Consider the following 69,205-nt stretch of genomic DNA (forward strand, 5'->3'; position numbering starts at 1 on the left):
GGCTTTGCCCCCTAGACAGCGGTGCCCCCTGCAGCCCAGGGCAAGACCTGCAGCCACACAGACTAGAGGCTGGCTGCCCAGGAAAGCTGCATGGCCACTACCAAGGAAGAGATGACTGTGGCTGTGGGTTTCAACCCCATGGCTCTGCTTCCCCGGGGGGCCTGTCTCTGAGTCAACTGCCAGCCTCAGGCGCGCGGGGCCAGCCGTGCCTTGGGCTGCGGTCTGGCAGGGGCGGGGGGCGGCTGGGAAGCCTGGGGCCCCTCTCTGGCAAAAATAGCCCACAGTGGTTAGAGCTGGGAGGGTGAGTCAGGCAGGAGCGCAGTGGCGCCTAACCCCTTCGCTGCCACTGGAACTCCCTAGGGTGGTTTGCCTCCGTCTGTGCAACCCAGGATCAGACTCTTTGCCTGGCCGTCCTCAGGCTGGGCTCAGTTTGGGATTCCTCCTCCTTCCACGTGAAGCAAGTCTGAGAGTCTGGAGCAGGAATATGGGCCACCCCGGAGTGGCGACTTGGGATCTTAGGAAGGGCAGGGGACCTCTGCTGGCAAGGATGTCTGTGAGCCCAAGGAAGCACAGGGGCAGGCTGAAGATCTCCGGAGCTCCCGGAACCTCTGCCAGAGCCAAACTCTGAGGCCAGAGCTGACCCCTCCCAAGGGGCAGGCGTAGGGCTCCGAGGTGGGCGGAAGCCAAGCCACCCAGAAGGGAGCTACTCCCGCCAGCTCAGATTGCCCTGCAGCGCGTTCTCCCCAGGCTCTCGCGCGGAGACCAAGACCGTCCAGCCAGGCAAGTTCGATCTGAGTTCGGTCTTCATCTGGTCAAAGGCACCTTCCAGTCACTCAGCTATCGGTCGGGGAAACTGAGGCAAAGAGACATGACCACTGGGGACCAGGGGCTTGGCTCTCTAGTCTGGGTCACCACACCCTCCTTGCAGCCTTGGCGGTCCCAGAGCAGGTGAGTGGAACTCTGGCCACCTCCCCCTTCGGTGGGGCCAAGCCTGAAACCCAGGCGTCGGGGGAGAGGGTGTGTGAGTACGCTGGGAGGAGGGGGAGCGGCTGGGCTCCCCGGGTCAAGGCGGGGGGTGTGAGGAGTGGGGTGGGGATGCCCCGGGCTCGGGGAGGGGCCGCAGCTCTGTCAGCCGCGGCAGAGCCGCCGGTGAGCTCCGCGCGAGTAGAGCCAGAGACCCCAGTTCTGCGCTCGCCCGCTCGCTCGCTTTCTCGATCACTCCCTCCCTTCCTCCCTCCCTTCCTCCCGGCGGCCGCGGCGGCGCTGGGGAAGCGGCGGAGAGGAGTGGCCCTGCCCTGGAAGAATGCGGCTCTGCCGAGGGGCCAGAACCCGACGCAGTCTCCCCACGGTTTGAACAGCCCGAGTCCAGGCGACCCAACCGCGCCGGTGGCAGACTCGGCCCCAGAGCAGCTGGAGGTAATCGGAATTGGGAAAGCAGGGAGGGCAGGGACTTGCACTCGGGGACGCGACAAGCACTCTGGTAGTCAGACAGACATGCATCCGCCCACGGGGGCACAGAGATGCAGAGAGAGCCCGGGATATTGCCAGAGATAAAGACCTAGCAAATAAAGCAGTGGCCCTAGATTTGGAGGGCAGTGAGTGGAGAACAGAGGGGTGGGGGCTGAGGCTGGGGACCTGGTGGGGACCAGACGGGCAGTGCCAGGAGAGGAACATGTAGTTAGGAAAAGTAGCAGCCGGCACCACGGCCCATTTCAAGAGGGAAGCAAGGTCCCCTCCCAGACTTGTGGCACCTGGAGCCTCCCCTGGCTCCCTACTGGGGCTGCGAAGGGCAGAGCGGGATGGGGAGCCCATTCCCCCACCCTGTTCAGGGAAGCTGCTAGATGGCACTTGGAGATGACACTCCCCCACCCCCGGCCCCTCTCAATCCTGCCCCCAGGCCTCCTGAGCGTGAGCGGGTGAAGCTGTGTTGGGCCTGGGAAGCCAGTCTTGGGGCCCTTGAAAAGGGAGCGGTGGACAGGGTAGTGGAGAGCTGTTTGTGAGACTATCCAGCTGTTTGCACGTGAGTGTGTCTGTGTGCCGGGCACTGTGTCTGGCTGGGTGAGCTCCAGGACGCTGGCGTAAGTCCCAGTTTCCAGGCCCACACTGTTCTTCCAGGGCCCAGGTACCCTGGGAATCAAGGGCGTGATCTTACTGTTTTGTTTGAGCAGGATGAGAAGGGTCCGCGGGGTGGCCCTGGTGAGTTAGGAGCCGGAGTTGGGCATCCTTCGGTTGCCCAGGTGAGCCACGCGATTCTAGAGCACTCCCTAAGTGTCCCTGTTCTGCAGGCCCTGCTCGATCTGCCCATCGGGGCCTTCGGGCCCGGGATTCGACATGCGGGAGCAGCCCCGGCCGCGGCCTCCGCCCTCGGGCCTCGCCGGTCTCCTGTTCCTGGCGTTGTGCAGTCGGTGAGCGGTCCCTCTGTCACCCAGCCCGCGAGAGAAAGCCCTGGGCTAGAGGCGGGTCGGGAGGCGTCGGAGAGGGCGCGAAGGCCTGGACCGCAGACCTGAGACGCCTTCTCGGTTCCCAGGGCCCTCGGCAATGAGATTCTGGGCTTGAAGCTGCCGGGCGGCGGCGAGCCGCCGCTGACCGCCAACACAGTCTGCTTGACGCTGTCGGGCCTGAGCAAGCGGCAGCTGGGCCTGTGCCTGCGCAGCCCCGACGTGACGGCGTCGGCGCTCCAGGGCCTGCACATCGCGGTCCACGAGTGTCAGCACCAGCTGCGCGATCAGCGCTGGAACTGCTCGGCGCTCGAGGGCGGCGGCCGCCTGCCGCACCACAGCGCCATCCTCAAGCGCGGTGAGCCTGACCGGGCGAGTCTGCGCCGCCGCCGGGGCTGGGGGGCGGGGGGCTCGCCGACGCGAGCGGAGGCGGGAAGGGGCTGGTTCACCACTCTGGGAGGGGCCTCTCCGGGAATTCCCCCCCGGAGCTGCGCGGAGTAGGGTCTGGCCGCCCGTCTGGGGCCCCGTGCTTCAGACTTCCACCTGCGCGCTGCCGGCAAGGCAGCTGGGTCCCTGCTCCCCTACCCCAGGGCCCCCCTTTCCTGCCTCCGCCCAGCTGATCTCGGCTGCACCTGTGAGCAAGAGATGCCCCCAGCCCTAGAAGCTTTAAACGCCCCCCTCCTCCTCGTCCCCCAATTTTTCTGCCCCTCCTCTCTGCATGGGACAAGCCCAGGCTGGTGTCCCCATAGCCTCAGCGGGGGTGGGGTGACGCCCCCAACCGTTTAAGGGTTAAACCTACTCTCCTAATTACTGGGGTTCCCAGGAGCAGAAGCTGGGAACAAAGACCCCGGTGGCTTTGAAGCCGGGGAGCATCCCCCTCCTCAGTGATGTGGGGGCCCCAGGTGGCTCTCACTTGAGCAGGTGAAGAAGCGCTGGAGGTGCGGAGAACAGGTCACTGTGGGGCCTGGCCTGGGGGCCTTGGTCTGGAAGGGCATCACTGTCTCTTGCTAGGCCATGCCCCAAGGAGTAAACTTCCATCCTGGGCTCAGCCCAAGGGTGGGGGCAATACTTTGGGGACTATGGGGTTAATAGGCAGCTGCCATCTGTGGGGGAATTCCCAAGACTTGTGCAAACAGCTTCACCCCTGGAGGCTTGAGGTTGGGGGATCAGGAGGCTGGGCCAGGAGCCCTGCATCCTGGGATGGGAGAGGCCTGGCCCCTAAGGAGGTGCTCCCATCCACTTAGGGCTCCAGAGAGGGAGGCTGCTTTTCTACAGGGCCTGGTGTAAGGGAAGGCTTTGATGGCCCAATGAGAAGCTTGTCTATCTAAGCCTGAGGAAGGCTTGTCATCCTGAGCCTCTGTGACCTCCAAAACATAACAAAGAAGTCAACATTTTAAGAGGACCTTAGGGAGAATCACCTCCACCTCTCTCCCTCTCCCAGCATTTTATAGAGTAATAGCAGGTTAGGATAAATATAAGGGGCAGTCTTAATGGGCAAATATAAAACTAGAAACTGGAAAGAGGAAGGACAGCTCCACAGCTCCAACACTTTGGGGATTTGGGGTTGGTGGAGGGTAAGTTGGTGAAAAGACTGATTTAAATAACCCTGATTAAAAAAACAACAACATCACAAAACCAAAGGCTTCTGCTTCCATCCCACCTGCAGGGCTGGGGAATTTCTAAGGCTTTCAGATATAGAACTAAGTGAACATATCTTCAAAGACCTCAAGGACTCTCTCTTAGTCATCTCTCATCCCCAGGGGTCTTTCCCTCTAGCCTAGCTCTTTCATCCACACCTGAAAACCCCAGACTTAAACAGAGCAAGAATGGGCCTCAGGGATCATCTCAATTCATCCTCTCCCTTTATAGATGAGGAAACTGAGACTCTGTGCTTTTAGGTTCCTTTCCTTCTCCTGTGACTTGCTCCCAAACTACTCAACTGGTAAATGGCAGGATCTGGAGTCAGGAAATTCTGGAATTGCAGGTTGGCTGTTTCCTTTGGCCTCCTTACTCTCAGTGGCCTGTCAGACTTACCCCTATCCACACCCCTTTCATCCCCAGGTTTCCGAGAGAGCGCTTTTTCCTTCTCCATGCTGGCTGCTGGGGTCATGCATGCAGTAGCCACCGCCTGCAGCCTGGGCAAGCTGGTGAGCTGCGGCTGTGGCTGGAAGGGCAGTGGTGAGCAGGATCGACTGAGGGCGAAACTGCTGCAGCTGCAGGCACTATCGCGGGGCAAAAGCTTTCCCCACTCCCTGCCCAGCACGGGCCCTGGCTCTGGTCCCAGCCCTGGTCCCCAGGACACGTGGGAATGGGGCGGCTGTAACCATGACATGGACTTCGGGGAGAAGTTCTCTCGGGATTTTTTGGATTCCAGGGAAGCTCCCCGGGACATCCAGGCACGAATGCGGATCCACAACAACAGGGTGGGGCGTCAGGTATGTGTGTGCAACTTGTCCTGGGTCTCCCTGGCGTTTAAGGCCTGGCTAGATTTGAGAGGGCACAGCAGCATAAGAGGATGAGATGTTGGGGGTGATTGTTACCCGCGGGGTGGCCTGGAGCCAAGCAAGTCACTGCCTTCCCTAGAATTTAGGGGTTCTCTGGGCTAGACTCCCTGGTTTACCAGTGTCCACTCTGGAAAGAGCACTGGATTGGGAGTCAGGACAACTGGAGCTGAGTCCTGTTGCCAGCTAGTTACCAGCCAAATCTCCGTAACCAGCTGTTTGTTGAAGATGGGCAATTTACTCTCTGCTCTGGCTTTAGTTCCCCAACATAAAACGAGGGAATGGCGCCATTAGCCGTCTCACGGTGCCCTTTCGCTTCTGATAGTTCATCGCCATTCTTCCCTCTGTTTGTTCCTGTGTGCTCTCTGCTCCCTCCCCTCTCCTGTGCCTCTGAGCTCTGTCCATTTGCTGCCCTCCCCTCTCATTTCTTCCTCGCTGATGCTCTAGGTGGTAACTGAAAACTTGAAGCGGAAATGCAAGTGCCATGGCACGTCAGGCAGCTGCCAGTTCAAGACGTGCTGGAGGGCAGCCCCAGAGTTCCGGGCAGTGGGAACAGCCTTGCGGGAGCGGCTGGGCCGGGCCATCTTCATTGATGCTCACAACCGCAACTCCGGAGCCTTCCAACCCCGCCTTCGGCCCCGTCGCCTCTCAGGAGAGCTGGTCTACTTCGAGAAGTCTCCTGACTTCTGCGAGCGAGACCCCACTGTGGGCTCCCCAGGCACGCGGGGCCGGGCCTGCAACAAGACCAGCCGCCTGCTGGATGGCTGTGGCAGCCTGTGCTGTGGCCGCGGGCACAACGTGCTCCGGCAGACCCGAGTCGAGCGCTGTCATTGCCGCTTCCACTGGTGCTGCTACGTGCTGTGTGAAGAGTGCAAGGTCACAGAGTGGGTCAATGTGTGTAAGTGAGGGTCAGCCTCACTGTGGGGCTGGGGCAGGGGAGGGCCACGTTTGCAGCTTTTTGCTCTGATTTCTGTCCAGGGTCAATCTGGGCCCCTGGCAGCTCAAAGTGTCTACCTGGAAACAGCTTTGGGTCAGGTGGAGTCTGTGATGTGTGGCTTTCTCCCCCACAGTAGGAGGGCCTTGTGGGGGAGCTGTCACCCTCTTCTGTTCCTTGAACACCTGAATGGAGTAAGATGAACTGTGTTGCTCTCCCAGCCACCCAACCTGGGGTCCCTTTAACTCTCATATTCATATTCCTTTTGGCTGAGGAGTCCCTGTAACTTGACCACTCTTTTCTTTTGTGGGATAGCCCCAGCATTGTGTGGAGCCATACAACCTATATCCAGAAAGAGACCTCTCATTCCTATTTGCTGTTTCCAAACTCCTCTACTGCAGCCTGGACCCCGTCATAGGAGCCGGTGGTAGAGAGGTTTTTCTTAGGGAAGGGACACGGTACAGGGCACTCTAAAACCCTGAAAGTTGTCTGTCAAGGCCCTTAGGGAAGCTGTCTGCCCCCATTCAGATGTTGAAGGGAACCCTCCAAAGGAAGAATTTTACCCAAGACTCTCTGAGCCTCTTTTTCTTACTTCAGCAGGAGGGGTGGGAATGGCTAATTTATTGTACTGAGACTTGTTCTTGGTTCTTGTTTGTAATAAAAATAAATTAAGTTCCTGGAATGGTGACTACAGATGGTGATATTTCTAGCCACACTTGGGATCCCAAGCCTGGCTTCTTTTCCAGGTGAATTCTCTTACCCTCCCACACTCAGTGACTTTATGTATATCATGCCCCATTCCAGAAAGGATTTGAAATGGTCTTCAGGTGACTCAGTTGACAATTTTTAGTGTGGAAAAAACTGGGTGGGGCAGGGGGACTTCTAGGTGTGAGGGACTCAAGATGTAAACATAGGCCCCATTCAGGTTCTCTGTGCCCCACCTCCAGATTTTGCCTTGGCCACTGCCCTATAACAGGGCTTGGATTTTCCTTTTTTCCTCAACTCATGGGCATGCCTATGTCCAATAAAACTTTATTCACAAAAATGGACTGCAGGGCCAGATTTGGTTCTTTGGCTGTGGTTTGTTTTGACACCTACCCTACACAGTGAGGTCACCTCTGTTCTGGGATTTTCAGGTCCTGAAGACGTCTCACCATTGAACCTGGACTCAAAAATGGCAGGTGCTTTTCTCTGTGGTTCCAAATTGGAGAACTTGATGATAGATGCGAGACTAACAGGAAACATATATAAAGGATTCCTATGCTCAAAATTGGGAGTTTTTTGCTCTGGAAACCAGCAGAATCAGCATGCTACCCCCCTGAATTATTTGCATATGTAGTTTGTCTTTCCTTATTCAGAGCTCTTCTGCACTTAATCTCAGCAAAACAGCTCCTTTAAGAGATAACCATATCTAGAGACTTCCCTGGTGGCTCAGATGGTAAAGCGTCTGTCTACAATGCGGGAGACCCGGGTTTGATCCCTGGGTCAGGAAGATCCCCTGGAGAAGGAAATGGCAATCCACTCCAGTACTCTTGCCTGGAAAATCCCATGGACAGAGGAGCTTGGTAGGCTACAGTCCATGGGGTCGCAAAGAATCAGACACGACTGAGCGACTGCACTCATATCTAGAGAAAACAGAACTTCTTTTATTTCAATTCCACTTTCTTTCTATTCCTAGTCAAGTATCATTGAAAATAAACAATCATCTTTCAATTCAAAAAAGGAAGTTGTAGCACAAATTTAGAACTTTACAAATAACTGATTATTTATGGGGTTGCAAGATGCTGACTCTGTCAGGTCATCTCCTTGGCCAGGAGATGTAGAAATAGTCCTTTTCATACCTCTAGGCAATAGCTATATCTGCCCCCAATTACCCTCAAAATCAGGTAGCATCAAGGTAGTAAGGAGAGGAAGGGGTATTGGTTTAGGGTAGTACTTTATGGCAAAACTTGATGTCCTAAATTTTCACTTGCACACTGGGAATTCTTGGTTTGGGAATTTGATGGAGGTAGGCCTTTAGGCACTGACTGAGCTTCGTGTATGCATGGGACAGCAGGAGAGAGATGGATGCAGCTAGAATAGACATAGGATATAAGGGAAAATAATGATAAGGAACAGCCAGAGTGGGAATTTCTCACACTCAGGAAGAGGGAAGAGAATGGCCAATGAAATCACAGCAGGACTATTTCAGTTTTCCTCCAGTTCCTTCCTCTGTGCTCTCCTTGGCTCCTTTTCTCTTTCTAGTGTTCTCTCTTCTTTTGTCAGACACGCTCTGTGGCAAACTGAAGCCCCAAACCACAACCTTGAGAAATTCCAAATAGACTTTGTCAGCGAGGCCAACACCCCCCTCCCCACCCCTGCTCCCAGCTCACGCAATGGGCTCAGGCCCAGGCCTGGGGTCAGTGGCAGAGGGGGAGTGTGCAACCCACAGAGCGGGTGGCTAAAATTTCAGCCTCGGTTATCGCCAATGGCAGCCAGAGGGATGGGGAAAGACTGATCAACTGTAGTCAGGCCTCTCAGCCTCCTTCAGCTCTGAATACAGCTCTTCTCCCCTTAGAGCATTAGCCTTTCAAGTGGCTGGGGAGCTGGGGAGTGGCAGTGGCTGGCTTATTGCTAGCTGAGCAGCCACCCACCTGTCTGTGCTCCTGTTTGCTCTACGGGGAGCACCCAGTAATGCTGCAATAGACACTTCCCTCTCCAGATTCCAGAGGGTGAAGGATAGCAGGCCTGGAAGATTCTCTAGTTCCATTCATCAGTTCTGACTCAAATACCTTGGGACTTACTGCTAACCATACAACACTATCACCATTTCCTTCCTTCTATCATACTTGGGACTCAACCTTGAGAGGATCTGAAGACTTGGACAGGAACACTGACGCGTACCAACGCGTCTTGGTATGGTTGAGGCACTAACAAGGGCAGTTGCAAAGCATAATTTTGGTGATCAGTGCGAGGGCATAATCTGGTGGTGTGTGCCTTAAAAAATCTAGGAAAAGAAATGGAAAGAAAAATCATTTGGAGGTATCATGGAGCCCACTCTGCTGCTGCTGCTACGTCGCTTCAGTTGTGTCCGACTCTGTGCGACCCCATAGACGGCAGCCCACCAGGCTCCCCCGTCCCTGGGATTCTCCAGGCAAGAACACTGGAGTGAGTTGCCATTTCCTTCTCCAATGCATGAAAGTGAAAAGTGAAAGTGAAGTCGCTCAGTCGTGTCCAACTTGTAGCGACCCCATGGACTGAAGCCCACCAGGCTCCTCCCTCCATGGGATTTTCCAGGCAAGAGTACTGGAGTGGGGTGCCATTGCCTTCTCCAGGAGCCCACTCTAGCAGTCTGTAAAAACACTGGAGGAGTCTTCTGCCATTTAAACTACAGAGCTTAGGATTGCCAAAGGCCTTTGATGGCAACAGCCCAGGACGGATAGGATACAGTTCTTTTTGTTATAAACATACTCATTAGTCCTCTCATTCTTCATCATCTTTAAAAAAAAATCTTATTGGAGTATAGCTGGTTTACAATGTTGTGTTAGTTTCAAGTGTTCAGCAAAGTGATTAAGTTATACATATGTATATTATTCATATATATATATTCATTCTTTTTCAGATTCTTTTCTCATATAGGTTATCACAGAATATTTGAGTTTCCTGTGCTGTACAGTAGGTCCTTGTTGGTGATCTATTTTATATATAGTAGTGTGTGTATTTTAATCTCAATCTCCTGATTTATCCCTACGGCCCCCCCATCCCACACCTCGTTTCTCATATGGTAACCACAAGTCTGTTTTTGATCATCCTTCACCAACTTTTAAAAAAATAATCCTTTCCTTTTATTGGCGTATAGTTGATTTTAGGGGCATCCCTAGTGGCTCAGATGGTAAAGAATCTGCCTGCAAAGCTGGAGACCCAGATTCCATCCCTAGGTTGGGAAGCTCCTCTGGAGAAGGGAATGGCAACCCACTTCAGTATTCTTGCCTGGAGGATCCCATGGGCAAAGGAGCCTGGCAGGCTACATTCCATAGGGTTACAAAGAGTTGGACATGACTGAAGCGACTTAGCACACATAGTTGACTTACTAAACTAATGTTGTGTTAGTTTCAGGTATACAGTGAAGCGATTCAGTTATACATACACATATATTTGTTCTTTTTAAGGTTCTTTTCTCATATAGGTTATCATTCATCCTTCACGATTTTAAATTAAGTTCCTGTTGACTTCACATTCTAGGGTTTTGTTATTTTCCAGGTTAAAACAAGAGCGAAAACAGACTGGGATAAGAGGAAGGGATTGGTGAATGTATATACCAGGGATTGATGAGGACAAGGAGTAGACAGAGTTATCTACCAGTCTAGTTCTTCTTGGAAGGAGACAAGAAATAAGGCCCAAAAAAATCTAATTAAAAAAATCGACAATTTTGGCTCAAGCTTTAGGGAAGAGCCATGTGTTTCCTTATACATATGGTCCAAACTTATAGTGGTTCCACTTAATGCTTTTTTTTTTTTTTTTTTTACTTTATGATGGTGCAGAAGTGATATGCTTTGAGTAGAAACTGTGATTTGAATTTGATCTTTTCCCAGGCCATGTGGTATGACTTTCTCCTGTGATGCCCAGTAGTGGCAGTGAGTTGCAGCTCCTAGTCAGCTATACCATCACAAGGGTAAACAACTGACACACAACCATTCTGTTTCCCACTATCAGTATAATACTCAATAGATTACATAAGACAGTCAACACAATTATAAAATAGGCTTTTTGTCAGATTATTTTGCTCAACTGTAGTCTAATGTAAATATTCTGAACACGTTTAAGGCAGGCTAGGTTAAGCTATGATGTTCAGTAAATGCACTTTCGACTTTAGATATTTTCAACTTACAATGGGTTTATTGGGATGTAACCCCATTGTAAGCCAAGGAAAATCTGTACTGCTGTAAATGAGGAGAAAGGGCATTTCAAGAACCTTCTGTGCTTAGCGTTATTAGTGCCCTTCTTGTATCACAGCTGTGACTGTTCCAAGGTAACGCTGCATGTCTAGACCAGGTGCAAAAATGAGTGTGATGAAAGTGGGAGTAGGCAGGAACAGAGAAACACAGGTGCAAAATCCCTCACTTTCCTTGTAATACTAAAATTCATACTTGAGGTATACTTCCTCAAACCACACTTCTGAATATTAGGCCTCAACTGTTTATCTTTCAAGTTCCAACTTCCTAACTGGCCCAGTGTCCAGTTGCTTCCTTCAGTCTCTTAAATTCATCACTCTCCCTCTTCCCTATGAAAAAAGATCTCTTGATTCAGAGCTCCCACCCCCACCCCCCAGCAACCTAGCCTTAGCAGTGAGTAGCAACACTGGTGCACTGAGGGCTCTCGGAGGCCTGCACCTATCCCTGGTTAAGAAATGAAAATGAGAGCTGAAGGAGTAAGGTCCAAAGCAAGAGATGTTCACTCATTCTCTGGCTTCCTGACTGCCCAAGGAGCCCCAGTCTCCACTGCGCCCACTACGCCGCCTCAGTCCTTAAATAACAGGCAGAACCCTGGGGCTTCTCACCTGTTCCCACTGTCTCAGCCCTATTCCCTAGCTTCCGCCACCACCGCCCACAGATTCCAGCCCCCACATCGGACCCCGCCCGGACTTCGCCTCCAATACCGACTGCTTCTGCTGCAGCCGCTGCCATGGTGATGAATCTCGCGAGATCTGCCGCTCGCCGGTGCGCAGCTCTCGCGCGATCGGGGAGGTGGGAAGTATCCCGGTCTGGGGGTGGGGGTGAGCCGCACAGCTCCTGTCGCCGTCGCTGCTTCCGGTGCTAGGTGGAGGGCAGGAAGGAGGGAGCCGGGAGCGAGGCCAGGGGAGCAGCCGCGCTGAAATCGGCTGAGGGAGCCGGAGAGAGTGGAGCGAGAGCCGAGCGGAGCCTGTGGGGGCGGAGGCGGCGGCCGCAGCGGCGGAGCTGGGAGCAGGAACAGGTGAGGGGTTGGAGGAGGGAAGGCGGGTCCGGGTAGAGGAGAGGCTCAGGGTGGGGGCTGCGAGGATAGAGTCCCCTCGCCCCGCTCTCCGCTCGCTCGCCCGCCCGGCACTGCCTGGCATGGAGCGGTGTGGTCCTTCCCTCCCGAGAGCTCGGGGAGGGGGCGCCGGGCCAGCCACACGCCTGCCCCCGCATTTGAAGGACGCTGAGCTGGTGTGGGGGTGGGGGGCGGTTTTGTCCTCCGCCTCGCACAAGGGGGCGACCTGGGCTGCATTGAGGAGCCCCTCGCCTGCAGGAGGTGGGCTTTTGAAGGGTCGGGGTTGAGGGGGAGGAAAGCAGTCCCGGGTGAGGTGACATGGGGGCGGCGATGACTGTTTTGTGTTCTTTTCCTATTAAAGGGCTAGGGAATAGCGCTTTTTCCTACCCGCTTTCCGCCTTCACCTTGGTAATAGACCAGAGAGAAGCCTTGCTATGATGACACCCCTCCCCCTATCGTGGGGCAGGGGTCCGTAGGGGGGTTAGGGATTAACCTGGAACACAGGCTAGTGGGACACCCCAGGGGCACTAGCCCCTGGTGGAGGTTGAGCTTTCGGGTCCTGGGAACCGCATGTTGAGAAGAGGGCAGCAGGTGGGGAGCCAGAAGAGAGGAGGCAGCAGAAGGGGGAGGGGGATCTGGTCTTGCTTAGAGAAGAGAGGTGGTGCCTTCCTCCCCCAGGCGTAGCGGGGGCGGTCTCACAGGAGGAGGGAGCTTCTGGTCGCCAGCTCTGAGTTTCGGTCTTCCAATCCGCTTTCTTTCTTTAGGAAGTACCAGGATTCCCGGAACCGAAAATGGAGCCGTTGCTTACACCAGTGTTTGAGGGAAGAAGGTGGGGGTGAGGGGTAGGATGGAATTCCCTGTTAAAACTGGGCCACTTGATTAGTCAAGTTGTAACTCCTCTTTGGGGAGAGTTCCCTTCTTTCTGGCTTGTATTACCGCTGGTCTCCCTCTGGCTAGGCCTGGAGGACTGTGGTATGTGGTCAGGAGTGAGAAGAAATAGTGAGGTCATCGGGGGAGGAAGAAGTGTAACTTAAAACGTGTCTCCGTCGCTGTTGGATTGGGTCACTCCTGGTCTATGGCATGAAAGTTTTATTTGGTAGATCTGCTGCAGGAGTCTGATTGCTTAGGTCAGTGCAGCTAGGGTCTGCATACTGATTCCCCATCCCTATTCAGGTGGTGACAGTATTTGCTACCATTTTGTCTTGAGCTTGTTGTTGGGGTGTCTCCACTTGCTATGACTGGAATGGGTCAGTGAATTGGTCATTGTGCATTAGACTTGGGTTTGAATACCATGTCTATAAAAGCTCGTTCTAAGAAAGAAACTGATCCACCTTTTCACAGAATGGATCTTTGACCTTGGATTCAGCTTGGAAGGGTCCTCTTGTATCACATATTAACATTCCTCCTGCCTCCCAGCATAGAGTTATTGTCTTGGGTAGTAAAAAAAAAAAAATTTTTTTTTCTTTTGTAGTCAAATTTTTTATGCGTATGTCTTGCTTTTCCAAAGAGATGAAACTTTGAGTGCAGGAATTGGATCTCATCTTTGTCCCTCACACTACCTGGGCACACAGTAAGCTCTCATGAATACTGAATGTGAATAAATAGAACTTAGGTTTTCTTTTCTTTTTTTTTTTAATATTTATATATTTATTTGGCTGCACTGGGTCTCAGTTGTGGCACTTGGGATCTTTAGTTGCGGAATGCAGGATGGGCATGGTAACTCTTAGTTGTGGGATCTAGTTCCCTGACTAGGGATCAAACCCGGAAAGTCGTGAACTCCGGATTTCTGACCACAGTTTAAGGAAAGAGAAAGAGATGGCTTGGCTGTCATAGAGAGTTCCTGAAGATAGCTGAGTGAGGGTCTAAAGGTCTTTACCCTTTGTAATTAAGGTCTTGGTCTCTCCACGTTTCCTAAGAGGCACAAAAGAGTCGCGGATAATGAGTTAAGACCCCCAAAAGAAAAGTATTAGAACACAGAGTCATTATTTAGCAGAAATCCTAGATCTCCTGCTTCCCTGTTTTGGGCAAAGGAGTCTCTCCTTTAGACCTAGGTCCTGCAGAGTTGTCTGCAGATTGAGTTCCTGATAATTATGGAGAAGGGAGCCAGTGTATGTATCTGGTACCTGGCATAGAATTGGTGGCAATGAATGGTAGCTGCTATTACTAAACTGAATGCAAGTATAAGGGAGGACAGACAGCAGGCTAGAAAGAGTGGAAGTGAAGTCTTCCGTGCACAGGGTCAAAGTGTGTTTGTCTCTGCTGCCTTCTTCCACTGGAGTCATAATAGAGGAAATGGACTCAGAGGACAGTGGGCGGGATTTATTGCTTAGAAGGAAGTTCTCTAAAACCAGGTTTGTTAAGAAGGAGTCAATGACTGAGGGAAATTGTGGAATCTACTCCCCCATATACCTTTAGAAATGGATTTCAAGAGGCCTGAGACTCAAAACATGTCACTGTATGTCACTCCCATCACCGTTTTTTGTGTGTGTGTGGCTACTGTGGAACTTGCCTGACTTGGGATCAAACCTGTGTCCCATGCAGTGGAGGTGCAAAGTCTTAACCACTGGATCACCAGGGAAGTCCTTCACATTTTTTAAATTGCAGTATAGTTGATTTACACTGTTGTGTTCGTTTCAGGGGTGCAGCATAGTTTTCTTCACCCTTTTTGTTAAATGGTATGATAATTAAGAGTGTGGACCTTGGAATCAGACACAATTGGGTTTAAGTCATGCCTCTGCTAATTACTAGTTGTATGATTTTGGTGAAATTATTTGTCTCTCTTAGCTTCATTTTCCTCATCTGTAAAGAGTATGATAATGATAGTGTCTGTTCATAGTGTTACATATACAAAGTGCTTAGGGTTATACAAAGCACACATAGTAAGCCTCAAGTAAATGTTAGCTGCTATTAATAATCACCATCATAACAGTAATAATAACATGAGCTCTCAGGGCTGCCTTAAAAAAGAGGAGGTTTACAAAAGACCAACTTGCTGCCTGAAGCGCCTATGTAGAGGGGTGATTGTTACCATGACTTTCCGTGCTGGTCGTAGGCTTATGAGCAATGAAATCTTTTTTCAGCATCAGCCTCACAGAGGCAGCTCCTGTTGCCTGAGTGGGAGGTGAAGCTGGAGCAAGGCAGGGGCCCTGAACCATCAACTGGGATGTAGATTGAGGATGTGGGGGCTCAGGAATAGTGTTCATGATACAAAAGTCAGCGTGACTCTGAGGTGATGGTTGACTCTGCCATGAAAGAGCACCCTGATTGGCCTGTGTCAGGTGTTTAGATTCCTGGGTCCCATTGTTTTAGATCTTGGTATTTCAGCATCCTCCATTTCCTGGGCCACTCTTTTCACTTAGTCATATCTCCTTTAAATGTCTGTCTCTGTTTCAGAGTGTACTGTATTACGGTCCAGAGTTGCAATGTCTATAAATCTGCCTACTATGCCTTTTCCAACATCTGTTGCAAATATAGGTGGAGTGCTAATAAAGCTTTTGGATAATGAAGGGACATGGGGAGCATTTGGAAAGAGTTCTACAAATGTTTGAAGGCTTTGTCTTATAGTCTGGGAAAGAACTAACTGAGGTAGGGATTCTGCAGAGGTGTTAGAGATTTGTCATGGACTTCTACAAAGGACCTGCTGCATTAGATGGACCAGAAAAAGAAATGGCTCAAGATATTAGGGATCCACGGTTATCACCATATTCCTGAAGAAAGTTGAAATGACTGGGCGTGGCAGATTTTAGTTCCTCGACAACCAGGGATTGAGCCCAGGCCCTTGGCATTGAAATTGTGGTGTCCTAACCACTGGACTGCCAGGGAATTCCCATAACCTGCCCTTTATGAGCTTAAACACAAGCATATCAAGCATGAATGTTTAAATGTCAACATGATTTAGGATGCAGAAGAACGTTAGCTTTCTGTTGGAGTGGTTTAATTCTTCATCCTCCCCTTTTTGAGAAAAAGGAGTCTAACCCTACCTTATATAAAATCTTATTTGAAGTCTAATACATAAAATGGATAAAAGCAGTGCTGCTGTGGTAGTGGTGGAGAGTGGCGGACCATAATCAGAATCTCTCAGATAATTTTCCCTTTCCCTTAGGCAGGCTCTGAATCCCATCCAGGGAACCTTAAGGCTCTGAGAACATGGAAGCCATTTTTCCAGTTTGTCAGTTACAGGAAAAGGATTGGAGGTCACTTATAGAATACTGTCTTCCTCAACCTCACAAGCGTTTGCCACCATCAGTAGAACTGAGTTCAGCAACAAGTATATCAGTCACTAGCTACAGATCGGTCATGGAGCTGGATGCTGGGAGCGTGAAACATGAATAAGGCACAGTCCCAACTGTCAAAGGACTGAGAGTCTAGTGTTGTTTTCCCACCGTGGTGTCCTGAGAAAATGGTAATAGTGAAACAGGCATAGTTGCTTGCAACCGGAGATCACTGGCCCATGAGCTCTAGCCACTCTTAAGCCCTAGCTATCCAGTATTGATGGGATCAGCATCTTCAACTGACCTGTATTACATTAAAGGCACATTATTTGGGAAGTTCCAGCTCTGGAAAGCAAAACACACCAAGGTAAATAAAACATTCTGTGGTAAGTCCTAGAGTAGCAGTGTGTTTGAGGTGCCGAGGGATCACAGAAGGCTCTTATCCCCCAAGGTAGGACATTCCCTGTCTTCTGTATCCTTAGGCTGCTCTGTTACAGATGGCCGTGTCCAAATCATGGCCTCCTGTTTCATCTGTTCACTGGCAGCTCCATCTTGACCTGCACAGTGGGACCAGATTGGGGCAAAGGTTTACTAGGGCTTTAGGCTGATTACTCATGGGATTTCAGTGGTTTTGTAATTAGGAAAGTACAGTGTACTGGATATCCAAGGCTAGAGATGTGGGCATTGGAGCAGCCATCAAATATCGGGATATGGTACAGTTGTAAGCTGGTCAAATTCTAAGAACAGGGGACACTGAAAGCTTTGATTAGGGGGCAGTGTCACGGAATGTTCCAGGGAAATAAATGAGTCTAGTTTTTATTTGGTCACTGTCTTATCTAGCTAGGTCATGTATTCTGAAACAGACTTGAAGTTCTGTTCTGACTCACTTGCTGAGGTTTGTCTTTGGGAAAAGCCATACCCTTCTCTGGTGTTTGGGTCTATCAGGGCAATTTAGAATCCTTTGCTTGACTTTGTGGCTTCCTTCAGGTTATCCTGAACTGGAGTCTTCCTCTCAGACTAGAAGGGAAACTGATGTTTAACGATTCTGACTCAAACCTAAGTGCTGTTAGTTAAGTAGAGACTAATTTTAGTCATGTTCTAATTTATAACAAGGCCATTCATTGATTGCCTAGTAGCTAAGTTCAATAGGTATCTTTCAGGCCTTATCTTAATTTGACTTTTCCATAGCCTTTGACCCTCCTTTTTTTTTTCTTTCCTCATTGGTGTCTCTGATGCCTTAGTCTCTTGATTTCCTTTTTACCCTTTTGGTTGCTTCCTGCTCTCTTTCCTGGCCTTTTTTTGCTTTAAATGTTGATGTGCCCCAGGTTTTTATCTTTGGCTTTTCTCCTGTCTCAGCATACACGCTCTCTCTAGATATATAGATTAGGATGTATCAGTTGCAAAAGATAGAAAGCATACCTGTGAAGGACTTCCCTGGTGATCCACTGGTTAAGAATCCACCTTCCAATACAAAGAACTTGGGTTCTATCTCTGGTCCCGGGATGATCCCACATGCCTATGGTGCAACTAGTGAGCCCACCCTCTAGAGCCTGAGCATCGTAGCTAGAGAAAGCTCATGTGCAACAAAGACTCAGTGTAGCCAAAATAAAAGAAAGAAAGAAAAGAAAAAAGAAAACACACTGTGGCTCAAATAATCCGAGGATTTGTTAAACATCTAGCAGGAAATCTAGGTGAAGTAAGCCAGACACAAAAGGACAAGTATTGTTTGCTTCCACATTAAGGTGGTACCCAGAACAGTCAGATTCAGAAACAGTATAGTGGTGGTTTCCAGGGGGGAGGGGAGGGGCGTTATTGGTTAACAAGTAGAGTTTTAGTTTGGGCAGATGAAACAGTTGTGGAGATGCCTCCTGGTGATGGTTGCACAACAGTGTAACTACTTAATGCCACTGAACTATGCACTTAAAAATGGTTAAAATGGTAAAATTTATGTATATTTTACCACAAGGCTTCCCAGGTGACCCAGTGGGTAAAGGGTATACCTGTAGCCCAGGAGACTCAGGTTCAATTCCTGGGTCGGGAGGATACCCTGAAGCCGTGCATGGCAACCCACTCCAGGATTCTTGCCTGGAGAGTCTCACGGACAGAGGAGCTTGGTGGGCCATGGTCCATGGGGTTGCAAAGAGTCAGACACAACTGCAGCAGCTGAGCACACGCGCACATAGTCTACCACATGGAGAAGTAATTCAGGGGTAGAACATTTCTTCTTACAATTTTTTTTGATCTACCAACTAAGCCCTGGTAGGATCCAAGTTTTTCTGCTCTGATAGCCTAGTGTTCTTGTGTCTGTCCCTTCATATACTCAAGGTTACTCCAGCATCTCGCCCTTCTACATTAACATCCAGAGGCTAGAGAAGAGAACATTGATATATGTTCTTTTTTAAGATTGAGGAAGTCTTTCCCAGATATTCCCGGTAGACTTTTCTTACATCTTATTGCCCAGAATTAGTGCTTGACCATTTGTGACTCAAATCATGGTGAGAGAAATGAAATGCCCAGAGCCTTTACTGATCAGCTTTCATACCCTAGGGCTGGGGAGGGGTAGCTCATAACCACTGCCTGCCAATGTCTGAACAAATTAGGGGTTCTGTTAGAAGAAAGAAGGGAAGATGGCTGTTGGGGCAGGAAGCCAGTAACTGCTGCCACCCTGAGTCTTCCTGGTTCCTCTTGGGACTTCAGTTACTGTCTACGCAGATGATGCCAAATACCCTGACCAGACTTTTCTCCCGATCTTCAGACCTTAGCACTTCAAAATTAATCTAAAAACAAACATCTTTGCTGCCAGATCTGTTTCTGTAGTGTTTCCAGTCTAAAGAAGTGCCACTGACTCACACAGGCCAGAAACCTGGGAGTCGTCTTTGACTCTCCTCTCCCTACTATAATCAGCTATCAAAGCCTGTGAAGTCTACTATTTTGGTGTTTCAAATCTGTCCTGTCCTCTCTATTGCCATCTCTGTTTCAGAACTTTTGATTTCTTTTTTTTTTTCTCTTTTTAAATTTTATTTATTTAAAATTTTAAATTTATTTGTTCATTGACGGGTAATTGCTGTACACAATTTTTTTTAAATTTTCTGTCAAACATCAACATGAATCATCCATAGGTATACATGTGTCCTCTCCGTCTTGAACCTCCCTCTCATCTCCCTCCCCATCCCACCCCTCTAAGAACTTTGGATTTCTTATCTATTGCTGGACCTCCTGAGTGGTCTCTTTCCCTCCGTCTTTCCCCCTTATTCCCTAACTTAGTCCCTAAACTGTCAGAACGGTCTTTCTAAAGCACATATCTGATCATGTTACTCCGTGTTACCCTGAGGGCCCTTCATGATCCGGCTCCTGCTTCCCTCTCCAGCCTCATCCCTTCTCTTTACTCACGATGCTGCATTCACATACGTGACCTCCTGGTTGCACCTGGCTTTGGCTCATCACTGTTCTAACTCATCTTTACGCCTGTGCATACACTCTTCCCTCTTCCACCTTCCCTGTTCTTTAGCGTCTGACTGATTCGTATTCTTCCTTTAAGAGTCAGCTCAGGTGTAACCAGAGAGTCATGTCTTGGAATTGGCCTTCATCCTCCAGTCTTGATTAACTGCTCTAGCTTTCTGTCCCCATAATACTGTGTGCTTATCCCACTCTTAGCCTCACACTGTAATCCTCTGTTTCCTAGTCTTTCTCTCCCATTGACTGAGTTTCGTGAAGGCAGAAACTCTTCCTCTGTATCCCTAGTTCATTATACTTAATAAACATTTAATGAATGAATGGAAACTGACATCAGAAGCTGTTTCTTGGCTTTGGGAAATCTTTTGAGTTTAATAGAAGCCATTGAGATACTAATCTACAAGTTCTTGTGTGCTGATTACAGTGCTCTTAAGACAAAAATTTGGAAAGTTTACATAGGTCACAAGCCAGCTGCATTAAGGAAACCAAATACAAGCAGACCCTGCTTTGGTTTTCCTAAATTTTTTGGTCTATTCCATGGGCTGTGCTAAAAATAGCATCTTTATTAGTGAAGTCTCAATTTGAAAATTGTCTGGGAATATAGCTGCTTTTTGTGCACTCTGCCTGGCAGCAGAGGGTTTGGGAGACTCTGGTCGTCTTTTCCCTGAGCCCATGCAGCCTGAAAAGGTGCTGGATTAGGAGTCCCCTCAGGGGTGTCTCAGGACACATGCCTGTGACAAAGAATGGGGTGTGTGCCTGGCAGACTGGGCTGTGACTCTCAGAATCACCTGGAGTGTGAGGCAGATAGGCCTCAAGTCAAGTGACTGAACAGTCAGTGACAGCAGCAGCCTGCCTCTCCTGGGGGGGTGGGGCTGCGGGGGAGGGATCTGGGGCCATAAGTGATCCTCAGTGAGGGCATCCTCAGGTGAGGCTTACATCAGTCAGTGTGCCCGATTGAACTGCACAGTCCAACACAGATTATACTAAAACGCATTTTTAGAGTTCCTGTTGCTGCTTTTACCACTGATAACGAAGTTTGTAACTGTACAATAGAATGTTGAGACATCCTTTTTGTTTATAGAGATATTACTGTTTTCCATTTTTCATCTTGAGCCACTCACCTTCAGTCTTAACTGCTTTCTGTTTCTCCCAGCCCATGGAACCCTGGTATTTTGCCCTATTGACACAGGAGTGCCATCTGTGGCAAAAGAGAATGACTATAGGCTATACTGTACATAGACAATCCGAGGTTGGTTGGTTTGCCGTTCTGCTGTGTGGTGAAAGTGAGAGCTGACTATATAGCCGTAGGTGTATGTTCATGGCACAGAGCTGAAAGTTGCCACCATCCTGGTGGTCGGGGCAGCATGCCATCTGGAAACAGACAGGAACAAGGAAAGCCAAGACAAGAAAGCCAACACGTACTTTGGACTGTTCGTCTGAGTCAAGCTCCTGATTATATTAAAAAAGAGTTGTAACGTTCATTAATTTCAAGGCCCTGGGGTGCCATGGGGTACACATGGTAACTACTTGAATATTTCATTAGTTATCTGCCAACCCCATTGAGTTTTAAATGCCAAGAGAAAATTTTACCACTTTTAGTCTTCTCGTCCTTTCATGGCTTTCCCAAACCAGTCTTAAGGTCAGTGTGTGTGGAAAATGGCCAGGGATTGACAGGAAAGCTGAGCAGCCATCTGTGCACCACATGGAGACACCAAGATACCAAGTACTGCTAGGACAGAAGAAATGATACAAACCTTAGATGAGGCTTAAATCAGCCAATGTGCTTGCTTGAACTCCTACAGTGGGGGTTGGCACTGGGAGCAAGGAAAGACCCAAAATAAATAAAAGGCATAGTCCTTGCACATGGTGAGCACATGGTTAAATTGGGGAGACAGTAAAAGCACAGATTTAGAAGGAAAAACTCCACAACGTAGTGCCACTTGAATGGTTCAGGTAATTCAGGGGCCTTTATGTAGCTTGCCAGGAAATAGAAATCAGTGTAACCAAAAAAAAAAAAAAAAAAAAGAAATCAGTGTAACACTGGGATCCGCTTTTGAACCAAGACTTCAGTGTGATAGCTTAGCAAAGAAGTAAACCAGAGGACAGTGTGTGCATGTTCTGGGGCAAGGGCTCGCTTTCAGCCGCTGCTCTACTCACAGTTGGTAATCATTTAATCAGCAATACTTCTAGTCATGAAGGATGGCAAGATAAACGGGTGGTATAAATTCAGTTCAGAATCTGGGCCAAAGCCTATTACCTAAGCTTTAAAGCAAAGTGTCATCTGGAGCTAAAGGAAAGGACACGTGAGCAGGAAACAAGATAAAAACTAGGAGGACTTGGGGAAGGTGTAAATTTCTGGAAGTGAAGGCATCAGAACCAGAAGTCTGACTACCACGGATTTCCAGAGTTGGTAGGATCTGATCTTACTAGCTGGGTAGGTTTCCCCTCCTGCTTCAGGAATCCTCAGGAATCTGTCTGCCTGGGTGGTTGAGGCAGGAGGGGCCGGGTGGATGGCTAGTGGGCGACCTGGCTGAAGTTGCACCCTAAAGTTGAGCCAGGCCCTCCCCCTGGGGTGTGAGCCCTCTGGGTCAGGGGCTGGGCTCATCTGTGGAATCTACCCAGAGTACCACGCCTGGCTTATTAGTGAATGTCTGCGGAGGCCTTTGAAGATGAAACACTCCATAAGCACTGATTGTTTGTTTTTTGGACAAACTAGTACTTTGGTCTCCAGGGGCCGTTGATCTGGCTCCTTTTTTACCAGTCTGGAATTCACTGCAAACTGAGGAGAGTAGGAAACAAATAAACAAACCTAAAATAGTTTTTGAAAAAAACAACTAAACTTGTACCAAACCCCTGTGCTTTAGCTTGAAAATAGGATTCCTTCCTATCCACCTTTCACATTCTTGGGTTTGGGTGCACTCTGTCTTGACCTGTTCCTTTGCCTGCTGGGTTTGTGGTGTGCATATGTGTGCCTCTGGTTCCCAGACTGTGGAGAACGCCAGCAGCTGGCATATGGTGATTGCTGAATAAGCTGCCGCTGACGCATCGGCTCCTGCAGGCACAGAGAGCTGGCTGGCATGGGTGATTCTGAACCCCTGCTTCACTGTTGTTTCAAGGACTCATTTCTGTGGCTGTCCTGAGCCATCCAGATGGGAGAGAAGAAGGGAAGAAATGAATGACTCTATGACTCTGTCAGTCTGGGCGAAGTGGGCAGACAGGCATCTTGTGCTTCTGTAGTGTGCTAACTGCTCCCTTCATTTCCGCCAATGATGTGTCAGGCAGAAGCGGTCTAACCTGAGTGAGCTGCTAGTGAGGTCAGCAGAGACCTTGTGAGTTAATTCAGTTATCCAACTACTGTGTGCCAGGCACTAGTCAAGGCACCAGGAACACAGCAGGGAACAGAATAGATAAGGAACCGACATTATAGTAGCAGGAGAAAAACGGTACGGAAGGAAACAGATACAGAACGTGTCAGATGGTGATAAATGCTGTGAGGAAAAAGTGGAATAATGGGCTAGAGAAGTGTGTGTGTGTGATATGGGTGGTTGTGGAAGGCCTCTTTGATAAAGGGACAGTCGAACAGACACCTGAGGGAAGCAAGGGAGAGCTCACAAAGGCTGTCTGGGAGATGAGCCTTCCAGGCAGAGTGAAGAGAGGGACAAAAGCTTTGGGACCGGAGAGTGTTGGGGAGCTGAAGTGGAGTACGCCCAGGGGAGAGTAGTAGGCCTGATGAGAGAAGCGGGGATGCAGACTGTGCCGGGCTTTGTAGGCCGTGGATGGCTTTGGGTTTTACAGAAAGGGAGCTGTGAAGCCCAGAGAGGGTTTTGAACAGAGGAGCAGCCTGACCTGGTTTTGGTTTTACAATCTGTGTGGCTGCTCTGTGGAGAGTAGGTTGAAGAGGGTGAGAACAGAAGCAGAGAAGGAGCTGACTGCCTCATTGCAGGTGACCATGTGGAGCAGCTGTCCTGGGAGGGACCAAGGGAGGGACCTAGCTGGCTGAGGAATGAGGGGAAGCCTCTCCACACACCCCCTCCCAGCTCTCAGCTCACTGTTGTATGCGCAGAGTACGGCTTTAGCAGCTGGTAGTTCACAGAGTGGAAAGGATCAGCTTTTCTTAGGAGTGCTGCTTTCTTACTTCTTCCTGCTTAATTTTGGTGTGTAGAAGGAAAGTGTAGAAACACAGGAAGGGAAGAAGCAGAATCTCTTGATTAGGGCTGAGAGCATAAACCTTGGGAACCTGACAAGCCTGAACCTTGTCAGGAGTCACAAAGAGCCACTCCTTATTCCATTCCCTCCTCTCCCACCTTTTCCAGAAGTCTCAGGGCAAGGTTGGGGGAAGGAGAGGCATTAATGATCTCCCTATGTCTTGGGATATAGTATAGAATGGCAGGACTGAAGGGACTTTAGAAATCGTCTAGTTCAACTTGCTCCATTTACAGGTGCAGATAAGAACAGGTGAAATAACCCATCCAGCGTCACTTGGGTGGATTCTGGCAGAAGCGGGGGACCTGAGTGTTCCTGCTTTGTCTCTGCTCCCAAAGGCTCAGGATCTAAGGGGGCCTTGATCTTCATGGTACGCTCAGGCTCTCGGTTTGTCATGAAAGAACTCCAGCCATGACTGGCCAGTCCCATTAGCGGGAAGTTCTGACAAGCAGATGGCGGTAGTGAGTTTGCATTTCTTTGCCTAGGATCAAGTCCTCCGTACCAGGGTCCAGGCCCGAACCAGACTGCCCCTGCCCCCACTGCACCCTACTGTCCTCAGAAAGCGACTGCTGTGATCATGGGTAACATCTTTGGAAACCTTCTCAAGAGCCTGATTGGGAAGAAGGAGATGCGCATCCTGATGGTGGGCCTGGATGCCGCAGGAAAGACCACCATCCTGTACAAGCTGAAACTGGGCGAGATCGTCACCACCATCCCCACCATTGGTAAGGGTAAAGCTCAGTGGAGGCTCTCATGCCCACCACTGAGCCACATAGGGGGCCTATTCCTGGATCCCCAACCTGGCCACCAGGCAAGTCCTTACGGTCTGTGGGGTTCAGGGAAGAGTGGTTATTTAGCTTCCTAGCAGGTGCTGGGCCTGCCATTTGCACACCTACCCTGGCCCTCTCTGATGCAGGAACTTCCGCGGCCTGGCACCCAACAGTGGCCCTCAAGCACTGAGCTGGTTTGTTCTCTGTTGTTTGAAAAGCAGGTGAAGAGCTTTGATGTTCCTGCCAGAGGCCTGGAATTGCTTCAGTTTAGATCCTTGGTGGCCCTGATCCCAGTTAAGACCTGCCTCTGGGAGGGAGAGCATTTGGCTCGTGGAAGCAGCTCTAGATCACCATCATCGGCTGGTTCTGCTTTCGGGGCTCCAGGACTGTCACCCACTTCTTGTTCTCCATTCTGCCTCGCAGGCCCCACTTCTCGGCTGAGGCGGACTCGCTGGCCCAGGGACAGGAGTGGGGCTGAGTCATTTCTTTTGCAGGAGAGAGAGTCAGACTGAGAACGAGTGGGAAAGGTTGTCTCACCCAGGCAGTTGGGAACCTCCTGGCTGGCCCTCTTCGTCCTCTTCTGCTGCCTCTCTCAGGTTTTCTTTTTGGCCTTGATGCTGCTAAGTCAGGGAACACCAGGTCTGAGGAAGCCTTACTTTCTTTTCTTTGCTAGGCCTGGGGGAAACAGAAATAACCCAATGGGGCATCGTTTGCGGCCTGGTATTTCTGGCCAAGTGACCACTGTCTGTTTTTTCCCCAAAGGGTTCAATGTGGAGACAGTGGAGTATAAGAACATCAGCTTCACAGTTTGGGATGTGGGTGGCCAGGACAAGATTCGGCCTCTCTGGAGACACTACTTCCAGAACACCCAAGGTAGGCCGTGTGAATTGCCCATGGACTGGCACGGGTTGGTTGGGTGTGAGCAGAGGGTGGCCATTGTTGGTTATCAGGCGCCAGCTCTTGCCCTGCTACAGCTCCTAGGGATGGGAGACAGAAGAGGGAGCAGATATTTGAAGGGTATAAGGAGGGTGTTTCTCTTTGCGGTGGGGGAGGGGAGTTGATCTGTCGTCTCTGTGCAGCCCATGCTCTGCCTCCCCAGGGTTGATATTTGTGGTCGACAGCAATGATCGAGAGCGAGTAAATGAGGCCCGGGAGGAGCTGATGAGGATGCTGGCGGAGGATGAGCTCCGGGATGCTGTGCTCCTTGTCTTTGCAAACAAACAGGTGTGACATCTCCCTGCCTCTGCGTTTGAGAGAGGGCAGCCTGGCTGTGGAAGTCATGGGGACCTTGGAGCCCATTGTGTGGTAAACCCTATGACTGGGCTCCCAATTTGGAGAGTAGGAGATATGATTAGCTGGCTTCTTCATGCCCCTCTTCTTGTCCCCTTCCCCCACCCCGGCTTTACTTGGCAGTGTTTCTGTCCAGAGGGGCTGGTGTGGTAGATCTTTACCTCCAGCCCCTCTGTTATCTCACCTGTTGTCTGCCTTAGTGGAACAGCCCTCTCTCTTAGGGTCAGATGGACCTGATTGTCGGCCCATCTGAATCACTTCTCCACTTCCCTAGCAACCCCATGCTTGGTTTCCAGCTCCTCGGAATGACCTTTAAGTACCTTGGCTCTGGAGTTCTAGGATGATTAAATCCAAAGTGGTTCTTTAGGATCTTGCTCTGGGTTCCTCCACTGAAGAAGGAGGAGAGGGTGCTGGTGTACCTGCCTTTGCTAGGTGGGTGCTCTAGAAGCTTCTGCAGGATCCTGAAGCTCCTTTTTGTGTCTCCCTTGTGCTCCAGGACTTGCCTAATGCCATGAATGCCGCTGAGATCACAGACAAGCTGGGCCTGCACTCCCTGCGCCACCGCAACTGGTACATTCAGGCCACCTGTGCCACCAGCGGGGACGGGCTGTACGAAGGCCTGGACTGGCTGGCCAACCAGCTCAAAAACAAGAAGTGAGAGCCAGACAGCCCCATCCGACCACCCCATGCACCCCTACTGTCTCCTTGACCCAGCCCTGCCCTGTTCCTTCCTGTTGCCAGTGCGGCCAGAGCCCTGGGTATCATGTCCGCATGCCCAGCAACAGCCTTGCTTCCCCTGCCCTCCCCTCCCCCATCCATGACCAGTCCCCAGTTGCTGTCCTGATGATGAGTCATTCCAATTTACCGGATTTAAAACAAAAAACAAGGTTGTTATGGTTTCATGGGGTGGGTCCCCCCTCAAGCTCTGGGGCTTGGGAGGTGGGATGGGGTGTTCCCTCCGGTTTGCTTCGTTTGGCTCTAGTTGCTGTGCTCTTGGCATCTGAGTCCCTTCCCTCTCCCCACAGGCCCCTCTCCCCTTCCCCGTCTTCCTTTCCTTTGCTGCTCTCCCCCTATTCTACATGGAAATTGCACGGGCCTCTCTGTGTGTGCGTGCATGTGTGCGCGTGTATATACCTGTATAGAGAGATATATATGGGGGCCAAGGAGCGGGTAGAGGAGGTGGGTGCAGCTCAGGGCTTGGAGCAGGACACTGCCCACTCTCGTCTATCAGCTGCTCCTCCCATGCTGGTGAGATAAAGGGAAGGAGGTGGAGGGGAGGCTTCCCCCGTCCTGGGCTGGTGCCTCTCCACTGCAGGTAGGTTTTCCTGGATGACAGGGCAGATGACAGCTTCTCTGCCACCATCTTCCTCTGTCCCTCTCTCCACCCCACTCAGGTCAGGGGGCTGGCGTTTGTCGCTAGATGGCTGTTCCCACGGAGATGCCATTCTGCCCTGCCTTTCTGTGGGAGGAGAGAGGAACCCACTCACTCTTTATCAGCTCAGAGTGTTCAGCTGATCCTCCCCCTCATCCTTAGACCTGTTCCTCTGAGCTGGAGCAGGGAGGTAGGGATAGTAAGACCAGGGGTTGTATTTGGGACCCAGGGCACTGGGGAGAGGGGCTCAGGTTTTCCGTCTTCATCCTCTTTTGTTATTAGGAGAAGGTGAAACACAGATCAGTTTCCCTATTCCTGCCTTCCTGCCCCTTCTGTCTTCTGATCTTGGGCCTGGGTGGTTCACCTGTCCTTTGTCAGAAGTTTCCTCACCCTGGTAGTGCTGGCCTCACCAGAGCCGGCTGGCTGGTTTGCTGAGGAGCAGGGGAGTGGGGCTGCCACACAGGCCTCAGCAGCAAGCCAGCTCTTCTCCGTTTTTATCTAGTCCAGCGTGTGCTGAAAGATGAGAAATTTCTGTGTCCAGACCCTGAGACCATCCTGCCGTCACTCCCTACTCCATCCCAACAGCCTTTCCCTGCCCTCTCCAGCCACTTCCCATAAATGGATCTGGGCATTGGAATGGAGGAGATTGGGCTCCGAAGTGATTGTTGGTGCTGATGGGATGCAGCGGTCTTCCGAGTCCTCCCTCCATTATTATGTAGTTCAGAAGCTGCTGCTACTGTGTCTCTGTCTACAGGAGGCACTTGTCCCTGAGATCCTGGCCTGGGTTCCTGACTTCCGCGGTTTCTGTGAAGCCGTGGCTTTTCTGCGGGCTCCTGTGTGTGCTGGCTGCGCCCTGAGCTCCAAGACGGCCACCCATAACCTTTTTGCTAATGTCAGGGCCCAGGGCCTCCATAGCATGGCTGAGGGACCTCTTCTCAGAGGGGCTGTCCCAAGCCCCACCCCATGGGGCCAGGCTTCCTGCCACTTTTGTCTACAACAGGCGGATCAGTACCCCCTACCCCACCTCAGATTGAACTGTGAAAGAGAGGTTCCAGGGGTGTCTCAGTGCCAGCTCCTTAGTGACGTGTTAATTATCCAAGATGCAGTGGGTGTGTGCAGGTCTCTTGTGCTCTAGGCCTTTGTGTGTATGCGTGTGTACGTGCGGTTGGTGGCAGGGTCTGGGGAGGGGTTGCTGGAGCTTCTGATTCATTTTAACACGTATTCACTCCCCTGACCCCACAGATGCTTCCCTCATACTTTTACTTTGCCTTTGTCTCTGTTTTGTCAGATTTTTTTTTGGTTCCTGCTCCTGTTGCCTCTGCCTCCTGGAACTCTTTCCTTTGCCTTCTCACCTGCTTCACTGCTGTTGCCTGTTTGTCTCCCTTTTCCTTGGGAAAATTTCCTTAGAATTGCTCACTCGGTATCATTGTGGTTGGTGAGGAGAGGTTTGCCTCCTCTCCTGCCTCACTCCCTCTCTGACCCTGCCTAGTTAGATTTCAGTCCCACATGGGTTTTTCTCATTTTAGACCTACTCCCCACTTTGGTTTGGGGGCCTTCAGGGACAGGTGGGGCTGAGGGTGTTGGGAAACAGTCTTGGAGGTTGCCTGGGTGCTGCTCAAGGATCTGTCCAGCAGGGGGCAGTAAATGATCTTGTTAGTATCCCAGGCTGCTAGGCCCTTGGCAGGGGCGGTCCTTTCTACATTCCCATTCACCCAAAAGCGCTTTTGGAATTGGGTGTTTCATTCCACTTCTACCCACTCCCTCCCCTACTTTCCTCTGGTAGGTTTAATTTTTTGCTTTCCTTTGTTCCAGCCTTTCTTCTCCCTGGGAATTTCCCCTGTTCCCCCCTAAAAGTTTGTTTGTGGTGTTATAGTGGTAACTGCAGTTCTGAACTGGTTTTTCTCTTCTTTTTTCCTCCTCTGGAATGTAGACTGTACATGTTTAATAACTCACCTTCTCTCTCCTTGCTCAAAATGTGGGATGCGCGATGACTGTGACCCTGGTTGGAAATTAAACTTGTTTTATGCAGCTTTGGAGCAGACCTTCATCCTTGATGTGCAGCAGCCGTGGCGCAGGGTTTATTGGTGAGGGTAGTTCTGCTTCTGGTCCCACTCCAGACTGCTCTTTGTTTCAGCAGAGGGGTAAAGGGTACTCTGGACTGGGGAGAGTGAAGTGATGGAGGTTCATCTCCACACTGCTTACTGTTTCCCATGATACCCCAAAAGGGAGCCGAAATGAATCGGGGCCCAGAGTTTGAGGGCTTTGTGACTTTGCCCCTCAAGTTGTAAAGGGTTTAACCCTGAACCTAGCTGTGTTCATCATCTTCTAGTAGACTTAGGGACTCCAGTAGAGGGCCCTAATGCCTCACACAGCCCCCACTCTCAGATCTCCCCAGCCCTGTGCCTCAGGTGCTTTGAGTTGGACCAGGGTCCCCTCATCCATAGGTTGGAGTCTGCTCACCCATCTAGTTCTGGACTTTGGCATTGAGTAAGGTGAAGGATAAAGGTCTGAGTAGCATAGTGAACTTGACCCTCCTTACAGCTCATGGCCCTGCTGTAAGGCCAGGGCCCTGTCATGGCCCATGACACCTCTGCTTTAGGTGTCCGGTTCCCCACTGTCAGGAGGCCAGACCTCATCCAGAGATAATGTTCTGAGGAAAAAGACAAGCCTTGTCCTTCCATCCAATTCCCACCACTACTCTTCCTCTCCTGCTGTTATTCAGGCAAAGAAAGGGATGCTGCTCCCCTTTGTTGGTGAGGTCTGGGTGAGCCAGGCAGGCCTTCCCTACTCTCACCACTTTCCTAAGCTTTAATGACAGAGGTCTTCCCAACTTGATGTTATGGAAAAGGCACAGGATTTAGGGATGTAATAAGTCTGAGAGCCCCAATACCAGTGTGAAATTATCCTTTGTGTTCAGCTACCTCCCTGCTGCCTCCCCTGGCAATCTTCTTTTTCAGCCCTTCTCTTGCTATTAAAATAAGCCATCATGGTTAAGGACCAGCGCATCTGCCCTTATGAAACCCTTAAACTACTTCAATCAGACATTGCTCTATGAACCCCATAAGCTTTGAACACTACCCACATAACCCTCAAAACCAGGTGATGCTTTCCCCCTCCTGGGTTCCTCAGAAGTCTTGCTTGGTGACCGAGGTTGCTGATAAGTTAGGAGCACTTGCCCAAGTGCATTATTTGTATACTAACAAATAGATAACTTCTAGAGCTACAGCCCTGCATAAGATAATGGTAGTGGAGAGGACTTTACCTGGATGGCAGGCCAGTGGGGGTCTTTTGACCTCTGACAACTTGGGGAGAGGATGGTCTAGTCCCTGTGACCCTCAGTAGTCAGTCTAGGATGCTGGGAAAGAGGGGAAGCTCTCTTGTGGCAGTTGCTTGAAACTTCTAGCTTTTGGGGGGATGGAGGAGGACATGGGGAGATGAAAGGGAGACTTAACCTGGAAGGTGAATGTTTAGCATCCAGCTCTTAAGACAAATGCAACCTTCTCTTCCCAGAACACGAATAGCTCCTCATTCATGGCTTGGCCTAGGATATACTTCAGGATAATCTGGGCAAGGGAGCTTCTGAAGTGAGCCTAGAGAAAGCTAGTGGAAAGCCTTGGATCGGGCCAGGTGGGATGGAGTCAGTGACAGGCAGGATAAGTGTGAGTGGGTGTGACTTTCTCGGACTAGAGGCATTAGGTCTGAAAGCTCTGGGAAGTCACCGCACTATCTCCACTTTCAGGTAATTAGATTGGTTAGAGCAGACAGCTGGCAGGTATTTATTCTGCACCTTCGTGTCTGCAGACCTGTGCTAAGAGTGGAGTTAAACCATGGCACCGAGGGAGAGACAAGGAAGTCTGTTCCTAGGCTGCTCTGGAATTCTTTGGGATAACCACAGAGTACCATATGGGGTAGTGAGAGTGTAGAAGGGATACCCCCTTGCCACTGCTTGGAGCAGGGAGTGGTGTCTTTGTGCAGGCAGTCATAATATTAAGAACAGTCCCTTTTCCAGCTCAGAAGGGTGTGGAGGTAGAAGGGTCAAAGTCCAATTCTCTCTCTCTTTTTTTTTTTTTTAAACCTGGGAACTGGAGGAGTCGTGGGATCCAAGTGCCTTTTTCCTCTGCAGGCTTTTCATTCAAATTAGGTTTCCTGGCCTTGATTACTGGGAAGGGTAAGGATGACCCTGAGTTCCTGAGCAAGGGAAGAAAGGGTTAGGTGTGAGGAAATCTAAGCATTGACTGATAAAGGGTGCAGTGCTGCCAAAAGGCCATGGTGGAGGTCTGGAAGTGAGGGACTTGGGCCAGAACTATTCCCCATCAAGGCTTGAAGGTAAGTGTCTCCTTGTTTGTGTCACTGTGGCCATGAGCCACAGAAGAGAGTATCTGGGCTCTAGTTTAGCAGCAGATCTGACTTCCGAGCTGAATGTGGTGGAGAGGGCAACACACAAGCCAGAATTCTGCTATCTCTGCCCAGAGCTGACAGCTCGGCCCATACCCGCTTCCTGCCTGACCCTTCCTTCAAAACAGGTGCATTAAGAGCTGTCTCTGAGGAGGTCTGAACAGTTAGGCTCGGCCAGACAGGAGGTTTCAGAATGAACTGGTCCACCCAGCACTCCCTCCCACATGTTGTCGAGAACTGTCCCAGAACGGAATTGAGTACAAGGCCTTCTAAGGGTTGGAGGGCTTAGCTTGGGGTTTGAACTACAGGGATTTGGGTGCTAGCTTTTTTCCAAGTTCTGAATATAGGAATCCTGCCTTTAGGTAATAGGAGATGGAGAATCTGTTTTTGCCTGTGCCACATCTTGTATCGATGGCACAATACATCCATGGCTAGAACAGCCAAAGGGGATAGTGGGGAGGGGGAGGGTAACGTATCATTCCTGGTTATGAGCACATAATCAGATGCAAAAAGAAAACATCTAGTCAGCCTGGGTATGCATGCTCCTGAAAATATGGCATTCAGTTTTGAACCCAGATTTTATATGTTGACTCACAAGTTTTTATTTATTAGCAATCTGTTAAACATATTAAAACCATTTAAAAAGCAGTGCCTTGCTTGCTATCTGGCATATAATAGTCACTCAGCTTTGATGAAGGAATCAACATCATTGTCTTTGACCAAGCTGGGCATGGTGGGTGCCCCTGAAGCTTGGAAGCCAGGAGTATGTGGTGGTTTCTCCTACTTGCTGACACAGACACCTCTGAAGGTGGAAGCCGCTCCAGGGGTGGCCCTCTGATTAACTTGTGCCTTGAGTCAGGTTGGGCCAGTCTCCCCTATCTTTCCCAAGGCCATGTCACCTTTCTCTGCCTGTCTGGGTGGCTCACTGGTAAAGAATCCACCTGCCAATGCAGGAGACGTAGGATATACAGGTTTGATTCCTGGGTCAGGAAGATCCCTTGGAATAGAAAATGGAAACCCACTCCAGTATTCTTGCCTGGAAAATTCCATTGACAGAGGAGCCTGGTGGGCTGCAGTCCATGGGGTCACAAAGACACGACTCTAACACAACTGAGCGACTGAGCATGCACGCACAGGCTCCTAACTTGACCTAAGGAGAAAACTCCCTCCCTGGTCCCTCCTGGGTCCAAGAAGGCTTGTGCTGCCCTCTGTGGGGGATGCTGTTGCCTTAGTTTTGCCCTTTTCTGCTATTACCCTCTCACCCATTCCCATTCAGGTTACCAAACAAAGCCTCAGAGCTGGGCAAGAGAGTAACCTTCTGTCTCTAGCACTGCATCAGCACGGTATTCAGTGTAACGCCTTTGCCCAGAAACTTTCAGTGTATTCTCACTACCAATCAAGTCTCTCCATACCAACTCTTACTTGTCTCTCCAGTTACCTCTGTCTACTCTCCTGGCTAAATCCCTTACTTTAGCCAAACTGGTCTGTTCATTTTCCCCAAATATCTGGCCCTCTGCCTTTATACCCTTTCTCACTTGTTTAAAAATACCACTTTCAAAAAAAAAAAAAAAATCCCACTTATAGGATCTGCAAAGTTACCCGAGCTTCCCTGGTGGCTCAGACGGTAAAGAATCTGCCTGCAATGCAGAAAACCTGGGTTCATTCCCTGGGTTGGGAAGTTCCCCTGAAGAAGTAAATGGCAACCCCCTCCAGTTTTGTTTCCTGGAGAATCCCCATGGACAGTGGAGCTGGTGGGCCACAGTCCATGGGGTCACAAAGAGTCAGACACGACTGAGTGACTAAGCACAAAGTTATCCATGTCCTCTGTAATTACAGGAAATGTTTTTCAGGAATTCCCTGGTGGTCTAGTGGTTAGGACTCAGCACTGTTACTGTCAGGGCCCCAGGTTCGATCCCTGGTAGGGGAACTAAGATCCCATAAGTCATGCAGTGCGGCCCGAACAACAACAACACAAGGACGCTTTGCTTCTCAGTCTGGCTCCTTTAGCTCTGTTAGCCCAACTCCTTCAGCACTTCCCACACATCATCTTGGATGGCTGGATATCATGTTCATTCACTCAAAATTTTACAATTTATTTTTGTAACCCAAATAATTCCTATTGCAAAAGATTCAAATACCTCATAAATGTTCAGAGCAACATGTAGTACTTGTTCCCCTCTGCTCCGTCTGTTCCCAGAGGTAACCGCCCTCAGTTGTTGGGTGTGCATCCTCTCCTTTTCTAAATATATGTATCTATCCCTATTTGGGAAGGGGTTAAAATACAAAGGGGCTCCTATCACATGTATCAGTCTAGTTTTTGTTTTTTTTTTTCACCTTAAAGGTATATATGCTTGTCTTGGAGGTTTTCTCTATTAGTATAGTTAGGTTTTCCCTCTAATGGTGTCTCAGTATTGCATAGTGCATTTACTCAAACCATATTTGTCTAGAATCTGTTGTATGGAGGGTATTGTGCAGCTGGCACCTAAGGGACTCCAGATATGATCACAGCCTCGTCCTTGCCATCGGTGAGGTCACTCTTGAGAAGGGGAGGAAGGAGCAGGAATACACAACTAACTACAACACAAGGGGGAGTTCAATAAAGTCCCCAGGCGTTTGCCTGAAGTTCAGAAATCAGTCACTTCCAGCTAGGGGACTGGAACTTCACAGAGGAGATGATCTTTGAGCTTGGCTTAGAGGGAGCTTGACAGGTGAGGGAAGAGCATGAGCTGTGCACAGAGATGAAAACAATGCAGGTTCATCCGATGCCAAGAGCATCATGATGCCAAAAGGATTTGATTCAATTTATATGTAAACATTTTTTGAGCATCTAATGTGTCAGGCACCCTACTAGGCAATGAGAATATAAAAATGGGAAAAGTGAAGTTTCTGTTTTTAAGGCTTTTATTTTAATGGAATCAAAGCAAAATTTGGAAAGGCAGATTAAGACCAGATAATGAAACCTTTCAATTGGTATGTCAGGTTGTCTGAATTTAATTCACTGGGCAATGTGGAGCCATGCAGGCTTTTTAGTGGGCAGGTAGGTAACATGACTGACGCTGAACAGATAGCCACAGTGTACAGAATGGGCTAGAGTAGAAAGAGGCTGAGGGCTTAATTACTCTTTGTCGTTTTAACAAGATAGAGGTTAATTTCTACCTCAGTTAAAAGGTAACCTGGTGTAGGCTTGGAATGGTGGCGCTATAGTTATCACTGTCCTAGCATGTAGCTTACATCCTCATGCTCACTTCGTGGTCTAATATGGCTGCTAGAGTAGTTCATCTCATCTACATTCTAGGCAACAGGAAGAAGGAAGGGAAGGAGACTGGGGGAGGAGGTGAAGCACTATGACACATTTCTTAGCTAAATTAGCTCCTTTTAAGCAGCCTCCCTGAAAGTCCAGGACAATATTATGTCTTATTGACTGTATCAGACTTGAAGGGAGGCTTGGAAATAATGGTTTTGGGTTTTTTTTTAATATAGTTTTTTTTGTGTTTGATTTTGTTTCCTTTTTAAAAAATTTGAGGTAGAATTTGCATACAGTGCACACATACAGTCTGATAAGCATACACCCATGTAACTCACATCCCTATCAAGATATAGAGGGTTCCATCACCCCTCAGTTCAGTTCAGTTCAGTCGCTCAGTCGTGTCCAACTCTCTTCGACCCCATGAATCGCAGCATGCCAGGCCTCCCTGTCCATCACCAACTCCCGGAGTTCACTCAAACTCATGTCCATCGAGTTGGTGATGCCATCCAGCCATCTCATCCTCTGTTGTCCCCTTTTCCTCCTGCCCCCAATCCCTCCCAGCATCAGAGTCTTTGCCATGAGTCAACTCTTCGCATGAGGTGGCCAAAATACTGGAGTTTCAGCTTTAGCATCGTTCCTTCCAAAGAACACCCAGGACTGATCTCCTTTAGAATGGACTGGTTAGATCTCCTTGCAGTCCAAGGGACTCTCAAGAGTCTTCTCCAACACCACAGTTCAAAAGCATCAATTCTTCTGCACTCAGCTTAATTCAGTCCAACTCTCACATCCACACATGACTACTGGAAAAACCATAGCCTTGACTAGACGAACCTTTGTTAGCAAAGTAATGTCTCTGCTTTTCAATATGCTATCTAGATTGGTCATAACTTTTCTTCCAAGGAGTAAGTGTCTTTTAATTTCATGGCTGCAATCACCATCTGCAGTGATTTTGGAGCCCCCCAAAATAAAGTCTGACACTGTTTCCACTGTTTCGCCATCTATTCCCCATGAGGTGATGGGACCAGATGCCATGATCTTCGTACTCTGAATATTGAGCTTTAAGCCAACCTTCCCACTCTCCTCTTTCACTTTCATCGAGTCTTTTTAGTTCCTCTTCACTTTCTGCCATAAGGGTGGTGTCATCTGCATATCTGAGGTTATTGATATTTCTCCCAGCAATCTTGATTCCAGCTTGTGCTTCTTCCAGCCCAGCGTTTCTCACGATGTACTCTGCATAAAAGGGGCTTTAAAGAAAAAAAAGATAACCCTAAAGAGGGACTTCCCTGGTGGTCCAGTGGTTAAGAATCTGCCTGCCAATTCGGAGGACATGGGTTAGATCCTTGGTCCAGGAAGATTCCACATGCCTCGGGGCAACTAAGCCCATGCACCACAACTAGTGAGCCTGTGCTGTAGGGCTTGCAAGCTGCAGCTCCTGAAGCCCGAGCAGCCTAGAGCCTATGCCCCAAAATAAGAGAAACCACCGCAATGAAGGCTGCTCTCCACAACGAGAGAGTAGCCACTGCTCACTGCAACCAGAGAGAAAGCCCCAGCACAGCAAAGAAGACCTAGCACAGCCTAAACAACCCGAAAGAGAGAAAGAATGAAGGATTAATTAGGGTGGTAGCCATGGGAATGGAAAGAGAGCTGGAGAGGCTGTGGAGGGAGAATCCAGAGAAGACTGGTTGGATGTGGGGCAGGTAAGAGAAGAATCATAGAGAAGGCTGATAGCAGGGCAAATAGAAACAGGACACTGGGTGCAAAATCCAGACTGTTACAGGTGGGATGGAGGAGACAGAGCAATGAGTATGGTAGTGTGTGTGTTGATTTGAGGTACTGATCAGACATCCAGGTGGAGGGCTGCAGTACACAAGTTGTGTCTAAAGCTTGGGAGGGCAGTCAGAGCTCAGGGGCATCACGGACCGGAGAGATGTTAAGGAAGACAAGGCCTAAGAGGTGACCCCAAACAATGATGACTGTGAGCTCACTGATGGGCAGAATCCAGATACCTAAGGCCTAAGTGGGCAGTGAGGGCTTGAATCATGCAGAAGGGGATTGGTAGGGTCATCTGAAATAACAGAAAAACTCCTAAAAACAAGTCTTTGCACAAACAAAAGGGGTATATGTAGCTGCCATTTTGACAGGTTTGTTGAAAAAGGAAATAAATGGTACTCTCAGAGGAAAAGACCAGGGATCCACCCGCTCCTTACAGTAAACAGCCCTGTGCTCTTTTCAACTACCGTCCCTAAGGGTGGGGTGATGGCACAGCACCCTGCCTCCTTTTGGGTATATGACCTCCAGGAATGCAAGCTGAATGGCTGGATGTGGGAGAGGGCTGCCATCTTTGACAACTGCTGGGCTGAGGTGGGCCAGCCAGATCCTGGCAGGATAGGTGTGAGGAGACTTAAGAGGAAAGATCAGGGAGGAAGTGGACTAGACTCAGGTAGTCCTAGGGTTGAATCCTGCCTCTGTCACCACCTAGCTAGTTAAACTAGTTTAACCTAGTTAGTTAAGCTAGTTTAGCTAGTTTAACTTGAGTAAGTTAAAGTTACTTAACCCGAACACCCAGTTCCTCATCTGTAAAATAGAAACAATTATGTCTACCTTTCAAGGTGGTTTTGAGGATTACAGACGAGTGTCTGGAACACAATAGGTAATCATAAACGGATGCTACAATGTGACTCAGACCCTCGCTGTGGGACCCAACGAACAGCTAACCGACAGGTCGGAGTCTCACCGTCGGGATCTCAGAGGGCCTGGAGAGCTCCCGTGGCCTCCTCCCTCCAGGAGGTGGGGACTAGGTGGAGGAAGGGCTGCGGGAGGAGGAGCTGGCGCGTCGCGACCCGCCCCGTCCCATCCAGTCTGGCCTGGGCGCCGAAGGAACTGCGTGCCCCTGTCATCTAGCGGCTTGTCCTGCGTGCCCCGAGCCCTGCCCGCACCCAGTTATGACTCTGCGCCCCTCACTTCTCCCGCTCCGACTGCTGCTGCTGCTGCTGCTCAGGGGGGCGGTGTGCCGGGCGGAGGCTGGGTCCGAAACCGAAAGTCCTGTCCGGACCCTCCAAGTGGAGACCCTGGTGAGGAGGAGAGATTCCCGGGCGGGCGCGATGGATGGAGGTCGGGCCCGGTTGCGGGGAAGGTCGGGGTCTAAAGGATCCTGGGAGCGGGGAGGAGGGAGTGCAGGCACCGAACTGGGGGTGCCGCGTCGAGGGCAGGAGCCTCCCTGACTCGCGTAGTGCGATCGTAGGTGGAGCCCCCCGAGCCGTGTGCTGAGCCTGCTGCCTTTGGAGACACGCTTCACATACACTACTCGGTGAGGGGCCTTGGGGGCCGCGGCGGGGCCCGGGGGGCGGCGCCCCGCTGAAACACGTCAGCTTTGGCATGGACACGTGGCAAGCGGTCCCGGAGTAACTCCGGCTCTGGGGTCCTCCGGCACGTGGCGGGGGGGGAGGGGCGCGCCTGTTCCCTACCCTTTCCCCTTCCCTGCTCTTCCGCAGTGAAGTGAAGGGTGGAGGGACCTCCGAGAAGTGCCAGCCCTTTTGGGGCTTCCTGTTCCTTTCTGCCCGAAAGGGAACGTTAGACTGCAGCTGCTAGGGGTTGCGGCCCGAGGCCAGGTGTGTGCGCACCCTGCTGGGAGGGAGCGGTATAGGTGTGCGCTCTAGATGCTCTCCCTCCCACCCCCAGGGCAGCCTGGTAGATGGACGCATCTTTGACACGTCTCTGACCAGAGACCCTCTGGTTATAGAACTTGGCCAAAAGCAGGTGATACCAGGTACGTGAGCTGCACCTCCCATTCCATTTCTTCCCAACCTAAGCCCTTTCTTAGTCTCTTTAACCTCTCAGCTACCTTGGAAATGTCCGCCCCCCCAGGGTTCTCACCTCCCGAGCTTCAAATCCCACCCCTAGTACTCCTCTTGCCGCATACCACATTGGAAGCCAGAGATTCCAGAAGTGGGGAGCTCAATTGAGGGTCATGGGGAGTGTTTGATCTTCCTCTCCCAGGATTTGGGGAATGTAGATAGCTTCCTATTCATTTGTGTCTTCTTCCTCAAGGTCTGGAGCAGAGCCTTCTAGACATGTGTGTGGGGTGAGTATCTGGGCAGGGGTGGGCTTGGGTGTACCCTTTCTGCATGGGTGGAGGCTGTCTCTGCTCCTAGAGGAGGCAAGAGAATGGGCTCTGGCTTCATACTGAGTAGGCCCTGGTCTCTGGGCATGGAGGCTCTGGATGAAGCCTCAGGCTTTTTCTGGCTGGGGGTTCTGTCGGTGGAGTTGAGACGCCTTGGCCAGTCAACCTGTTTGGTGCTCAGGTGGGAAAGTTCGTGTTTTGAGTGTGAATATCCAGAGGTTTTTGTTGGTGGGACTTCAGATGGACTGAGGTGGTTGGCCCGCCTGGTTCTACCCCTGGCTATGACTCACATTCCTTTCCTTAGAGAGAAGCGAAGGGTAATCATTCCTTCTCACCTGGCCTATGGAAAACGGGGATTTCCACCATCTATCCCAGGTAATCTGACGAGGCGTCTCTCTGGCTATTGAGATACCCAGTCCCTGGGACTTCCCTGGCGATCCAGAGGTTAAGACTCTGTGCTTCCAACTCAGAGCGTGGGTGTGAGCCCTGGTCAGGGAACTAAGATCCCACATGCCAGAGAGCAAAGCCAAAAAACAAACAGAAAAAACAGTCCCTAGGAGCTACAAGGAGCTATGCACTTTGAAGCCTGAGGTCTAAACCCAGTTTGCTAAATGGTATAGGACTGGCTGATGCCTCCTTCTGCAGGGCCACCTTTTTCCTCCTCAGATCACCAGCAGGGACTAGAGACATATAACCTTATGCCACCAGGCTTGTCCTCTGGCAGCCGGCAACTTTCTAGGGAGGTGACCCTTGCTTGAGCCACCTGAGTCTGCTGCCGGTGCCACCTCTCTGAGAACTCTGGCCTTCTCTCCTGTGCTTTTCCTACAACTCCAGACTGTCATTTGTGCAGCTGGCATGGCTTCTCACCACATCTCTACAGTTCCTTTCAGCCTCCACCGGAGAAGAGCTGGTGAAAATGGTCACAGTCAAGTAATTCAAAACAAAATAAAAACAACATTTAAAAGCCAAGCCTGGGGGCCCTCCCTGGGGTTCTAGTTAACACTTCCCCTTCCAATGCTGGGGGTGTGAGTTCCATGTCTCTGGGCCAAAAAAGCAAAACAAAACAGAAGCAATATTGTAACAAATAAAGACTTTAAAAATGGTCCACAACCAAAAAAAAAAAAAAAAAAAGTCTTAAAAAAAGCCAAGCCCCCACAGGTCACTGCTAATACCTATTTTCTAAGGCCTGAGCCTAAACAGATTTTCCAAGATGCAGGTCTCTTGCTTTTGGTTAAAAGAAATGTTCCATTAGCTAAAATGAGTTGTACTGGGATAAAAATTCTTATCCTAAGTTCTAGCTTAAAGGGAGACCCAGAGAGAGAGTCAGGGGACTAAAGAGAAATTCTTTTACCCAAAGCTCTGTTGCCTCCTCATCTCCAGTACTGCTTGTTTACATTTCTCCCTCATCTCACTCCTGTTCATTTCTCCATTCCGAATGTCTTAAACCACATCCTGCCTCTCTAGCCATGTTGAAACACCTGTTTTGTTTTGTTTTTTCTTCCTTTTTTTAAAGAGTCATAGTGAGTGTGCTTATTGGTGACATTTTTAAAAGTCTAGTTCAAGTCCAGTTAATTTCAGCCTTGCAAAGATTCTATCCATGTGGCTGTTTAGAAATACAGTTAGTACAGAGGTGCTCTAACTTATAAATGGAGAACAGCCTGTACTTTTCATAAAGGTTCTCCTGTTGTGTCAAAGACCTGTCAGTGAAGACAAGCCACACTTGTATATTTGGGGTAAACATGACTATCACTCAATAGCCTCATAACCCTCCTCTGCCTCTCGCATTAAGAGAACTCAGCCCCACATTTAAATCTTGCCAACGTCACAGATGTTGCTGTGGTGTGGTTTGCCCTCCCTATTTGCATTCAGATCTGAGCCCTGGATACAGTCCGCAGGGATTCTAACCCTCACCTCCTCTCTGCCTCCAGCGGATGCAGAGCTGCATTTTGACGTGGAACTGATTGCACTGATCCGAGCCAACTACTGGCAGAAGCTGGTGAAGGGCATTTTCCCTCTGGTAGGCATGGCCATGGTGCCAGCCCTCCTGGGCCTTATTGGGTATCATCTATACAGAAAGGCCAGCAGTCCTAAAATCTCCAAAAAGAAGCTCAAGGAAGAGAAACGAAACAAGAGCAAAAAGAAATAATAAACAATTAAAAAAAAAAACTTTGCATTCTTCACCTGATACTTTCTGCGGCTGCCTTTTTAAGTGGGAATGAGATAAAGGGCTGAGGAAAAAGGCATTCTTAGTTGGGTTCTGCTTGGCAGGGGGTGGTTGGAGGCTTTGGATCTGTTCTCCTGGCCTCCTCTTCTTGTCCTAACTTACACCAAGGACCATAGGATCTCTGGGTCCTGAAAGCATGGGTTTTGGCTCCCGTGGTGTCCTGACACCAAGGAGCAATACCTCACTGAGAAGTAAGCATCAGGGCAGTTGCCTGGCACTCTCTCTGCTCCCTGTGCCAAGTCGCTTCAGTCGTGGCCGACTTTGTGACCCTGTGGACTGTAGGCCTGTAAGCTCCTCTGTCCATGGGGATCCTCCAGGCAAGAATACTTGGGTGGGTTGCTGTACCCTCCTCCAGGGGATCTTCCCAACCCAGGGATCTAACCCGCGTCTCTTGCATTGGCAGGTGGGTTTATTTATTTATTTATTTACCATTAGTGCCACCTGGGAAGCCCTTTCTACTCCCTAGTGCTGCTGTATTCCCAATATCCTCCAAGTAGACTGTTTTATCCAACATAGAAAAGATACAGAGAGTTCATAAACTCCATGGTGATTTTTAATAGCAAAGTCCTTGGGTTTCTCAAAACATTCTCTGGGAATTGAAAAGAGGTTTTCCCCTTGTATCACAGGGTGTGGGAGACCACATGGGCTGCTTCAATGATGCTGTAAGTGGCTGGAGGTTTTTTGTCACCTGGCTGGGCTGTGGGCGTGGGCAGGAGCTGGGGTAAGTTGCTGCGGTGATTGATGATGAAGAGTGGGTTGAGCTGGCTCAGCACTTCATCACTCACAGAGATGCCATCCAGGTATTGCCTGAGCATCTCCCGCAGCTTCTCATTGATTTCTAACAACTGAGCACGTCTGTGCCAAAGGCTCAGTTGCTCCAGTTTCACTTTGTTGTACCTTTTCCAGAAATTCTCCATCCCTTTGTAGTCCATTATCACCTGGGAGTGAGTTACAGGGAGAAGGTGTGTGGTAGGATCTGTTAGCTAGTGTAGCCCACTGCTCTGTCACCCCAGCCTCAGGTGGTGGCCTTGGGCCCGTGGAACCTTACCTTTCCAAGCTCTTCATTAAACTCCTCTAGGTCCATTGTCTCTATTTCTTCCTGCTCCTTGGGAGTCAACACCGATGAATAAAAAGGCAGCACTTTCTCTTCTTCTGTTTCAAATTTCCTACATATTTCAGCAAGTTTAAGAATCTTTTCACCCTGATGGAAGCAAGCAGAAACCTTCTATCAGGAAAGGGATTGGGAAGGGGAAATAGTGGAGTTGGTTCCCCTACTTCAATCCAGGGAAGCCAAATGGGATAGAAAAGTAATACATCCAACACAAAGGGCTTACAAGCACTATTCCAAATATTTTATATTCTTCTAAAACTCATTCACTATTAACTCATTAAATTGAAGAGGTGAGAGATGAGGGACTTCCTGGTGGTCCAGTGGTTAAGGATCTGCCTTCCAATGCAGGGGACATGGGTTCCATCCTTGGTTGGGTAACTAAGATCCCACACACTGTGCAACAACTGAGCCCGAGTGCCTCAACTGGAGAGCCCGTGTCCTGCAGCCACTGAGCCTGCGCGCCACAGCTAGAGAGAAGCTCATGCCACAGCTAAGACCCGATGAAGCCCAGAAATAAAATAAATATTAAATAAAGAAAGTAATATGTCAGAGGCAGGGGACCATGAACTAAAATAGGTATTCCAAGTGTGCACTCAGGTAGGAATCTGGGGGAAGCCCTCTGTTTTTCCAGCCCCTTCCACTCTGCAGGGAGCCAGGTTCCCTGGTTCTGTTCTGGCTACCCTCTCCCCTTTGTTACCTTGTTGACAGTCTCCCTCAGGGCCTTGAGGGTAGCATTGCTTTCCAGAGTGAGTTTGAGTAAGTTCTCCTGTGCTATTCCCCGGGCCTGAGTCCTCTGGGCCTTAAGTTTTCGCAGTTGTACCAGGACCAACTCCTTGTCTTCACGAATGTCCTGATTCTGTTCTTCACTCTCGCGGCTGTGCACCAGGATCTTTCCTTTTAAAATAATGATGGAATCCTAGAGGAACAGGGTAGATTAGAGGAAACACTTGACTACATGAGGGTCTTCAGTGAGCAGATAGGACTGTCTGGGGACTGAAATCAGAGCATACCATCTCTCCCCAAACAGGGATGAAGCCCAGGGGAAACGGGAAGAAGAACAGGGGATAATGGAGCAGTTAAAGCAGTGAGTTGCCCAGGTTAGCTGCACTAACCTGTAGTTTCTGTATTTTTTTCATCTGTGCTTCAATCTCTTTGGAGCTTTTCTCGTCCTTCACCTTGAGAGTCTCGAAGGCAATCTTTCGATCCTCTGTAGCATCAGTGTAATTCTTGAGTGCATCCTGGAACCTTCTCCACAGATCTTCTACTATGTTCTCCAGTTGCAGTCTTAGAAAGTGCTTCTCTTCTAAATTCTGGGAAGTGATCCCCAATAGCCAGTGCTTGGACTTAACCTATTAGCGCCCTTTCTCTGGCACCAACACCTCCCCCTCTTGAACTGTTTGTAGCACAGCATGGTGCAGAGGTTGCCAGTGAAAATGCCTACGAAGACCAGGCAGATGATACAATAAGTGCTATGGGCTCTGTGGGGCCGGTGGTGAACCCCAGAGGAAATGCCCCATTGGTGGTGGGGGTGAGGGCACAGCTGCTCAGCTCCATGGGAACGTCCCCATTTGAAAATGTGGCCCAATGTTACCAGATCTTTAAATTGTTTAGGGGAAGTTGCAGTTTTGGATTTTTTTGTGAAATCTCCCAATTTTTAAATGTAGAAAGCTTATAAAAATTAGTATGAAACATTATGGGACAAAATGAAAACAAAGCACTCTACCCTCCAAACCCAGGTCTGCAGGCTGGCTAAGTTGGCAGCTCCTGGGGCCAAGTGGCAGGAGAACTGGACTCCCCCCTGGCTTGATCACAGATCAGCAGCCTGACTTTGGCAGGTCATTAAGGCCCACTTTGGACCTTAATTTCTTCTTCTACAGATCACAGAGGTGAAGTGAGAGGATCTCCTTGGTGTGTGTTAGCTTTAAAATGCATTTTCTTGGTATTTCAGGATGGTCTTTCCTCCTCACCAATTTTCACAAAATTACAAAAAGCCACAGAGGTATACCTACAGTGGCAACAGGCATTTTATTGACTGTGCTGGGTAAAGGGATCTCTTCTAGCTCTGTTACCTTCAGAACTTTTTTCTCCCTTTTTCCCACCCCCTGCCCATCTGCTCTCCCTCCATACCTTGTTTTTCAGATCATCCCACATGCTCTGGAACTCCAGCTTGCTTTCATATTCAGAATCTATGTAGTTCTGCTCCATGGCCATGAAGACATCTTGTAGGTAGTGAATCTCTTTTTCATGTTGGTCAATAATTGTTTTCCTGTAGGAGATAAGATACTGTTCCTGCTCTGAGGCATAAAACATATGGACCAATAATGACAATGCAAAGCAGTATGTAATAAAACTATATGAATGGTACAAACTCTTAGGTACTGAAGAAGAGTAGAAGGAGCGCAGGTTCTGTCCTTTGCAGGCCCAGAAAAAATGAATAATATTAGTTTTTGAATAGGTAATATACTCATATGATAAAAAAAATTTAAAAAGTACAAAATGTTGCAGTGAAAAGTCTCTTTCTCATCTGTATTGCTGATCCTGTTCCGGATGCCAATTTTCTTGCTGTTCACACTGTCCTCACTGTTCGCTGAACCCAGGAAAGGTAAGCCGAGAACTAAGAGGTTGAAAGAAGACCCAGACACTATAGGAACTGTAGCCAGGTTTATTCTCTCCAGGCTGGCATAGCAGCCATAACACAGCCTCTCTCCTGGCTGACGCTGCAGTCATAGATATAACACAACATAACTGTACACAACCCTTCTGGGCTTTTTCAGGTGATGCTCATACAGGCATACCGCACAAAGGAGTCCGGAACCAAGCGAGTACCTCCTGACGCGCATGCGCAGTGCTACAAGTGCCCTCAGCAATCACATAATCATTGTTTACAGAACGTGGGGCAGAGGGCATGAGAGGGTGGGGTGAGAGGGCCTGAATGGTGCCATCTTGTTAATTTCCCCGCACTATCGCTGTCCTCCTGGTAGGTAGATGGGTAGGATTTTGATCGCTGAAAGTGGGTGGCTGCTTACAGGTAGCATTTTGACATAGGCTCTGGATACGCCCCTGGGCTCAACGCCCTCCCCCACCCCCATAGCTCCTCTTAGGCCCCCACACCTTTCAGTCTCAAACTCCTTGGTTAGGGCCTCCAGCTCCATGTTGTAATTTTCCTCGAGGAGGTTGAGCCGGCATCTCTGCAGGGCCAAGAGCTGGTCGATGCTGTGCAAGTGGCTGCGCAGGGCGTGGGCGTGCTGCTCCTCGGCTTCTGACAGGTCCTTTGCTAAAGACTGGGGAGGAAACAGAGTTACCACTTTGGCTGAATGGCAGCTGGGTGAGAAAATAAAAATGTATTCAGCTAGCTAGTTCCTATTTCCCCTAGTTCTTAAATGCCAATTCTTTGGCTCTGGGAGCTCGGGTTGTCCCGCTTTGGAATGTGAGAAGCCAGTGCCGGTGGAGGGGCCCTGTGAAAGCATTCATCCAGTCAACAGCCCCGCTGAGATCCCAGTGGACAGTCAGAAGAAGCAACTGCCGGTCATCTTACACACGCAGCTCAGTCAAGCCCCCAGGTGACTGCCGTCGCAAGTGACATCTCACTGAAAACCATGTGAGAGGTGCCAAGCAAGAACCTCCCTGCTAAGCTAAGTCAACCTATAGAACCCTGAGAGAGAGTGAAATAAATTGTTGTAAGTCGCTTATTTAAGGTGGTTTGTGATGTAGCTATAATAGATAATGAGAAGACATCTATTGGCAAAAAAAAAAAAAAGTGACAATCAAAAGTGAACATCAATAAGGATAAGAATGGCAATGGATTAAAAAATATCAAATATGTTTGATTATGAGTTTATCAGGATACTTTAAAAAATCAATTCCCATTAGAGGATGCCAGACAATGAATTAAAAAAAAAACAACTGGTTTATGAAAGGGAAGAGAAAGAGTCAGGCATTTTTTATATAAATTATACCTCTGGGTAACTGAATGGTAAATTATAGTAAGTATCTCTTTATAGAAGTATTTGAACTAATAAATGAAAAAAGAATGATACTATTAGAAAATCAGCATTAAAAAAAAAAAAGAAAACCAGCATTTTGCAACCCCCAATGAATTAATCAACAGCTACTATAAAAGAACACAGCACCTGCAAGCTTCTAGTTGGAATTACCAAGACACAGGAAATACCGAGGACAAAGTAACATGTTAAATTACAATACAGAATACTATGCAGTTGTAAAACAAAATGAGAAGCATGGGCTAATGTGGAATAGTAACCAGGATATATTATTAAAGGAAAAAAGCAAGAGGCAGAACACTATGTAATACTACTATCTGTGTAAAAAAAGCTTTATTCATGCAACTAAAATTATCAGAAGGGGCACTGGGTGGTTGAAAGGCACCAGTGGGAGGGAACTTTTCTGTACATAACTTTTTTATCTTTTGAATTTTGAATAATGTGGGTGAACTACTTATTCAAAAAAGCAAAACAAAATTAAAATGAATAAAGCAAAAAAGCCTTTACCAAATGTCCAGATCATCCACTCACTGTAAACTACCACATTGTTCAGTATGGGGCTTCCCTGGTAGCTCAGACAATAAATAATCTGCCTGTAATGTAGGAGACCCAGGCGATCTCGGGGTGGGGAAGATCCCCTGGAGTAGAGAATGGCAACCCATCCCACTATTCTTGCCTAGAGAATACCATGGACAGAGGAGCCTGGCGGGCTACAGCCCCGTCAGGGAGTTGCAAAGAATTGCATGGGGTCTCAAAGAGTCAGACACGACTGAGCGACTTTAGTATGGAAAAGATCTTATGAAATAGGTGCTGATAATGGAAGACTATTCACTCACTCAGCTAAGGTGTACTAAATCTGCTCTGTACCAGCACCATGCTGGATGCTGAGGATTCAGAGATGAAAAGACATTTTCACTGTCTCCAAAGGAGTCTGAAGTCTTGCAGTAGAAAAGTTTATATAAACAGAAAATTACAAATAAATTCTGAGGGGGAAAAAAAAACAGGTGCAGATTAAATTCCCATTTTATAAAATTTGAAAAAATGTTACAACACAACATGGAAAATGCTATGAGGTTGATGATTCCCCAGTGATAAGGGGATATAAAAGACAGAGGGCACTGGGAAAGGCTTCATAGTAGAGATGTCATTTGTGTCACTCTTGGAGGAAGAGTAAGAATTTGCCAGGAAAAATGAGGAGATAAGGAAAAGAGAATTCCAGATAGAGGGAACAGCATGTGCAAAGGCACAGGAAAGAAGGCTGGCTATATGAAAAGTTCAGGCAGAGGCCAGATCAGGAAAGGCTTTGCTGTCCCTTCTGTGGAGGAAGGGAGCCATTATTTATGGAGCCACTAAGGAGATGTACATAGTGGAATAACAGGAACAGATTTTTGTTTTAGAAAGATAATCCTGGTCGTTGTGTAGACAATCAAACACTGGAAGATTAGAAGTCATTGCAGTAGAGATAATACCCGGGTCTCAACTACAGCAGGATAGTGGGGAAGAGCAGGGTGTGACTTATTTAAGCAGAAGAGTTACATAAGACTTAGTACCAGAAGTCAGGGATGGAGGCCAAAGCTAGAATGATTCCCAGATTCCCGGGTTGGGTGATGGTGAATGGCACCAGCCACCCAAACAGAGAGTATGAGGAAGACTGGATTGTGGAGTATGGGAAAGGGGACTGGAGAGAGGAGGAACTCATGAGTTCAGTTGTAAGAACAGTGCAACAAGCAGGAACAGATATTGAGGGATCCTAAATACAGGGACTTGAAATTCAAGAGAAAAAAATCCCTTACAGAAAAAGATGGTACGTACTCAACTCAAGAACCTCCCAAGGGCATAAAGTGAGCTGATTGAATTGGTTAGAGATCCAGAACCGTTCCTACCGATAGAGATCTTCACAACCTTATCCAGGGCCACTGAAGTTGAATCCAAGAGGCCACATGGAATTGGTTGCATAAAGTACTGGAGTGGGAATCAAGAAATCCATGCTGTAGTCACAGCTGTCTCACTGACTAGCTGTGTGACCTTGGGCAAACTGCTTCCTCTCTCTGGCACTAAGCCTTCTCACATTGAAATGAAAGTTTAGGAGTAAGTTCAAGTCATTGGGTGATGTCTACTCTGCCTTTCAACTCTAATACTGTATGGTACTGGTTTGAGGCAGCAGATGATCAAGGAGAATGGCTCCTGTAACAGAAGGGGAGGGGTGACAGCTCAGTATTCTATTTTTCACTTCAGCGAAATGAACGATATCCTAGCTGCATCACAGCATGTGTCTTGGGAGTGCTTTAACATGAATTAATTCACTAGGCCCATTCTATTAAGAGATCAGAGGCAGTCATAATCAAGTGTTTCTTTGGGAAGAGAGCTTGCCTTGATGACACTGTCCTTGCAGTCCACCACTCGTTCAAATGTTTGGCTGAGGATCTCAATGTCCTTATGAAGCTCTTTCGTCTTGACTTCCCGAAGGACCGTTCTCCACTGTGTGTTAATCTTATTAAGGTTCAGAGCACTGTTGTGCTCCTCCTTGGCCAGCTTGTCCTGTGGGAAGGAATAAATATACCCCCCACCCCACATATACACCGGAGGTCAAAGGATGAGACGGTTAGATAGCATCACTGATTCAATGGACAAATGAATCTGAGCAAACTCTGGGAGATAATAGAGGACAGAGGAGCCTGGAGTGCTACAGTCCATGGGGTTGCAAAGAGTCAGATATGACTTAGTCACTGAACAACAACAACAACCCCAGAGACCAGGGCTAAAAGCCCTGATACAGTACAACAAACAAGATCAAATTTAGTTTGTCAACTAACATCTTACCCTTTGTCTTTTCTGAGGCACCTGATGGCTAACATTCAGGAGTTCTTATTCTTGTTTTGGGAGGGTCTTAAGTAAGACAGGATCTGCCCAGTGGCATTTTAGGGAGGCTGAGCACCAAAGAATTGATGCTTTTGAACTGTGATGTTGGAGAAGACTCTTGAGAGTCCCTTGGACTGCAAGGAGATCCAACCAGTCCATTCTGAAGGAAATCAGCCCTGGGATTTCTTTGGAAGAAATGATGCTAAAGCTGAAACTCCAGTATTTTGGCCACCTCATGCGAAGAGTTGACTCACTGGAAAAGACCCTGATGCTGGGAGGGATTGGGGGCAGGAGAAGAGGACGACAGAGGATGAGATGGCTGGATGGCATCACGGACTCGATGGACATGAGTTTGGGTGAACTCCAGGAGTTGGTGATGGACAGGGAGGCCTGATGTGCTGCGATTCATGGGGTTGCAAAGAGTCGGACCCGACTGAGCAACTGAACTGAACTGATGGTGAGTTTCCTTCTGGATGGAGGCATCAGAGCAGGACATTGTTTTTAATGGCTCATCTCGAGGGAGAATATCAGACTTTCAGATAGCTCAGACAGATGATAGCACCTACTATCCCAGTGCTGGGGCTCAGTAGTGATTGTCCAGCTCTATACCATCTCCCTACCTCCATGCTTCACAGAGAACTGCTCCTTCCCCCATACAATACTGCCTGAAATCTAAGTCTATCTGGGTCTTAAGATTTCCAGGGGGAGGGGAGGCTACCATGAAAATGAGGCTGCCACAAAGACAGGGTCAAGGTAACAGGACCAGGGCAGGGGTTGGGAGGTGGGTGTTGGGCAGAGAGTAATGCAAAAACCCATCACCTTCAAGAACTGGTTCAGGAGCCTCTCTTTCTTCTTGGCCATCTCCTCCTCTGCCAGCAACTTCTGCTGAAACAGAAGGAGCTGCTCCTCATCCGACAACGGCATCTTGGCTTTTTTCCCTTTCTTAGACATAGCTGAACCTGGGCGAGGATCCTCCACCTGCCACGGCCAGCATTAAAAGGGCAGGAGGAAAACGTCCTTAGAAAAGAGCCTTCTGGGACTGCACCTGAAGACCTTAGATCTCAGATGTGTGTTAGATCTAAGACCTTAGATCTCAGACCTCAGGCTAGAGAAAACCTGGGAGAGCGGTGTGGCAGGATTCCCAAGCCAAAGGACGCATCTCCGTCTCCTAGCAACGGAGATCTCACTAAGATGGCGCTGTAATAGCTAAGAGCAGGCGCCCTGTCTTGGAGCGCCCTCTGCTCGCTGGAGGACCTCAGTCAGTTTCTGAGAGGGTCTTTTCCTCCTCAATGAATATTCTAAAAATCTTTTGGGGGGGATTATTTTTCACGTAATGGCCATATCTTAAAATACATGTAATAAATAACTTTTGAGAGATATGGAGAAACAGGAATCTTCACACATTGTTGGTGGCAAAGGTAAAATGATAGAGCCATTTTGGTAAATTTACCTTGTGATCCAGTCATTTCACGTTTAGATATCAATCTCAGAGAAGTGAGAGTGTATCCATGTAACGACTGTCACAGGAATGCTCTTAGCGGCATTAGTCATGATCAGTTCAGCTCAGTCGCTCAGTCGTGTCCGACTCTTTGCGACCCCATGAATCGCAGCCCGCCAGGCCTCCCTGTCCGTCACCAACTCCCGGAGTTCACCCAAACTCCTGTCCATCAAGTCGGTGATGCCATCCAGCCACCTCATCCTCTGTCACCCCCTTCTCCTGCCCCCAGTCCCTCGCAGCATCAGGGTCTTTTCCAATGAGTCAACTCTTCATATGAGGTGGCCAAAGTATTGGAGTTTCAGCCTCAGCATCAGTCCTTACAATGAACACCCAGGACTGATCTCCTTTAGGATGGGCTGGTTGGATCGCCTTGCAGTCCAAGGGACTCTCAAGAGTCTTCTCCAACACCACAGTTCAAAAGCATCAATTATTTGGTGCTCAGCTTTCTTCACAGTCCAACTTTCACATCCATACATGACCACTGGAAAAACCATAGCCTTGACTAGACGGACCTTTGTTGACAAAGTAATGTCTCTGCTTTTTAATATGCTATCTAGGTTGGTCATAACTTTCCTTCCAAGGAGTAAGTGTCTTTTAATTTCATGGCTGCAGTCACCGTCTGCAGTGATTTTAGAGCCCCCCCAAAATAAAGTCTGACACTGTTTCCACTGTGTCACCATCTATTTCCCATGAAGTGATGGGACCAGATGCTATGATCTTTGTTTCCTGAATGTTGAACTTTAAGCCAACTTTTTCACTCTCCTCTTTCACTTTCATCAAGAGGCTTTTTTAGTTCCTCTTCACTTTCTGCCATAAGGGTGGTGCCATCTGCATATCTGAGGTTATTGATATTTCTCCTGGCAATCTTGATTCCAGCTTGTGCTTCTTCCAGCCCAGCGTTTCTCATGATGTACTCTGCATATAAGTTAAATAAGCAGAGTGACAATACACGGCCTTAACGTACTCCTTTTCCTATTTGGAACCAGTCTGTTGTTCCATGTCCAGTTCATAATAGCCCAATTGAAAACAACCTAAATTCCAAAAACAAGTGAATGATGGACAAAACATGCTCTCTCCATACAGTGAAATACTATTCAACAATAAGAAGAGGAACAGAGTATGCATACATGCTACAATGTGGATAAACCAGAAAAACATACTCAAAGAAGCTAGATAAAAGAGGTCACATAAATTTCCACTTATGTAAACTATCCAGAAAAGGAAAAGCTATGAAGATGGAAAGTAGACTACAAATTACTAGGGGCAGGGGCTGAGGGAGATTAATATTAAATGCACATGAGAGATCATATTGGGTTGATCAAAGTGTTCTAAAACTGATTTATGCTGGAGAATAAATGAATGAATCTGGGATAAAAGCATCATTGGGTTATATGCTTGAAAAGGGTGAATTATGATATGCAAAATGTGCCTCAACAGAGTTGTTTTAAATAGAAGATATAATACCTGGATTGGAGTTCTTCAGAGAAACAGAGCCAATATTTCAAGTATATAATAGATAATATTTAAAATATAAATATTTAAGATATAGAAATATATCTTCATCCATTTGATGTTTCAGTCTGAGTCTAGAGGCCAGAAAGACCAATGTCTCAACCAAGCAGTCAGGCAGAAGAGTTCCCTCTTACTCAGCCCTTTTTTTCTATTCAGACCTTCAACTGATTGGATAAGACTCACCCACCTAAGGGAGAGCAACCTGCTTTACTCAGTCTACTGATTCAAGTGTTAATCTCATGAAGAAATACCTTCACAGACTTACTCAGAATAATATTTGACCAAGTGTCTGGACACTCTGGCTCAGTAAAGTTGGCACATAAATTTTATAATCACAGGTCCACCTCTTGTTAACACACATCTTCTTAAACTATACCTAATCACCAAAGAAAGCCAATGACAAGGTCATGCTACTTAAATATTGTAATATAAAGTCAATACATCTTATGTTACATGATAGGGAATAGGAAAGGGGAAAAACGATTTTATTTTTATACACACAAACATATTCATAACAAAATGAGGAAATATAAAAATTATAGTTCTGCAATTACAGAAACCACATTTCTATAACTGGTCATGTTGTTGTGCTGGGAATTTATAACTACTTTCTCCTGCTACTCACATTGTATTCTTTCTGCCTTCAGCAAGCACTTCAGCGAGTCATGGCTCTTTACCTGGTGGGGTGACCCAGACTCATTCCTGAAGGGTCTGGGCTGGTAGTAGTCCTGCCTGGATTGCCACTGTTGCTGGTACTGTAACAGAGTCTTCAAAAGGCCTTTCCACCATTAGATCAACCCAGTAGCTTCAGGATAGCAGGCAACATGGTAAAACCAGTGAATCCCACGAGCATGGGTCCATTGACACACTTCATTTGCTGATAAGTAGCTTCCATGATCAAAAGCAATGTTATGTGGAATATCGTGATGGTGGATTAGGCATTCTGTAAATCCACAGAATGGTAGTTTGGGCAGAAGACTTGCATGCAGAGAAGGCAAATGTATATCCAGAGTAATATTTATTCTATTAAGAATAAAACTGCCCCTTCCATGATGGAAGTGGTCAAATGTAATCAACTGTTCATGCGGGAATGGCACCATGCAGGGGGCCCAGTGTTGGTCTCTGCTGTTGCCAGACTGGGCACTCTGTGATTGCCTTAGCCAGGTTGGCCTTGGTAAGTGAAAAGCCATGTAGCTGAGTCCATGCATAACCTCTGTCCTGGCTACAATGGCTACTTTGTTTATGGGCCCATTGTGCAACGACATGGGTGGCTGGGAAAAAGACTGACTGGTATTCACATAACAAATCATCCTATCCACTTGATTATTAAAATCCTCCTCTACTGAGGTCATTCTTTGTGAACTTTTCCTTGGAACAAAATACCTTCATATTTTTTGCCCATTTGGAGAGTTCTATCCCATAGATCTTCCCCAAGTTTCCATGTTACAAATTTTCCAATCACGTTCCATCCAAGTCACTGACGATTCAGCCAAACCCTTGGCCACAGCCTAGGAGTTGATGTAAAGTCACATGTCTGATCATGCCTCCTTTCAAACAAAGTGAACGACCAGGTGCACTGTGTGACGTTCTGCCCACAGGGACCATTCCCCTTTACAGTGCCCTTCAGGATGTCCCCCAAAGGGGCTACAGTATTGCAGCTGTTCACTTGTGGGTGGTGCCTGCATATTGCACAGAATTATCTGTAAACCAGACCTGAGTCTTCTCTTCTTCCATCAGTTGACCATAGGGAACTCCCTCTAAGGCTATGGGTGGAGGCTAGGAGAGACAAATTTGTGGAGCCGTGAGAATTTGGACCATTTCTTCATGTAACTCACTTGTACCTTCAGGGTCTATTCAGCCTGATCTCTTTTACACCACTTTAATTTGGAAGGAAAGTTATGACCAATCTAGACAGCATATTAAAAAACAGAGACATTAATTTGTCAACAAAGGTCCGTCTAGTCAAGGCTATGGTTTTTCCAGTAGTCGTATATGGATGTGAGAGTCGAACGGTAAAGAAAGCTAAGTGCAGAAGAACTGATGCTTTTGAACTGTGGTGTTGGAGAAGACTCTTGAGAGTCCCTTGGACTGCAAGGAGATCCAACCAGTACATCCTAAAGGAGATCAGCCCTGGGTGTTCATTGGAAGGACTGATGCTGAAGCTGAAACTCCAATACTTTAGACACCTGATACGAAGAGCTGACTCATTTGAAAAGACCCTGATGCTAGGAAAGATTGAGGGCAGGAGGAGAAGGGGACGAGAGAGGATGAGATGGTTGGATGGCATCACCGACTCAATGGACATGAGTTTGGGTGAACTCCAGGAGTTAGTGATGGACAGGGAGGCCTGATGTGCTGCAGTTCATGGAGTTGCAAAGAGTCGGACACGACTGAGCAACTGAACCAAACTGAATTTGATGATGGAGTGCAGCTTTGCATACCCAGCTTTATGGCTTGGTGGGTCAGTTCATGATGGGCAGCTCAGGTCACATAGCGATTTGGAGGCCCATGGTTAAGCATTCAGTCTCTACTAAGACCCAGTAGCAGCCAAGAGTTGTTTCTCAAAAGAGCTTCTCTGGTGGCTCAGTGGTAAAGAATCCACCTGCCAATGTGGGAGACAGGGGTTTGATCCCTGGTCTGGGAAGATCCTACATGCTGAGGAGCAACTAAGCAACTAGAGCCTGTGATCCACCACAAGAGAAGCCGCCATAATGAGAAGCCTGTACAATGCAACAAAGAGTAACCCCCTCTCGCCACAGGGGGAGAAAAGCCCACGGAGCAAGAAGACCCAGCACAGCCATAAACAAACAATTTTTTTTTTTAATAAAAAAGAGGAGTAGTCATCTGTGGAGGATGACAGGACTTGGCTCCAGTATTCTAAGGGCCTGTGTGGCAATTCACCTCTTGGGGCTGCCAGATACTCCAAACAGCATCCTGTCTGCCACTCTCGCCCCTGCACCGTGGCATCTACTGGATTGTGTGGCCCACACGGCAGAGGAGCAGAGCTTGTGCAGCGGCTTGACCTGTTGCAAAGCCTTCTCTTGTCCTGGTCCCACTCAAAGCTTACAGCTTTTCAAGTCACTTGGTGATCAGGCCAATATAACACACCCAAATGAGGACTATGCTGCTTCCAAAACCTGAAGAGGCCCGTTAAGGTGTTGTACTCCTCTGTTGGCTGTGGGATGGGCCAGATGACACAAGTTATCCTTCACTTCAGAAGGGATATCTCCATGTGCCCCACACCACTGTACCTTTGAAATTTCACTGACAGGCCCTGTGTCTCATTCTCTGAGACACAAATGTTTCACCAATAAAAACCAATGTCTGGGGACTTCCCTGGTGGTTCAGTGGTTGAGAATCTGCCTTCTAATTCAGGGCACATGTTCAGTCCCTGGCTGAGGAATTGAAATTCCAATCACCTCTGGGCAGCTAAGCCTGCACCCTGAAACTAGAGAAGCCGGTTGTAACAGCCTCTGTACTGCAACACAGATCTAGTGCAGCCAAAAAAAAGAAAAAAGAAATAAACAATACAACGTCTGGGGAATTCACTGGTGTTCCAGTGCTTAGGATTCTGCACCTTCATTGCTGAAGGGCACAGGTTCGATCCCCTGGTTGGGGAACTAAGATCTCATAAGTTGCGTGATGCGCAAACGAAACAAAACCAATACCTGCACTAGTCGCTACTCCTTGCTCACCAAGTCCAATCTGCCTAATGTCATCAGCGTAATGGATAAGTGTGATATCTTCTGGTTTTGAAAGGTGTCAAGCAGAACATCATGCCCTGATGACCAGGGTCAGGGGGGCGCTCCACATACACGGAGGGAGAGCTAAGATCGTCACAGTGCTGACCACCAGGAATAGAAGTCTAAGCATTTCTGCCTGCTGCATGTTGGTATCAGAGTTGCCAAGGAAGACAATGTAGTCAAGCACTGGGTGGAAGAGTGCGTCACTCACATAGAGAAGAGACAGAGCAAGGTCACTTCCGTAGTGGGGACTTCCCTGGTGGTCCAGTGGTTAAGGATCTGCCTGCCAGTGCAGAGGACACGGGTTCGATCTCTGGTCCAGAAGATTCCACATGTCACGAGCAGCTAAGCCCCTCTGCCACAACTACGGAGCCATCCTCTAGAGCCCACGTGCCACAGCTGCTGAAGCCTGCGTGCTCTAAGACCTGTGCTCCACAACGAGAGGTGACCCCGTAATGAGAAGCCTGAACACCATAACAAGGAGAAGCCCCTGCTCACCACAGCTAGAGGAAGTCCACGCACAGCAGTGAAGACTCAGCACAGCCAAAATAAACAAAAATAAATTAAATAAATAAAATTTAAAAATAATGAGTGTTGGTCCCCAGTGGCCAGTGGGTCCCCTCCTGGAAGCCGATGCTGGGCAATTAGCCTACGTGCACCCACTCTGGTGTCAGGTGAAAAGACTCCTCCCCCTTCCCATAAAATCTGAAATAGCTGGGGGCAAGCCTGAAGACTAGTGGTGCATTTGCTTAAGCAGAACACAGGAGTACATCAGGCAGGATAGAGAGAGAGATTCCCACACAAGGTGATAAGCTCATTCAGGCTGTGTGGGCTCTTTACCTCCTGCCAGGCTGGATGAATCACAAGCTGGAATCAAGATTGCTGGGAGAAATATCAATAACCTCAGATACGCAGATGATGCCATGCCTGGCAGAAAGTGAACAGGAACTAAAGAGCCTCTTGATGAAGGTGAAAAAGGAGAGTGGAAAAGCTGGCTTAAAACTCAGCATTCAAAAAACTATGATCATGGCGTCTGATCACATCAGTTCATAGCAAATAGAAGGGGGAAAAGTGAAAACAGTGACAGACTTTATTTTCTTGGGCTCCAAAATCACTGAGGATGGTGACTGCAGCCATGAAATTGAAAGATGATTGCTCTTTAGAAGAAAAGCTATGACAGACCTGGACACTATATTAAAAAGCAGAGACATCACTTTGCTGACAAAAGTCCATCTAGTCAGAGCTATGGTTTTTCCAGTAGTCATGTATGGATGTGAGAGTTGGACTCTCACATCCATAAAGAAGGCTGAGAGCTGAAGAATTGATGCTTTTGAACTGTGGTCCTAGAGAAGATTATTGAGAGTCCCTTGGCCAGCAAGGAGATCAAACCAGTCAGTCCTAAAGGAAATCAACCCTGAATATTCATTGGAAGGACTGATGCTGAAGCCGAAGCTCCAATACTTTAGCCACCTCATGCAAAGAGCCAACTCACTGGAAAAGGATGAGGATGAGATGGTTAGATAACATCATCAACTCAATGGACATGAGTTTGAGAAACTCTGAGAAATAGTGAAGGACAGGGAAGACAGGTGTGCTGCAGTCCGTGGGGTCTCAAAGAGTTGGATATGACTGAGCAACTGAACAACAACAAACAAGAAGAAAGTGTTCCAGGCCCAGCGTCCATTCTTATGCTTCGGATTGGGAGTTGAAAGGTTGTAAGCTTTTTCAACAAAAGGTGATCGAGATTCCTGTGAACTAAATGATGACACAGGGCTGCAGAGGTGATATACCCCTGAGGTAGAACTGTGAAGATGTATCACTGGCCTTGCCAGCTGAAAGCCAGCTGCTTCTGGTGGTCCATATTGGCAAACATGGAGAAAAAGGCACTTTCCAGATCAAGAGTTGCCTGTCAGGTACTAAGGGCTTCCCAGGTGGCTCAGTGGTAAAGAAACTCTCTACCGATACAGGAGACGTGGATTCAATCCCTGGGTCAGGAAGATCCCCTGGAGGAGGAAATGGCAACCTACTCCAGTATTCTTGCCTAGATAATCCCATGGACATAGGAGCCTGGTGGGTTACAGTCCACGGGATCACAAAGAGTTGGACATGGCTGAAGGTACCAAGCACGCACATCAGGTACCAAAGGATGTGTTAATTTGGGTCATGTGATGAAATCACATCTGTCAATTAGTCACCACCTGGTTAAGCTTGCAATAATCCACTCTCATTCTCCAAGATCCATCCTTCTTCTGCACAAGTCAGATAGGTGAGTTGAATGGTGGTGTGGTGGAAATGACCACTCCTGCATCTTTCAAGAACTTAAGGGTGGCAGTAATCTATGTGTAATCCCTTCAGGAATGTGGTATTGCTTTGGTTCACTATTTTCCTAGGCAGAATCAGTTCAAGTGGCTTCCACTTGGCCTTTCTCATCGTAAAAGCCCTCAATCCACAAGTCAGGGGACCAGTGTTGGTATTCTGGCAGCTGCTGAGTATATTCCACTTGTGCATTGCAGAACTGGGAAAATACCCGTAGAATGGGTTCAGGGACTCATTAACCCACGGACATAGACTTCATAGCCTGGCACGCTATGGTTGCATAGGGTTGCAAAGAGTTGGACATGACTGAAGTGACTGATCAAGAGCATGTACTGCAGTATGCCAGTCTTCCCTGTCCTTCACTATCTCCCAGAGTTTGCTCAAATTCATGTCCATTGAGTTGATGATGCTATCTAACCACCTCATCCTCTGCTGCCCCCTTCTTCTGCTCTCTATCTTTCTCAGCTTCAGGGTTGCCCAGCTTCAGGGTCTTTTCCAATGAGTTGGCTCTTCAAATCAGGTGGCCAAAGTATTGGAGCATCAGCTTCATCAATGATCCTTCCAATGAATATTCAGGGTTAATTTCCTTTAGGATTGACTGGTTTGATCTCCTTGCTATCCAAGGGACTCTCAAGAGTCTTCTCCAGAACCACAATTCAAAAGCATCAGTTCTTTAGCACTCAGCCTTCTTTATAGTCCAACTCTCACATCCCTACATGACTACTGGAAAAACTATAGCTTTGACTAGATGGACCTTTGTCAGCAAAGTAATGAATTATCTCCCAATTAAATATAAAATAAAACTTTAAGTAAAAAAATGAATTGGGAAGAATGGTTTTTCTTTTCTGTTATTTGGAAGGATTTGTGTCCAGTTGGCTTTATTACTTCCTTAAATGTTTGGCAGAATTTACTAGTGCCATATCTGAGCCTAGTATTTGATCCATGGGAGTTTTTAAAACAAGAGCTTTATTGAGATATAACTCATACCATACATTCATCCACTTAAAATGTACAATTCAGAGGTGTTTAGTACATTCACAGAGTTGTGCAATCATTGCCACAATCAATCTTAGAACACTTTCACCACTCCAGAGAGAAACTCCAAACCATTAGCAGTCACTCCCCTTTTGTGGCAATGTTTTTCATTATAGATTCAATTAAGAGTTTTATGCTTCCTTCATGGTTAAACCCAAGGCCCAAACTTCAGGACTAGCTTTTCCCAGAGACTCCTGCTCCAGGATCAATGTCAGCAAATGATGAGGCACTGACCATCTGTGGCACTGGGCTGGGATGCAGAGAGGACATGAGTGAACAGGGCAATAAACCCAGGATCTATAGAAACCTGAGTTTTAGCACTAGGTTACAGCTCAGCCTTTGAACAAGCTTCAGTTCTCCCCCATCCACTTTGGTTGCATCATGAGGCATGTAGGATCTTAGTTCCTCAATCAGGGATCAAACTCACACTCCCTGCATTGGAATCATGGAGTCTTAACCACTGGATTGCCAGGGAAGTCTGGACAACTAGGAAAGTCCCAAGCTTAAATTCTGAACCTGCATCTTTGCCTATCAAGTAGGGAGAGTAATCTTTCTATTTTTCATGATTGGGGTGAGAAAAATAAGAGAAACCCACTCCAGTATTCTTGGGCGTCCCTTGTGGCTCAGCTGGTAAAGAATCTGCCTGCAATACATGGAGACTTGGGTTTGATCCCTGGGTTGGAAAGGTGCCCTGGAGAAGGGAAACGCTACCTACTCCAGTATTCTGGCCTGGAGAATTCCATAAACTGTATAGTCCATGGGGTTGCAAAGAGTTGGACACGACTGAGCGATTTAAAAGAAAAGAAATTAGAGAAATGTGTGTGAAATCACTTTGAAAATTGTGAGGTAGTCCAGTATTATTGAGGGCTTCTCTGGTGGTTCAGATGTAAAGAATCTGCCTGCAATGCAGGAGACCGGGTTCAATTATCTGGGTAGGGAAGATCCCCTGTAGAAAGGAATGGCTACCCACTCCAGAATTCTTGCCTGGAGAATTCTATGGACAGAGGAGCCTGGTGGGCTATAGTCCATCAGGTCACATAGAGTCAGACATGACTGAGCGACTAACATTTTCACTTTTCGCTTACTTCAGGTATTATTGATGGGCTGGCAATTTAGCTAAGGAGACATAAATTATATAGAAATATAAGCATGGGCAACAATACATTTTTGAGCACTCACTGTGTGCTAAGCACTGTGTTAAGTGCTGTGTGTGCATTACCTCATTGGATTCTTACAATAACCCTGTGAAGTAAGTGCTGTTATTATTTTTATTTTACAGATGAGAAAAGCGATGCTTGGATGGATTAAACAACTCACTCAAGGTTATATAGCTAAAAGGACAGCACGTGGGGAGGGGCTAGTCTGTCTGAGCTGACCAGTAAGCCCATGAAAGGACGGCCTTAATGGTCTGTCCAGAAAGCTGCTCCTCTTCACAGGGTGCAGGTTACTCCGGTAAACCCTCATAAAGCAATCTGTCCCCCACGCTGACGTCTCTGGCCCTCTCCCCATAATTTCTGTGAATGTCTCCTCTTTGCCCTTCCTATGCACCCCACCCTGAAATTCAGATTCTTCTCATAGCTTCACAAATCAGTTCTGGGATGGATGCAGAGGCTCTTGTTTCCATGGTGATGTGCGGAGGCTGGTACCACACACGCCAAGGGTAGGCGATGCAGAGAATTGGCTCAGGATCCAAAGGAGTCGGCAGTAGCCAGGCTCTGGGAAGAGATCGATGAGAAAGCCGAGTCTGAGTGGCTGGACCTCCCTTGGAGCTCCAGAAGGACTTCCACCCCCACCACACCCCTGCCCTCCTCAAACTCCTAATTTGGGAGTAGACCGTAGGAGCCCAGGGGAACGGAAGCGGTGGGGGCTTCAAAGCAGAAGCTACCGCCTCTGACTTGTTTGAAAACAAAGCGTAATCTTGACGGGAGAGGCTACCCAGTTGGGGGGCCGCCTCCTCCCCTAGCCCCTCTGCCTCACTCTCCTCTGCCTGCTCTGACCTCATTCTTTGAACCGCGGCCGGGTCGCTGAAGGGGAGCCGGGCGGCCAGCAGGGGGCAGAGTCTCCCTCCGTCAACGCTTCTGCCGGCCTCCTTCCTCTCTGCTCCCGCCACCCCTGTTCTCACCAGGATTATTTTCAGCTGACAGGCTGCAAAGGCGCAGTAGGTGGATTTCAGGACAGAAGAAGGGTTCTGGCAGGGGCTGTGAGTGGCTGAAGATTCAGTCTTTAGACTGTGCGCTCGGCTGGGGAGAGGGAGTGCTTAGGGCCCCGAGTCAGGGGCCGAAGCAAGGACACTTTAACTTATACTGGCAAAGATTTCTTCTAAGGTTTATCTTGATCTGTTGAAACACCCTAACCCTGAGGAGGAGGCTTAGTCATCCACTCAATAACTGTTTATCGAGTATCAACGATTATATTCACGGATGGATGCATCCAATCAAATAGAGTGTTTACGGAATGTCCTTAACCTTTCCGGGGGCAGAGGAGGGGACGTCACATATCCTTTGAGATTATGATAAAAAATACAGACTCTGCCAGAAAGAATGAACTCCTGGGAGTTCACCCATGGGCCTCAGGACTTAAGCTCCTGGTTTACTGTGACCCCTGTGCTGGGCTTTGAGGGTACAATACAAATGAGGTGTGCATATACCCACCCTGTCTGAGCTTCAGAGGCTAGTGGGAGACACAGATGATTACAGACACTTTTACACGTTGAGGTATGGGGAAGTCATTATGGTTTATGCGTGAGTTAACTTGAATTTGATGCTAATTAGAACAGTGTGTTTGTAGCCTATCAAACGTACATTGTACATCTGCTTTAATTATTAAGGAAAAGGGCACATTGACCAGAAGTAAAAGAATGTCCATGTTAAAAATAAAGATTAAATACTTCCCTTCGTGGGAAGCCAATGCTGAGTACTTCTTCAGTGATAAGACTCCCTTCCCAGGTGCCAAGGCCATACTGACTCACTCTGTGCAGTGCCGGGCTGGTTTTTCTTTTGAAACCTTGAAGGAAGATATCCCTGACTCTTTCGATGTTCTTTGTTCTGTGCTGAAAGCCGTGCTTTTCTGAACAGCTCCTCAGTTACCTGAGAGGCTGTCTTCCTGGCTGTAATCCTCAGTTTGGCTCAAAGAAAACTTTTTCCTATTGCTATTAAAGATCGTTTATTGATTACTTTCCACTGACACAGGACAGTAAAGAAATGCTTAAAATACAGTGGGGAAATTCAGGAGACCCACCAGGACCCAGACCAGGGCCCTTACGGAAAGCTGAGACCTGAAGACGGAGCAGGAGCTGGTCAGGCAAAGGCTTGAGGGAGAACACATTGGGCAGGGAGAAAAGCACAGGGAAAACCTTGAGAAGAGGGAACGGCAAACCTGAGACGCTAGCAGGAGGCCTGTGCAGCGGGCTCAGCAGTGCCAGGCGGAGAACGCATGAGAAATGGGGCTAGAGGGTGAGTGCCATATGCAGCCCCTGGGATGTGACAGGGAACAGGGAAACAGCTGCCGCCCTCAAGGACACTGCAAGAAAGCTGGTGGTTCTGCTGTAGAAGGGTAAGTTCAGCACCAGGAGTGAGCAGAGCGCGGTGTGGGAGTATGCAGGAGGAGCTGTATACCCAGTCTTGGGGATCGGCCCAGGGCCCAGGACGTGAGGCTCAGTGATACACATGGTATATATCCAGAATACCCTCAGCCTCTGAAAACAGCCAGAGGATGAATGGGGAGGGAGCAGTGACAAGTGCACCTCGGTTTGACTGCATCCTGTCGTTAGGAACACCTTTTATGCTGGGGGTGAAGAGGGCTCAGCTGGAGTGAGCTCAGCTCTGCCTACTTTTTAACTTCAGAGTTGAGGCCAGAAGCAGCCTTGGCTAGAAAAGTGGGTGAGGAGAGACAGCAATAGACCTGGTGCCCTCAGCCCCTGCTGTAGGGTTAGGGGTGGAACAGGAAGAGCACCGGATGAGACAGGCAAGCAGGTATTACAGTGATTTATTGTCAGTGATTTATTTTAACACTCATCTAGGACTTACTGCATGCCAGGCACTGTCCTAAACACTTAATCAATTTTCATTCCATAACACCTCTAAGAAATAGGCATGATCTTCCGTGTCATGTTACACCTGGGGAAAATGAGGCACAGAGCAGTTAAGTGCCTTGGCAAAATCAAATAGCAAGGGACAAAGCCACCATCGGGACCCAGGCAGTCTGGGCTCTTCACCACTGAGTGAGGCTACCTCTGGAAAGGAAGGCAGTTGCAAGAGCTAAGAATTGAGCCTGGGCCTCCCACACAAGAGCTGAGAATTCTACCAGTCCACCTCCCAAGACACCGATAGAGCACTTGCAGACTTGCTCTGCAGGAGGTCCCAGGGCAGTGGGAGGAGCACAGGGATTGGTGAGGCCTTGGCCATCTGCTGGGCTAAGGCTGGGGATCCAGGACTGGAGAGGGGCAACAAGCTAAGTAAGACGGTCAGGGGCAGAGTAAAGTGGACTCTCCTACTGTGGTCCCTGAGCCCCAGCCCCTTCCTCCCTTAGCACCGTCATCTCTAGCCATTCTCCCCTCACGCACAATGTTTTCATCTTGCTGTTCTTTCCTGCCCCCAGGGTGGTCTTACTTACTGGCCTCTGCCCTGAACCACCCCACCCACTGCACACAGATACACCCTCCTCATGTTTTCTCAGGCTGATCCCCACTCATCCTTCAGATCTCAGCCTCACTGTGGGTTTTTCAGAGAGGCCATCCTGGGTCCCATCTCTGGATTAGTTATTCTGTTATACTTTCACAGTAGTAACCTATTACTTCCCTTTATAACCTATATTATAATTTGAAGTTGTAGATCCAATTGTGCTTGATGCTTGATTCTCCTGTTAGACTGCAAGCTTCCTGAGGACAAGCTACTGCTGCAAAGTCGCAGCAGTCGTGTCCGACTCTGTGCGACCCCATAGATGGCAGCCTACCAGGCTCCTCTGTCCCTGGGATTCTCCAGGCAAGAACACTGGAGTGGGTTGCCATTTCCTTCTCCAATGCATGAAAGTGAAAAGTGAAAGTGAAGTCGCTCAGTCGTGTCCGACTCTTAGCGACCCATAGACTGCAGCCTACCAGGCTCCTCCGTCCATGGGATTCTCCAGGCAAGAGTACTGGAGTGGGGTGCCATTGCCTTCTCCACCTGAGGACAAGGGCCCCACTCTATTCTCCACTTTGAACTTTGCTTATGGACTTCCCTGTTGGCGCAGCCGATGCAGGGGACATGGGTTCGATCCTGGTCTGGGAAGATTCCACATGCAACTAAGCAACTAAGCCTGTGCACCACTTCTACAGAAGCCCAAGTGCCCTATAGCCCTTGCTCCACCACAAGAGAAGCCCCGGCAATGAGAAGCCCATGCACTGCAATGAAGAGTAGCACCCGCTCTCCACAACTAGAGAAAGCCCACACAAAGCAATGAAGACCCCGTGCAGCCCCCCAAAACACAAACAAAATGAAACCTTGCTCTTGGCATAGTGCTAGACACATATAGACACTCCATAACATTTTGCTAAATGAGTAAAATGAGTGTATGAATTTAGAAGGGTTTCAGAGGTCTACTGGACCAATGCTGGTTTCCCTCTAGCATATGCCCAGTAGGCAGTCATTTACTTTCCCTTTGAATATCCTTAATATCAGAGAACTCACTACTTCACAAGACGCCCTTTTTGAAGAGATTTAACAGAAAAAAAGGGGAAAAAAAAAAAAAAAAGCATCATGATGGTTCAGCAGGTAAAGAGTGTGCCTGCAATGTAAGCGGCACAGGAGACTTGGATTCAATCCCTGGGTCAGAAAGATCTCCTGGAGGAAGAAGTGGCAACCCGCTCCAGTATTCTTGCCTAGAGAATCTCATGGACAGAGGAGTCTGGGGGGCTACAGTCCATGGGGTCACAAAAAGTCAACACGACTAAGCACAGCACAGGTAAAAGAATAGTCCTTTCTTATTGAAAACAAAAACAAAAACAGATTCCCTGTGATTTCTTTGTCCTAGTTTGGCCCTCTGGAGCTACATGCAATTGAGACAGTCCTTTAAGCGCTTACAGACAGCCATCCTCCTCACCTCCTCCACCCTCAACCTTTGCTGTGCCACCTCAACAGTTCTTTCAGTTTTGGAAGCCTTGGTTTCTTAACCCTCTCCACCCTGGGCTCTTTTCTCAAGAAACACCCACTTTGGTCAGCACTCAGAACGTAGCCTCATTTACGAATTATTAGCCCCTACTCTCAGCCACTTGGCATAGGTGCAGCAGGATGATGGAGAAGAAAGTGAGAAAAGAAAGCTGTTTCTTTCTCTCCAGTGTAAGCGGGGATGTGATTTTCCAGGAAACAATAGTATTAATGATGGTTGGGGCCCCAGGCTAGTTCTGAACCAGATGTACCGCTGTCAGCTGCATTCTGGGTCAAGTGGCCTTTCTGGACCCTTTTCTTTGGGGAAAATGTCTTTGGGTTCCAAACAACCAAGTTATATATAAACCCTTTAGATAACCAGCTTACAAATTGGGAACTGCTTCTAGAGAAGTATTTAGGTAACACCGAGTGGGAGAGTGAAGGGACGAGAACAGAGTGGGCTTGTTCAGAAAAGTTTCCAAGAGGTTTTCAAAGCAAAGGCAGGGAAAGTGGAAAGGCACACAGGCTTCAGAGCCAGACAAACTGGGGTTCAAATCCCAGCTTTGCCATTCCTACTTGGGGAGGCCCAGCTGTGGTCACCTAACTTTCCTTTGGGTTCCTGTGTCTAGAAAGACAATCATTGCAGAGTTGCCTGACAAGTGCTGATGAATGGTAGGTATTGTCGTGCTTTCAAAGTGTAAGTCTTTTCCCTTGAGGTGAGGTGTCACAATCCATGACTTACTAAAACCCTGACCCCAATACGCAGCTGGCTCACATGCAGGAACACGAGCTGATTACAGAGGACTGTCCATAAGGAGATGTTCCAAAGCCTGGCAGGGGTAAAGGGGATTTCAGAAAGAAGTTGGGGTGACAAAGGCATTGGGGGTCTGAGTGTCCCCCAAAACAGGCGCATCAGTGCGCACCGTTTCTGTGGAGGTGTGTGTCTGCGTGGGCCCTGTGAGGTCTGGTGACTGTGCATGCTAGCGTTCTGCCCGTCAACGGGACTCAGGAGATTCCCCTCCGTCTCTCAGGCTCCATTACTCAGCTCTCGGCAGTCCCACTCTTATCCCTTAGCTGTCTGCCCTCTGGCCTCTTCCCTTTGTTTACCAACTTGGATGGCTTTCTCCTCTGGGAACAAAGGAGGTGTTCAGTTCTGGGCAGTGCCTGGCTCCAGCTCCCCGCCCCCACTCCCTTCCCCTCTCCCCTGGAGCGTTGCCCCCCACACCCCCCTTCCTGGCTCAAGCAGACCCCTTGGTTCTGAGAGGCCCCTTCCCACAGTTCCATGGAGAGACGAGGCTGGACTTCTTGGTCAGCGTCCCCCTTTTTCTCACCCTCTCGCCCCCATTCCTGTCCCCGATGAGGCCTCTGAAGCTTCACTTGTCTGGGCTGGAGGCAGCTCCTCTCCCCATTGTCTGACCAGGATTTGGAAGCTCTGGTTTCCATAGCAACCCCTGGGCATTTAATTAAGGGAGGAGGCCTTCATCTCTTCCAGTCCGGGCAGTTCCAAATCTCTGCCCGAAAAGGATACCCTGAGGGGGTGAGGCAAAAGCATTGTCCTCCAGTATAGCACAATTCTGGCTTCTCCACAGCACCCAGTATAGCTTTCCCAGCCCATCCCCTCCCACCTGCCGGCCGTCTCCCCACCGCACACCAGAGCAAACTGGGGAAACCTCACAGGCCAGCCAGGGCGAGCCCCAGGTCCCAGAATAGCAGGGTTCTGGGTCGGGGAGTAGGTAACTTCTGTAAGCCACCCCCTCTTCTGGCTTTGTTTACTGCACCAGTGGATTGGGGATGGGATGGGGCAGTGAAAAAAGTGTTGTTAGTTGTGCCTGACTTTGTAATCCCCTGCACTGTGGGGTCGCACAGAGTCGGACTCGACTGAAACGACTCAGCAGCAGCAGCAGCAGCACTGTAGCCCGCCAGGCTCCTCTGTCCATGGAATTCTCCAGGCAAGAATACTGGAGTGGGTAGCCCTTCCCTTCTTCAGGGATTTTCCCGACCCAGGGATCGACCACAAGTTTCCTGTATCACAGACAGATTCTTTACTGTCTGAACCACCAGGGAAGCCCCTAGTGGGATGGGATAGGGTAGGAGCTAATTCAACACTGGCCCTACCATCTAATTGCTCTTTGAAACCCCTGGAATTTAATGTAAAATGTTGTATATAAATTCTTATAAGCTGCAGTTCTTGTTGTCTAGTCGCTAAGTTGTGACCAACACTTTGGTGACCCCGTGGACTGTAGCCTGCCAGTCTCCTCTGTCCATGGGGTTTCCCAGACAAGAATACTGGAGTGAGTTGTCATTCCAGGGGATCTTCCCAACCTAGGGATTGAACTCTCATTTTCTGTGTGCTTTCATCAACTCCACAAAGGTATCTGTGATCTCAAAAATTTCCCCAGATCTGTCATTGGCTAGCTGTCAGACCTTTGGCAAATTACGTAACTTCTCTGTGCCTCTAAGTCCTCATCTGTACAGTAGGGTTCATAATTCTTACTTTGAGAGATGGTGAACACTTGGTAAGGGGTTATTCTTGTTACAGTTATTATTACTATGAGAGGGGGCTAAATGGAGGACCCTACCCCTTATTCGTTCCACACCCACAGCCCCTCAAGATGACAGGTCAGCCCTCGGTAGAAGGCTTTCACCTCCTCCTCCCTCCTCCCTGTCCGCCTCACCCCAGACTGCTGGAAAGTGCTCCAGACTCTGATCGGAAGCTGGCAGCTTTTAAGAGCTCGTCATGAGGTGGAATTTCCAAGCTCCAGTAACCGAGTTATCCGGGTTCCTGAAATTCCTGACTCCGATTTCTCAGCTGTTGCTGTGACCACTTTTTCCCATTTCTGGTTAGGTTAGTTTGTGTGTGTGTGTGTGTGTTTCCTTTTCGCTGTATTTTTAGACTTCGGAAAAAATAAACACAGCTCACACACTAGCACCTTCCTGATCTTTTGGATCTTCATAGGCGTGGGGGTGAGGGCAATTCTTTCCATGACCGCGACCATTCTTCAACCCTGCCCCACCCATCCTTACCTTCTGTTGAAAATTTCCAGCCTTATCCCACCCATCTCGCATTACCGCCTCTCCCATCCCCTCAGCACCGGTAAATGTTGATTGTAATGTGAACCTTTTGGGTCTTACATCCTTTCTATCCTTTTGTCTTGTTTCCCTCTTGTTTTCCCACAGTGGGAAGCTTCCCCCACTGTGGCGTTCTTCTCCCTCCCTGCAGAAGAGCCACTCTATTTCTGCAGCTCGGGGCTCGTCCCACTGTGACAGCACCAGACTCAAAGGAGGAGCTGGGGAGTCCAATGAATCTAGGAGTCCACACCCCACCAATTAGGTTCAGGCTTCATCATCAATAAAACAGCACTTGCCTAAGCCTCAGTGGGCTTCCCAGGTGGCACTAGTGGTAAAGAACCTGACTGCCAACGCGGTAGACATTAGAGACGTGAGTTCGATCCCTGGGTGGGGAAGATCCTCTTGAGAAGGGAATGGCAATCCACTCCAGTACTCTTGCCTGGAGAATTCCATGGACAGAGGAGCCTGGCAGGCTACAGTCCATGGGGTCACAAAAGGGTCGGACACGACTGAGTGACTAAACCACCAGAGTTGTAGCGAGGTTGGAGTGAACTAATGCAAGGAGAATACAGAGCTCAGGTGCCTTGCAGGCGGCAAAGGCCTTGCTAATGGACCTGAGGGTCCTCCAGGACGCAGGGCTGTTTCTCAGGCCTGTTTCATTCAACCCTGTCCCCTGCCCGTCGGAGTCCTCAGCTGGACTCAGTGCTGCCCGAAGACATAGGTGATGTCCAGAGGTGGCACAGGAGAGGTGTCGGGGGAGGGCTCAGGGTTTTCTCTTGAGAAGGCAAGAGACAAGGAT

The 69,205-nt window shown here is 48.7% G+C and overlaps 4 protein-coding genes across 4 annotated transcripts; 3 read left to right on the forward strand and 1 right to left on the reverse strand.

The window, feature by feature from the left end:
- WNT10B (Wnt family member 10B) lies at positions 437–6,555 on the forward strand. The gene is made up of 5 exons (XM_018047850.1): positions 437–1,416; positions 2,286–2,405; positions 2,528–2,796; positions 4,500–4,873; positions 5,387–6,555. Exons 2-5 carry the CDS (start codon positions 2,332–2,334, stop codon positions 5,843–5,845), a joined length of 1,176 nt encoding a protein of 391 aa, XP_017903339.1. The 5' UTR covers positions 437–1,416; positions 2,286–2,331; the 3' UTR covers positions 5,846–6,555.
- ARF3 (ADP ribosylation factor 3) lies at positions 11,604–29,190 on the forward strand. Its single transcript, XM_005680008.3, has 5 exons — positions 11,604–11,822; positions 24,211–24,450; positions 25,258–25,368; positions 25,595–25,719; positions 26,282–29,190. The coding sequence occupies exons 2-5, from the start codon at positions 24,303–24,305 to the stop codon at positions 26,441–26,443; spliced, it is 546 nt and encodes a 181-aa protein (XP_005680065.1). The 5' UTR covers positions 11,604–11,822; positions 24,211–24,302; the 3' UTR covers positions 26,444–29,190.
- On the forward strand, positions 37,631–41,088 carry FKBP11 (FK506 binding protein 11). The gene is made up of 6 exons (XM_018047851.1): positions 37,631–37,870; positions 38,041–38,106; positions 38,478–38,565; positions 38,847–38,880; positions 39,224–39,294; positions 40,848–41,088. The coding sequence occupies exons 1-6, from the start codon at positions 37,742–37,744 to the stop codon at positions 41,063–41,065; spliced, it is 606 nt and encodes a 201-aa protein (XP_017903340.1). The 5' UTR covers positions 37,631–37,741; the 3' UTR covers positions 41,066–41,088.
- CCDC65 (coiled-coil domain containing 65) lies at positions 41,504–50,264 on the reverse strand. The gene is made up of 8 exons (XM_005680012.3): positions 49,934–50,264; positions 48,626–48,793; positions 45,366–45,535; positions 44,382–44,520; positions 43,367–43,564; positions 42,952–43,170; positions 42,192–42,344; positions 41,504–42,081 (listed from the first exon to the last, which is right to left on the reverse strand). Exons 1-8 carry the CDS (start codon positions 50,063–50,065, stop codon positions 41,764–41,766), a joined length of 1,497 nt encoding a protein of 498 aa, XP_005680069.2. The 5' UTR covers positions 50,066–50,264; the 3' UTR covers positions 41,504–41,763.

This window comes from Capra hircus, chromosome 5 (assembly GCF_001704415.2).
Source record: "Capra hircus breed San Clemente chromosome 5, ASM170441v1, whole genome shotgun sequence".
NCBI lineage: Eukaryota > Metazoa > Chordata > Mammalia > Artiodactyla > Bovidae > Capra > Capra hircus.

Excerpts from the sequence above, each read along its gene's own strand:
- WNT10B (XM_018047850.1), top strand. The coding sequence starts at position 2,332 with ATGCGGGAGCAGCCCCGGCCGCGGCCTCCGCCCTCGGGCCTCGCCGGT. Across the intron at positions 2,406-2,527 it reads TTCCTGGCGTTGTGCAGTCG|GGCCCTCGGCAATGAGATTC; the intron begins GTGAGCGGTCCC and ends CTCGGTTCCCAG. Across the intron at positions 4,874-5,386 it reads ACAACAGGGTGGGGCGTCAG|GTGGTAACTGAAAACTTGAA; the intron begins GTATGTGTGTGC and ends CTGATGCTCTAG.
- ARF3 (XM_005680008.3), top strand. The coding sequence starts at position 24,303 with ATGGGTAACATCTTTGGAAACCTTCTCAAGAGCCTGATTGGGAAGAAG. Across the intron at positions 24,451-25,257 it reads CACCACCATCCCCACCATTG|GGTTCAATGTGGAGACAGTG; the intron begins GTAAGGGTAAAG and ends TTTTCCCCAAAG. Across the intron at positions 25,369-25,594 it reads CTACTTCCAGAACACCCAAG|GGTTGATATTTGTGGTCGAC; the intron begins GTAGGCCGTGTG and ends CTGCCTCCCCAG.
- FKBP11 (XM_018047851.1), top strand. The coding sequence starts at position 37,742 with ATGACTCTGCGCCCCTCACTTCTCCCGCTCCGACTGCTGCTGCTGCTG. Across the intron at positions 37,871-38,040 it reads CCCTCCAAGTGGAGACCCTG|GTGGAGCCCCCCGAGCCGTG; the intron begins GTGAGGAGGAGA and ends GTGCGATCGTAG. Across the intron at positions 38,107-38,477 it reads CGCTTCACATACACTACTCG|GGCAGCCTGGTAGATGGACG; the intron begins GTGAGGGGCCTT and ends TCCCACCCCCAG.
- CCDC65 (XM_005680012.3), bottom strand. The coding sequence starts at position 50,065 with ATGTCTAAGAAAGGGAAAAAAGCCAAGATGCCGTTGTCGGATGAGGAG. Across the intron at positions 44,521-45,365 it reads AAGGAGTTTGAGACTGAAAG|GAAAACAATTATTGACCAAC; the intron begins GTGTGGGGGCCT and ends TATCTCCTACAG. Across the intron at positions 43,171-43,366 it reads AAAAAATACAGAAACTACAG|GATTCCATCATTATTTTAAA; the intron begins GTTAGTGCAGCT and ends CTGTTCCTCTAG.